This window comes from Scyliorhinus canicula, chromosome 1 (assembly GCF_902713615.1).
Source record: "Scyliorhinus canicula chromosome 1, sScyCan1.1, whole genome shotgun sequence".
In the NCBI taxonomy this organism is placed as follows: domain Eukaryota; kingdom Metazoa; phylum Chordata; class Chondrichthyes; order Carcharhiniformes; family Scyliorhinidae; genus Scyliorhinus; species Scyliorhinus canicula.
Window position 1 is genome coordinate 203,539,594 of NC_052146.1, and position 72,089 is coordinate 203,611,682.

The window sequence follows — 72,089 nt, forward strand, 5'->3', positions numbered from 1 at the left end:
GGGGCCCTGGTGCTGTGAATCCATAGTGCTAACCACAATGTCCATGGTCACCACGCCGGGTTCCCGACGGCTCAGATCACACATCAACCGTGCGGTCAGGAACTAGGCCCATCCGGGGCAGAGCATCGGGGAAGGCCTTCCGATGATGTGCCAACGCCATTCCAATGGCGTGCGGCGCACGACGCGATGGTGCCATTCCGGAGGGGGCAAAGACACAAAAACCAGCGGCAAACCGGCGGAGCACCCGATTTGGGCTTCGGAACGGACTCTCCGCCCGATCGCCGATTACGATCTCGCCGTTGCGCAACGGAGAATCCCGCCATGGTGTTTGCACATTCTCCCCATGGATGCATGGGTCTCACCCCCATAATCCCAAAGATGTGCAGGGTAGATAGATTGGCCATGCTAAATTGCCCCTTATGGTAAAAAAAAGAATTGGGTAATCTAAATTTATTTAAAAAACAGTCTGCCACACATATTCGATGGCTGAAGCATCATCACTCAGCATTTCCTTACTCCGTCCCTCACCCCCTTCACCCTCACACCACACACCCCCTCTCTGATCACCCAACTCAGCAGCCATGTAAGCTCCTGGGAGAGGCAAAAACCGGTGAAAAACCCCTGGGCCAATAAGTGCATAATAGAGGCATCAAAGTGAATTGTAAGGAAATGAAGGTTTCACAATCGTATCGCCATTGCATGTTGAGATGGCAGTTTATTGTATCATCAAAAACTTTACATTTTAATCCCCGCTATTATTAAATTCACTGCTTGATGATGATTGTAAATTCCAAACATGTAAATGCAATAAAGCCATCTCTGTGCCTCAGAAGCAATGTTTTCTTGCCTGATGCATACAGACAAGGCAATCCCCTGTCCAATCCTTGATATATTCTATGGTAACTACTCTCAACTACAGTAGCAGCAATTTGGTTGAACATCGCGAAGCTCATGGCAATGGGTTCCAATCCTGCTTGCTATTGTGTAACCCCGACTAGGTGTGTGCATGTGTGGACAATAGATGGGGACAGGATCAGCTTCCACTGTATAACATCTTGAAAAATGAAAATCGCTTATTGTCACGAGTAGGCTTCAATGAAGTTACTGTGAAAAGCCCCTAGTCGCCACATTCTGGCGCCTGTCCGGGGAGGCTGGTACGGGAATCGAACCGTGCTGCTGGCCTGCTTGGTCTGCTTTAAAAGCCAGCGATTTAGCCGAGTGAGCTAAACCAGCCCCTTCAAGGTGGAATAAGCCAAGACAGTGGGGTGAGAAAGTGGCCACCATTTGTGGAACTGTACTCCAATGACAGAGATAGTGAGAGTCATTTTGACATTGCATGATGGTATAAAATGGCCATTATCGAATTAGCCTTTGGTTATACCTCTCTCCCAAATTTTAATTTCCGATCAAGTCAATGAGAGAAATGTAATGAGTGGTTCATCCTTTATTACCCATTCTAAACCATGTCCCAGAGGCAAAATTATCCCCGGTGTCTTCAGAAAAGAACACATGGAAAGAAGAAATGGAAACCCCCTCCGAAAATAGAGGTTTTTGTTTCATATTTTGCAAAGTTAAAACCTGCAATAAGGTTCCATTTTGAGCAAGAACATACATAATCCCACAGCAAAGACAGGTAATCCCTTTATGACCACTTGGAACTGTCAATAAACCTGTGAGATTACTGCCCCCTCCTCTACTGTGATCATGATCTAGTTAGGGAAGTAGTCAAGCAGCACTAATCCTATAATGATAACCCTCGGGTTTATGTCAACAAACATCTATTGAAATTGCATGCACTGATTTTTTTTTCATCTGAGATACAAAGCAGTCTTTCTTTTCCAAAATTTAAATGGGAGAGGATTTAATTTACTTGACAGTTTGACAGCACAGCAGTGCTTATCTACCTTTTACGCACATTATCATTTACTGTCAACAATCCCAGACCACTCCAAAAGGGTACATAAACTGTCTGATAAGGGCAGCATGGTGGTGCAGTGGTTAGCACTGCTGCCTCACGCCACCAAGGACCCTGGTTCGATCCCGGCCCCGGGTCACTGTCCTTGTGGAGCTTGTACATTTTGCTCATGTCTGCGTGGGTCTTACCCCCAAAGATGTTCAGGGTAGGTGGATTGACCATGTTAAATTGCACCTTAATTGGAAACATTTAAAAAAATTAACTCTCTGATAGAGTGCCTGACCTCTCCAAAGAATTCAGTCAGTTTTCTCTAATGTCTAAAGCTCACCTGTCATATTTCAGAGGCCTGGCTGCTGGAAGTTGCTCCTGAGTCAATGCAGCTACACTTTTAAGCACTTTTGCATTGGTGCAAATTCAGATCCAAGAGATGCGGGGGGCATCTAGATTGACTGGCAGACCCTGTGCCTTTCCTGACATTTGTAGGGCCATTTCTAAACACCAGGTAAAGCTCCTTTGCTAAGTTCTCTGACCCGTCCTGAACCTCGGTGAAGGTAGGGATGCTAAAAATTCCAGTTCCCCCCAGCCTTTGAGAAGAAAAATAAGCTACAGGTCTGTAAAACTGTACACCAAGAAGCATCTTTAGTAGAGCAAAACAACTTTATTTACAAGGCTTTATCATGAGCTGCATGCTCGCAGCTAGCTCATAGTCCACTGAACAATGAAGTAAGCATCTCCCCCTGGAGAGATTCCCTGCTCTTGATTGGTTGTTCAGACCATATGACCCTTACTCAGTAAGGTAGCTCTTAAAGGGACAATCACCACTTTCCTCCCCCCTTAACTCTTTTATACAATCCTCATTAACTAATTTACTTGGCCTAAATTCAAAGTTTACAGTATGTATTCTGACAATTATAAACTGTGTTTTTGAGGGGGTTTTCTGTTTCATGTAGAGGGGTATAATTCTGTACTCTGAGATGCTTCCACATGATCCAACTGCAGGAACAGTTACCTCTTCTGGCACAGACATTCTTAATTACTTGTTTCCATGAAGACACCAGTTATGTCTACAACAGGTCAATCAGGTACTTTGGTGCTTACGGGTTTGAAAACATTCCATCATCGCAAAACCGTCTTGTGGACTGTCCCTCTACTCCTCAAGTGGTCCACTGGTTTACTGAATGACTTGGAGTCCAGCGCACTTGGGGTTGTAAGTATGTGAATAAAATTGTATGTCTGACTTCCACAAACAGTCAGGGGAATTGCTTTGCGCCTTGTTTCCTCCACTATTTTGTTTGCTTGGAAACAAAACCCAACACATTCAATATTTTGCATCCATTCCTTCGTGCAGGAGTTGAATTTGCCCGAAGAGAGGTATTTTGGTGAGTATATCTTTCCTTTTCTCAGACTTCAATTGGAACAGGACACTGACAGGTGTAGGGTCAGAGGCAGTACCAGGATCATCTCATCCTCATCATCAGGTGGAAAGATGCACTTCCGGAGGCTTCTTTAGTAGAAAAAATAAATTTATTTTCAAGGCTGCATCATGAGCTGCATGCTCGCAGCTAGCCCATAGTACACTGAACAACTGAGGAAACTTCTCCCCCTGCAGAGATTCCCCGCTCCATATCTTGATTGGTTGTTCAGCCCACCTGATCCCTAATTGGGAAGGTTGCTTTTAAAGGAACCATCACCACAGGTACCTAGTCCTGACCACTGTCTAGTGACTCCTTTTAAATAGCGCAAGTATGGTTGCATTAACTGAGGGCGGGAGTGGATTCATTTGTGATGCCCTCAAATGGATATTAATATCCATAAAGAGACGCGCACATGAAGAATCATCACCATGACTGAAACACTGGGAGGGTAAATGGTACCTGTGGATCACTGACTTCAAGACAGTAGGAGAAAAAAATTATCCAGCCTCAAATGAAAACATGTTTTACTGAACTTTGCATTTTTTTCCCCTGATTTTACTGAAAACATTTTAAAACTTGCCTAAGGGCCCTTTTATCCAGTGAATACTTCAGTCATAAAGCCCATGATAATTCTTGGTTTGATTCCTGCTCTGTGATAAGTCAGCTTGGGTGGGATAATTAGCTTTGTAGCTCAGTGTGGAAAAAAGAAAGAACTTGCATTTCTGTAGCATCTTTGATGTGCTCAGAATGTCTCTGAACACAACAAAAGATGAGATAGCTTATTTTAAGGAATGTGGACCAAATAAGGCAAAGTCACCTAGGGCAATAGCATGAAATAGGCTAAAGTTTTTTTTAAATCAACACATTGTTTTGTATTTTCTCTCGAAGAAAGTTGTGAGGAACATAAACAAGCTCCAATTTGATGCTCTGTTGCTCAGTGGGTAACACTGTCACCTTCTTGACAGAGGGTTGTGAGTTCAAGTCCCACTCCAGGATCTTGAGCACAGCTTGAGATTGGGTGAGATGTCAAGCTGAGCCCCTGACTGTCCTCCAGGCCGATGCAAAAGATCCCATGGCTTTATTTTAAAGAAGAGTCATTGCTCGTATCTTGTCCAGTATATCCCTCAGTCAACATCACAAAACCAGAGAGCTGGATTTTCCGGCCCTGCTGTTGTGGGCAGGACAGAAAACTTGATGGACAAGCAAAAAGTCCATTGACTTTGGGTGGGAATTTCCCGGGACTGGAAAATCCCGCCGAGATTGTCTTGTCATTATCACATTGCTGCCTGTGAGAACTTTGTGCACCCGAACTGGTCACTACATTTTTAACATTACAACAGGTTCTAGACTTCAAAAGTACTTCATATCCTGTGGACCTGTGAATGACACTGTCTGAAAGAAAGTAAGCCTTTCTTGCTTGTTGTCTTTTGTGCTTTCTTATGTTCAAGTTTAATTTATACACTGTTTTTCATTCTTGTTTTATTTGTTCGTAGGATGGGGAAGACGCCAGCAATGCCATATTGCACCAGTCCCAGTTATTCCTCCAGACAAGTATATTGCCCAAAATGTGGAGGCTTGCCAGTTCTTCTAAGGAACTCTTTGAATGTAACAACTGCTCTTTTCAAAGCAAATTTTAAATGGCGCAACCATAAAGTTAGCTTATTCATTGTTACTGCATGAAAACCTTCAGGTAACCTTTAAGGCTAAATTCATTATCCAGCACTCATTTCACTGAGAAGGTGGTACGGTAAAAGAAACTCAGGAAGAGAGAAGAGAGGCATAACTGCCATACTTAATAATTTTTAGATGAAGATGTAGGCCAGGAATCCCCCTCTCCCTACCCCACCTGGCAAACCCTCTCCCCTCGGGTTTTCCCGCGGCGGATGTGGCAAGCTATTGGCACAGGATTTGCGTTGCTGCCAAAGTCTACGAGGCTTTCCCATGGCTCACCCGCCCCAATACCGGGAAACTCGCCACGTGGGGGGGGCGACTTTGGTGGGTTTGGAAGATCTCCCCGGCGGGAGGGGCTGAACAATTTTACCTGTAGTACCAGATGACTGGCATATGGCTAATATAATTCCTATATTTAGGAGGGGAGGGATGAATGTGTGGAGGGAGCTATAGTCAGCTTAAGACCAGTGGGAAGAAAAATAATTTAATCCTTCCTAAAGGAGAGAATAGAAGAACATCTAGAAATGAGAAATGATTAATAGTCAGCGTGGATTTCAAAAGGGGAAATATTGCTTGACTAATCTTATAATAATAACAATCTTTATTGTCACAAGTAGGCTTACATCAACACTGCAATGAAGTTACTGTGAAAATCCCCTATTTGCCACATTCCGCCGGCTGCTCGGGTACACAGAGGGAGAATTCAGAATGTCCAAATTATCTAACAGCACATCTTTCGGGACTTGTGGTAGGAAACCGGAGCACCCGGAGGAAACGCACGCAGACACGGTGAGAACGTGCAGACTCCGCACAGACAGTGACCTAAGCTGGGAATCGAACCTGGGACACTGGTGCTGTGAAGCAACAGTGCTAACCACTGTGTTACCGTGCCGCCATATTGAATTATCTGAGCAGATAAGAGGGAGTGCAGACAATGATAATGCAGTAGATGTAATTCACTGGTTTTTCAAAAGGCCTTTGATTAGGTATCCCATAATAGACTAGTGAAGAATGTCCGAAAATGTCCAGTCAGGGGACACAGGGCAGAATGTTTCTAGAATCCATACAGTGTAGACGGAGGCCATTTGGCCCATCAAGTCTGCACTGACCTTCCGAACATGCAGTCCGCCTAGGCCCACTCGCTTGCCCAATCCCCGCAATCCCACCTAAACTTTACATCTTGGGACACTAGGGGTCAATTTAGCATGGCCAATCCACCTAACCTGCACACATTTGGACTATGGGAGGAATGCAAAGCACCCGGAGGAAAGCCATGCAGAGAGTGGGAGAACGTGCAACTTCACACAGGGGCAGGATTCTGCCGACCCCCCCGATGGTCCAACGCCGGCGTGAAAAAATGGGACGAACCACTCCGGCATCGGGCCAACTGGGTAGCAGGGTAGCATGGTGGTTAGCATAAATGCTTCACAGTTCCAGGGTCCCAGGTTCGATTCCCGGCTGGGTCACTGTCTGTGTGGAGTCTGCACGTCCTCCCCGTGTGTGCGTGGGTTTCCTCCGGGTGCTCCGGTTTCCTCCCACAGTCCAAAGATGTGCGGGTTAGGTGGATTGGCCATGCTAAATTGCCCGTAGTGTCCTAATAAAAGTAAGGTTAAGGGGAGGTTGTTGGGTTACGGGTATAGGGTGGATACGTGGGTTTGAGTAGGGTGATCATGGCTCGGCACAACATTGAGGGTTGAAAGGCCTGTTCTGTGCTGTACTGTTCTATGTTCTTAACTGGAATTTGCAGAATCCTCCGCACTTCCGGGGCTAGGCCGGCGCCGGAGAGATTGGCGCGGCGCCAACTGGGGCCGAAGGGCCTGCGCAAGTTTGCGCATGCGCAGAACCACTGGCGTGGTTCCGTGCATGTGCAGACCGGCTGGCGTATTCTTGCGCACGCGCAGGGGGGTGTCTTCTTCGCGCCGGCCATGGCGGAGCCCTACAAAAGCCAGCGCAGAAGGAAAGACTGCCCTCGAGGCACAGGCCCGCTCGCAGATCGGTGGCACCGATCACGTGCCAAGCCACCGTGGGCCCCCCCCCCCCCCCCCCCCCAGGGCCGGATCCCCCCGCGCCCTCCCCCTCGAGGATCGTACCAGCCGGCCTACCAGCCAGGTCCCGCCGTGTGGGACCATGTCCATTTCACGCCAGCGGGACTGGCCAGAAACCGAAGGCCGCTCGGCCCATTGGGGCCCGGAAAATTGCCCGGGGGGGTGGAGGGGGGGGCTGCCAATGACCCCCGACCGACATGGTGTGATCCCCGCTCCCACCTGAAAACCGGCACCGGAGAATATGGCAGCCGGCGGCAGGGCGGGATTCACGCTGCTCCCCCCGGGGATTCTCTGACCCGGCGGGGTGTCGGACAATCCCGCAGAGAGAGTCACCCAAGGCTGTAATTGAACTTGAGTCCCTGGTGCTGTGAGGCAGCAGTGCTAACCACTGTGCCACCGTGCTGTCCAATGGTTTGCTAACTGTCTTCAAGCAGGAGTAATATATAGTTATTCAGAGTGGCAGAAGGTGGCAAGTGATGTTTCCAAAGGTTTGTGCTGGTACCACACTGCTGCTCACAATTTTGTATTAATGGTTTGGACTTTGGAATCACAGACACAGCTTCTAAATGTGTGGATGAGCATAAATTAGGGGAGGATATTCAATACTGAGGAGGACTGCAAAAAGTCACAGAAGGACATTAGTATGTGACAATAATAATCTTTATTAAAGTCGCAAGAAAGTTTCCATTAACACTGCAATGAAGTTACTGTGAAAATCCCAGAGTCGCCACATTCCTGTTCAGGTAGACTGAGGGAGAATTCAGAATGTCCAATTCACCTAACATGCACGTCTTTCAGTACTTGTGGGAGAAAACCGGAGCACCCGGAGAAAACCCACACAACACAGGGAGAACGTCCAGACTCCACACGGACAGTACTCCTAGCCAGGAATCAAACCTGGGTCGCTGCCGCTGTGAAGCAATACTTCTAAGCACTGAGTTACCGTGCCGCCCGACTTGCAAAATGGGAAAATAATTGGTAAACCAAGTTCAACACAGATAAATACGAGGCAGTACTCATTGGTAGAAAGATTAGGGAGGTCACTTATTACTTGAAAGGTGCGAGTCTAGGTGGGGAAGAGGATCAAGGCGACCGTGGAGTACAAATACATCAATCACTAAAAGTGGCGTCACAGGTTAACAAGACCAATAAAAGAAATCAAAACATCCACTGGGTGTTATTTATAAAGGGATTAAATTCAAAAGTAGGGAAGTTATGCTAAACCTGTATTGAGTCATGATTAGACCACACTTAGAATATTCCGTGCAGTTAAGGTCACCATATTAGAAAAAGGATATAGAGGCACTGGCGGGGGTGTGGAGAAGATTTATGAGGATGATGGCAAAATGGTGTAGGTTTACATAACAGGAAAGGATTGACAGGCTGGGTCTCTTTTCTCTTGGACAAATAAGACTGAGGGGCTGACCGCATAGAGGTCATTTACAGAAAGAATGTTTCCTCTTGTGGGGAAGAGGATAATTAGGGGTCATCCATGTAAGAGAGTCACCAAGAAATCCAATAGGGAACTGCAAAGAAACTTCTTCACCCAAAGAGTGATGAGAATGTGGAACTGGCAAATACATCACTTGGTTATACTGAATGGTATTGATGTGTTTAAGAGGAAGCCAGACACGCATAAGAGGGAGCAGGGAACAGAAGGTTACGAGGTTAAACAAAGTTAGGATGGAGGAATAGTGGTACAACTTATACTTATATAGCCCAACAAGCCCATGCCAGTGTCTATGCTCCACGAGGATCTCCTCCCCTCTTTCCTCATCTAAATCTACCATGGTAACCATCTACTCCCTTCTCCCTCACATGGTTGTCTGGCCTCCTCTTAAATGCATCTATTCCATTCATGTCAAACAGTCGGTATGGTAGCAAGGTCGAGTAGGGGAAAGGGACTGGCTGTGAGTTAAATCACTGGGGTAGAATTTTGGGTCACCTCAAATTTATGGAGGGTAACCTATGGGAGGCCAACCAGGGCTGTACTGGAATGGTCAAGTATAAAGCTAATGAATGCATGAACAGGGGGTTCAGCAGGCGATGAGCTGAGACAGAGATGAGTTCAGGTGATGCGGAGGTGGAAATATGGATAGTCTTAGTGAGGGCACAAATATGAGGGCAGATATTTCTTGAGGCCAGGTATCGTCTGAGGATAAAATGTGAAACCAAGGTTGCCAGGATGTTGACTGTTACCGAGAAGGGGGTGGAATCAGTAAATATGGAACAGAATATGAGCAGGGACCAAAAACGGTGGCTTCAGTCTTCCCAACAATAGATTGGAGGAAAGTTGTGCTCATTCAGCAGTGAATATTGGATAATGGTTTGATAATTTAGCAACAGTGGAATAGTTGAGAGAGGTGTTGCTGAGGTAGATCTGTAAAAATTGCCACTGTGCCTTCGGATGATGTTACCAAGGGACGGCATGCAATGAGCAATCCGGGGGGGGGGGGGAAGGGGGGGGGTTACGGGACGGATTGATCCTTGCTGGATCCCAGAAGGAATGGCACAGGAGCAGGAAGAGAAGGAATGGCACAGGAGCAAGAAGACATTTCAAGTGATTCTCAGTCTACAGTCGGATAAATAAGAATGGAACTACACGAGAGCCATCCCACCAGCTGAACGACAGTGGAGAGGTGATTGGAGGAGGATGGTAGGCTTAAAGGCTGCAGGCGAATTGAGAAGGAGGAGGAGGGAAAGTTTACTTCTGTTACAGTCTGTTAAAATGTCATTTGTGACTTTGACAAGAGCCATTCAGCACTATATCGTGGCAAAAACCTGATTTGGAGAGCCTCAGCCGTGGAGTTCCAGGAAAGGTGGGAAAGGATTTGGGAGGTGTCAACACGTTCAAGGATTTGGAGAGGAAAGGGAGGTTGGAGAAGGGAGTCAGTAGTTTGCCACGATAGTGGGGTCAAGGGTTGTTTTCTAGGGGGCGTGGTAATGATGGCAAATTTAAAGGACAAGGAGACAACACAAGAGGGAAAATCACAAACAATATTGGCCAAAATGGAGGCGCAGAAAGGAAGTTGGATGATCTGTGATTAAGTGGGAATAAGATTGAGGCAACAGGACATGGATCTCATGAACAAGAAGAGTTCAGAGAGAGAATGGCAGAGAGGTAGGAGAGAAAGCAGAATAAGGTGCCAGTTCAGGGTGAGGGTAGGAGGGAATAAGAAAGGAAGTTTGGGCTCGTGGAAGGAAGTAATATTGGAGAGACAACTGATCAAATCATTTATTTTTTAATGACAAAGAAGCCCTTGTTGAGCTCCTCACATTTATTGTTGGAATTGAAGATGGATGGGACAGGGGACAGCTGTTTAAGAAGACAGTTTTCAGTAGAGAAAAGTAGCAAGGGTTTATTTTTGCATCCTTTAATAGTGAGCAGTTTCAGCAGGTGAGACTAGGAGCTGATAGGGTTTTAGCTACTTGTCCAAGTCAAGATGGTGGCCGACTTTGAGGGTTATTCCTAGGCTGTGGTGTCTCATGATGCCTCCACTCTGGATGGAGCATGCAAGCATAACAATGCTCTGTCTGAATCTTAAGCATTTAAGTTACAGACGGGCAGTATTACCAGTGCAGCCTAACTGGAATACATTATGGAGCCACTGATCTTAAACAATGTTGATGTTGCTTCACATTAGAAATTAAGCATTTTTGTATACAGTCAAATTGTCGCTTCTAAGAGTGTCAAAATTTCAATATGCATTTTGTATTGGACATTGTAAAATTAAGTCGCTTGAGAAATTCCTTAGAACGAATGATGTTTTGTGGGCATTACTTTGCCAGAAATGCAGAAGTACTGTGCCATTGTATCTTGAAGGGTAATAGAGCAAATGCATATTTTTCTTGTCAATCAACTAACTATCTGATTATCCCTTGTTACAGGTAATCTTTCAAAAGGGTCAATGTAATCTTACCAAGATAAAGGGAGTGCTGAAGAGCTGCTTATTCTGGCTTTGCAATCAATGTGCCTTACTTTAGTTTGTTCTACACTTAGTTTTATGTAATCACATTCAGTAAAAGATTAAATCCCAACTGTTGCATTCCCAGATAATCAGAGACTTTTAAAAGTGGCAGGGATTCCACGGGTTAAGATAATATCCTGCTGCATTTTCCAGAGGGAGAAACAAACAAATGGATATATTGAAGGGTTGAGATGAGGTAAGGTAGGAGGAGACCCATGTGGAGCATATCAACCAGCATATTTGGGCTGAATGGTCTTTTTCCATACTGTATGCATCAGATATGTGATTCTTAGTACATGGAACCAGCCCCGAATGACTGGGGCAGTAGAGGGAGCTCTTCTGAGGTTGGCCTGAGGCACATCATTGAAGTAGAGTAAGGAGTGCTTTACTCTCAAAGAGGAAACTCCTGTCTGTGAAGTTGACATCAATCAACTCTCCATGGGAGGAAATTTCAGAAATGTCATTGAGATATTTATGCTTTTTTTTAACCATTTTTAATTGCTCCCTCTCCCCCTCATCCTTCTTCCCAGGCAATTTTGTTCCACACTCTCCCTCATCTCTTTCGTAAAGGTGCTGACTCAATGTTGATATTTTTTAAAATATAAATTTAGAGTACCCAATTCATTTTTTTCCAAATAAGGGGCAATTTAGCATGGCCAATCCACCTACCCTGTACATCTTTGGGTTGTGGGGGCGAAGCCCAGGCATACACGGGAGAATGTGCAAACTCCACACGGACAGTGACCCAGAACCGGGATTGAACCTGGGACCTTGGCGCCGTGAGGCAGCAATGCTAATCACTGCGCCACCGTGCTGCTCCTACTCAATGTTGATATATCTTCATGGTCACCAAGTGGCTCCCAGAAATTTGTCCATGGTGCCATTTGCCATTCTTGTTATCCTTGCATTCTCCATCCTTGTGACCTCCACAAGGCCAAGAGTGGGTTGGTTAGCTAAGTTGGCTGGACAGCTGGTTAGTGATGTGGTGCAACGCCAATAGCACGGGTTCAATTACCATACCGGCTGAGGTTATTTCCAATCTTGCCCCTCGCCTGAAGTGTCGTGACCCTCAGGTTAAATCACCACCAGTCAACTCTCCAAGAGGAGAGCAGCCTATGGTCCTCTCGGACTGTGGCAACAATTACACACTGCCATTGTGCTTCAGTGATGAAGGGAGTTAAAGGTGGTGGATGGAATGCTAATCAAGTGGCTGCTTTGTGTTGGATGCTGTTGAGCTTCTGGAGCTGCACCCATCCAGGCAAGTGGAAATTATTCCATCACACTCCTGCATTGTGCCTTGTAAAAGGTGGACAGGATTTGTGGAGTCAGGAAGTGAGTTACCCTTCATAGATTGTAGCTACGTATATGGCTGGTCCAGTTCAGTTTCTGGTTAATGGTAACCCCCAGGATGTTGATAGTGGGGCATTCAGTGATGGTAATGCCATTGAATGTCAAGGGGAGGTGAAGTGATTAGATTCTCTCTTGTTGGAGATTGTTTGACACTTATGTGACATGCATGTTACTTGCCCCGTATCAGCCCAAACGTGAATGTTATATGTATCTAGTTATGGTGGTCATTCTGCAACCACCAGCAAAAGATGAAAAATAGAGAGCAACATTTCTCAGACTGCAAGGTTGAAGTTGCTTAATGAAAAATAAAGCAGATGAAGATGGAAATTCAAGGATAACTGGGAAGAAATAATGAAAGATGGCAATATTTATTAGAGGAGTGGAAGGACGAGGCACTGGCAGTAAATGGTAGCCATAGAATTATAAAACACTTACAATACCAGAAGTAGTTGAATGATCTTACAAGATCATTTTAGCCCAACTGAAGCTTTGTATCCAATGTCCTTGTTTTTTTCCCTGCTGCTATCAGTACTGTCCATTCTTTAAATCCTAAAATAATCCCATAAGTGGTGTCAGCTTTGCCTCAAATTTAGGCTCATATTTCAGCACATATTCTGGAGTGACATTTCAATGTATTACTGAGGAAATGCTACATTTGCAGGAAGTGCCTTGTTTGAGATGAACAGCTAGTTGAGGTCCAGTTTGCCCTCTCAGATGGATATGGAAGATTTCTGGCTTTTATAGGAGCAGGGGAGTTGTCCTGGTATTCGGGTCAGCATTAATCGCATGAATGAAACTTTGAAAAACTTCATGTGGGTACGATGGATATTTTGTGCTTTAGTCCTCTCCCTTGTTTGCTGTGATAACATTCAACAACACAATGTTGAATTCCCGTCTGTACGGGGAGAATATGGCATAGTGGTGTTGTCATGGAACTCGGAATCCTGAGGTTCACGGTAATGTCTGGGCACCTGGGTTCGAATCCCACCACAGCAGATCACAATTTATTGAAAATCTGCAATTACAATTCTAATGATGACCATGAAAGTATTGTCGATAGTTCACTAATGTCTTTCAGGGAAGGAAATCTGACATCCTTACCCGGTCTGGCCTACCTGTGACTCCAGTCCCACAGCAATATGCTTGACCCTTAACCGCCCTCTGAAATGGTCTAGAAAGCCATTCTGATCAAGGTTAATTAGAGATGGGGAAAAAATGCTGGCCCAGCCAACAATGCCCACAGCCAATGAATATAAAAAGTACTCTCACAATGCCATTTGGTAAGCATATCAACCACTTAACTGGAAAAACAATTGTAATGATCTTGTGGTGCTTCCTCCCATCCCAATAAAACTGATTGATGACTATATTATATATATGTACTGTTTAAGAAACTTCAAGTTGAGAGTAAATATTTTAACAATGTGTAATATTTCAATTATAGCTTCATTAAATGTAAATTGAAGTACAATAATTATCTAGGTTGATAAAGTCTTGTTTTTATGATGTGCAGAGAATTATTTGAATGCTTTGAAGTGCTATGAAATAATATCAGCATGTGAGAGCTGGCATGAATTGGGAGTTGGTATCAGATATCCCAAATGGCTCCTTATTTCTATAGCACAAGACAACGTTCAACTATTGTCCCGTACCCCTGTACTCAAATCTCTCAATTATATTTAAAAAAACTTCCCCTGCTGTATTAATTAAAATTTCAGTTGCAGATAGCATTAATTGACAACATCCAATGGTTGTTCACTCTTATCCTTGACTTTCACAAGAGATGGGCACAGGCGTTTTAAGTTCCTCAGGAGAGACCTGAGCACACGACCTAGGCTGACGGTACAGTGCCAGCTTTAGGGTGAGATGTTAAACCGAGGCCTGTCCACCTAGTTTGATGGACATAAAAGATCCCATGACACTATTTGAAGAAGAGCAGGAGGTTCTTCCAGCAACCCGGCTGACAGCTAATCCTTAACCAATAGCAGTATAACAGCTTATACTGACGCAGAGGCGGTTGATGGTAAACGTAATATAGAGTCATATAGAGTATTTACAAGGGTCTACATTACGTAGCATCTCACTCCCTAGCTGGACCTGTCTCACCAGGCCCTATCTGTGCCTGCTTTTAACCTTTGCTCATAGCGAGCCCCAGGTGGGTGGCCTGGGGAGTTCGTACTCCATGAGTCCCACAGGGAGGTCAATGAAGGTTTCCCTATCGTCTCTGTGGGGGTTCTGCCACTAGTCATTTATTCCTTTGCTGTGTGCAGGGCGTTGCCTGAAATTCCCCCTATATCACAACAGTGACTGCATTTCCAAACTCCTTGGCTGTGAAGCACTCTGGGACATCCTGAAATTGTCTGAGACGCTGTGGGTGGGATGTTCCCGCCACGTTTGCACCGGCAAATATCAGGAAAATGCCAAAAATTCAATTTTATGCCATTGCCAAACCAGTTTGCGATCATCCACTCCATCCCTCAATGGCGGATCACATTTCCCACCATGGCACAGCGAGAATGTAATTTTAATATATTTGTATCTCATTATAAACACTGATCACTAGAACCATCCCCCCAGGCTGGTCTTGTGCGTGCAATTAGAACAACGGGTTTTACAATGGTACAGAAGCAACATGCGCCTGGAGACCTGTACTTTGTTCGATGCTTTGAGTTTGTTCACCTACCTCACATCATGCAGTGCTCACAGGAATCAGCACCAGGCTTCGTGGGCAACACCACATTGCTTTCGGTGGGGGTGTCTCACAGGCAGGTCTCTATTTACCGCATCAGTGGTGAGGCGGGGGTGGCCTTTCAAGGGCTGTAAGGTTAGGACTCTACTGGGGAAGGGGACAACTGGCCTCAGGCTGGAGAATAGGCTGCAGGGTTAAGCCTGTACTAGGGTGTATAAGTGGGGAAGGCTGCATTCAGACACATGACTTGGGGGAGAGTGCGAGACTTTAGCATCCTCAGTCTCAGGATGGGAAGGGAGAATGTTACAGGTTGACATAAGCCACTTGAGATTGGAATGGGAGGAATGCTGAGTTAAGAGGTCTGTCAGTTTACATTGTCGAAGCTTACAAAGACTGGCCTTGTCCCAGCTCATGGGGAGAGAGAGCACGTCAGGGCAGTCTCAGTCCTTCCCAGCATGCTATGCACAGGACGTGGCCGTAACATCACGTGCCTCAGCTTGTGGGGCTTCTTGCATTCGAATGAGCCGCAGCTGGCACACTCATTTGGGGGGGCATCTGTAGCATACAAATGGGGAAAAGGCATTGTGGGGATATCTGTGGGTGTCGGTGGGGGGGGGGGGGGGGGGGGGGGGGGGGCTATAGTGGCCTCAGGATGGGGAGGAGGTGAGGTCCAGACAGGATACAGGCACATCCACCTTAAGATGTCCAGGGCTACCAAGTAAATATCCACCACAAACACGCCAAGATCAGGGAATACAGGGAAAGGATTGAGAGGTCTGTGAGGGAGGGTAACCTGAACATTAGTCTCCGCCAGGAAGATGGAAGGGTTTCCATAATCACACTTGGAGGGTCCAAGTTGGTCTGGCAGTGAGACTTCAAAACCACCATCTTCCAACATGACGCGATGGTGCCGTGCAAGATTAAAATTAGGAGAATCTCTGCTGGGGAGGCCACTGATCAATCTCCTTGTTTTAACCCCTTGTTCACAGCATGCAAAAACAGCAGAGTAACAACAAACTGCAGAGCAATTTGGCCAGTGGTCAAACTCCAGATGCCTGTTGGACATTTGACACTGGGTGGTTCACAGAAGGGAAACCCCTCCCCTTCAAATAATCTCCATTCTCTAACTAAACATTTACCTTTGTGGTTATTGCAAAGAGAGTAGTATTACAGAGCAGTGAATGAAGATCCCAGCACTGTGCTGAAAGCAGCATATCCAAACACCTGGCCAACGTAATGTCATAGCAGTCTATCATGTGGCCGGTTGCGGGGGGGGGGGGGATCTTGATATACACCCGGGTTGGCCATCATTTCAGAGTCAAGTAATCTTGGACACGGGAGCAAAGCCCTTAAACCCACACTCATTGATGAGTCATTGACAGAAAGAGGACCGTTGGAGGCTAATGCTGACTCTTGTCTGTTTCTCATTGATAATGCAGAGAGGAGACCGTCAGAAAGATGGAGGCTGGATTTATCGCTGCCTGCAATATTGCTAATCAGCGAAGATTGCGATAAAGGCTCCTGTGTCGCCAAAGGGAGGAACAATACTCTCAAGGCCAAGGACCAGCAGGATCTCCTCCAGATGCAGTGGATGAGATGTCTCAGAGATTATTTGAGGGGGGCCTGAGGCTTCTCTTCTGTGAACTATCCAGTGCCAAATTTCCAACAGGTCTCCCAGAGATGTTGTGCATTGGAAGTTCAAGATTCAGGGTCTACAGAACTTGTATATCTTACCTTTAGATGAATGAGAACCAGTGTCGCCAATGTCTATGGATCTGGTTACTCACGTTTGTCACATTCCCCAGGAAATGGCACCATGGAGACTGTCAGGACAGGCATTGCCAATGGCTGTGAAAATAACAGCTCCTCTGAACTTCTACACCAGTGGCTCCTTCCAGAGCTCCACTGAGGACCTCTGTGGGATCTTTCAAGTGTCCATGCACAAATGCATCCATGTGGTCATGGACAACCTACAATTACGTCAAGTTAACAGTGATCAAGCAAGCCAGTACACCAAAGCATTGAGCCTTGCTGAGCTCCCTGATTGCCACAGGTGGAGGGATCCATCGACTGCACCCATGTGGCTATAAAATCTCCCTGGCAACATGCACTGCAAAAAATAAACCAGAAAGGTTACCACCCATTCAATGCACAGGTGGTCTATGACCACAGGAAACACAAGAATTGGCAAATACCCAAGAAGCATCCATGACTCATACATCGTCAGTAGATCATAGCTCCTGGACATCTTCGAGGGATCATGCAGGATCCAGGGCTGGTTCCTTGGTGACAAAGGGTACCTACAAAGGAAATGGCTGATGATGCTTGAGCGCTGGCATCAGATTCCTGCAGAGAGAAGGTACAATGATATTCATGCTGCTACCCGTGAATTGGTGAAGCACACCATTGGCAACCTAAAGGTGTGATTCCAATGCTTGGGCAGGTCTGGAGGAGCACTCCAGTCTGGGACTGAAGGAGCTGGAGGCAAAATATGGGTTGGGGCAGGGGGAAATGTTTAGGTATATGCAGGTCTGAGATTTCCCTAAGAAGGAGATACAGAGCTTTCCGGTGGCGCCGGCCTCCACACTGTTGGAAGAGGTGCTGACGACAGGGGGAATGGAGAAGGGGGGGGGGGGGGGGGGGGGTGGAGGGCGCAAACTACGTTCATATAATTTGGTCCTGTCCAAAGCAGGAAGGGTATTGGAGGGAGATTTTCAGGGTAATTTTCGAAGGTGGTACATGTGAGGCTTCAGCCGGGTCCTCTGGAGGCAATATCTGGGGTAGCGGATTGGCTGGGATTGGAAGCGGGTGCTTTAGCATTTGCCCGAAGGTGGATCTTGTTGGGTGGAGGTCAGTTTCTCCACCCTGTGCCCTGGAGTGACGGGGGGATCTGTTAGAGTTTTTAAAACTCGAAAAGGTGAAGTTTGATGGGCTTTGTTCATTATGCACTTTGTTTTTTTTATAAATTTACAGTACCTATTTCCCCAATTTATTTTTTCCAATTCAGGAGCAATTTAGCGTGGCCAATCCACCTACCCTGCCCATCTTTGGGTTGTGAGGGCGAAACCCACGCAGAAACGGGGAGAATGAACAAACTCCACACGGACAGTGACCCAGGGCCGGGATTGAACGTGGGACCTCGGCGCCGTGTGGCAGCAGGGCTAACCACTGCGCCACCATGCTGCCTTCATTATGCACTTTCAAGAATTGGATGACATCAAACATTGGGGGTGGCTGGGGTGAGGGGGGTTGGACTGTGTATGTTATTGGTGACCACGTATGGGCGCATGGTGGATTCCTGATTCCTTTTCTTTGATGTTTGTGTTTAAAATGTTGAGGGTTGTTTGGGGGTTGGTGGGAGAAGGGGGATTGGTGACCAGGGGTTTGACATTGTATTTGTTACTGTTGACTTAGTGGGTTTAAATTTGGATGAAAATGTGAAAAAGGAGGAGAATAAAAATACAAAAAAATAATAATAATTGTTACTACAATCTGATTCTTTTAATGTTTCTTTTAAATTGTCTGTTTTTTAAACTGGGAATGTAAAAAAAAACCTTTGTTTTGATCGGTCACCACGTTTATGGATCTGAATTTAGACCTTTTGTTCTGTGCCCTGAAGCATTTAATGCTTCAGTCTTTGCTGGGAAGAATGGAAAAGTTAAAGCTGGCATAACTAGGGGTCAAATTTTGTCAGAGTTCGTACCCACCTCCGAGGGTGGCAGAAACAGCACTATGGTCGAACCTGCACCACGTGGACGGCAGCAGTTTGAGAAGCTGGCTCACCACTACTTTGTCAAGGGCAAACTAGAGATGGACAACATATGGCAGCCTTGCTGGTGGCAACCAAGTCGCAGGAAAGAATAGAACAAATGCATTCACACTTCGCCCATTTTGCAGGATGTAAGAGCCCACAAGTTGATCAAGGTACAGTCTTTCCAGTTTATCCACATGAACCCCTATTTCGACCTCACTGACATCTCTTGGTCTTGGAGTGAACAAGCTAAAAATCTGAGGGAATTTCACAAATTTGACACGAATACAAGAGAAAGCCATCATCGTTTGACCCTAATTTGCAAACATTATCCTTCCATTCTGGAGTATCAGTACATTTCTCTGTTGATTGCGGTATAATTCAAAGTATTATAAGAAATGGGACTCTGATAGTTTTCATAGTAAGTAGAGAATTCTTATGGAATTGGGGGGCACAGCAAAAGCCCACCGTGGCAGTGGGTGTGTTTTCTTTCTCTGTTTGGGAAGATATTTTAACAGCCCCTAGAAATATTGAGATCTCCTGATCCAGACTGCCATGTTGACTTTCCTAAATTGATAGGCTGGTGCCTTATATCATCTTAACTATACAAGTATGGTAAGGACCAGAAAATAACCCTCAGCATGAGGTGAACCAAAAAGTGACCTTGAGCTAAAGTGATGGGCAAGGATTGGATGAACACCCTGACATCTTGAGTACCTCTCCTGTATTTATTGGTTAGAAGGGTCCAAGAAAGCGGTGGGCAGAGGGTAGGCAACCAGCCCTTAGAAATAAAATATATTAACGGGTGCTTGAGAAGGGTGCAGACCTTTCTTCAGATTGAAGATGGACCAGAGAAGATGGAGGAAGACCCGAGGGAAGAGTTTCCTGACACTTTGGCTCTGTTCATCTTCTGGGAACCTTTCTCAACTTTCACGGGCCATACGATTTTCCTGTCTATTTAGCTAATGCACCTTATCTAAACCATTGCTTCTTAATAAATTACCTTGAATCACTCGTGAGTGTTTCACTGCCTATGTTCAGTAATCTGTGACTTTTTAATTTTCAATCTTGCAGCATTGAAAAGTATTCTGTTGTATTTAGATGTATCTGCAAATGAAGCAAGCCCTAGATACAGTTCGAAGATGTGGGCTGGTAAATTTGGATCACAATCCCTCTTGGCTACATGGCTAATTATTGTCTTAATGGATGGCCTTTTTACCCTCAATGCCTTAACACCATGAACCATACTATTGTGCAAAGATTGGTGCATTCCAACCGAGACCCCAGCCATGCTGTGTCCCTATGAAACGGTCTCCAATTTCAGTGCCCATGTTATAATAATGATGACTGTGGTTTTGAGACATTACGATGATGTGGAACTGGATGAATGTGGTCACAGATGAGATGCTTTTGTAGTTGAAGTAGCTATGAATTTGATCACATAGTCCTTCAGCATGGTACACACAGCGTGTTGAAATTAGACATTTTTTCCCAATAAATGCTGACTGTAACACTTTGCGTTTTAATTTACTCTAGAATAACAATATTGGGCTGACTACTATCATCGTGAACTTGAATTTTGATTTTAAATGCAATGTGTCAGTGAAAGCGTTGTTGAAGAATTCTAGAGCTGAGTGCCACAGTGCAGCATTGTTGCCTAATGTGCTTACATTTCAGTGATCACCTTTGGACCAGATTAAGGATAACCTGTATCCTGCATAATCCTATAACCTCACATATTTGTAGGTTACTGAGGCCTGGAAGGGCTTTGCACTAAGTAGCTGTGTTGCAAATCAAATTTATTTCTATCATAAGTAAGGTAAAATATGATTTTAATTAGAGGTTTCCATTCATTTTTACATGCTCTCCAGTAAATCTCCCAAAATAAATTGCTGTTGTCAAATTTCTCCCAAGCAATTGAGTTGACATGGCGAGCTAAATGCATAATATCCGGAAAATGCAATTTACAACTAATAAAGCTGCTTCTGTGTTCTGGCTGGATTGAATCTCACCTCCTGTGAGTTGCACTATCAGCTTGATCTGTGACCGAGATCAGTGGAACAGTTCAAAGCAACAATCAAAATAATCTGCTCCATAATAATTTTGCTTAAAATTTACGGCGTTGATCTGAGATAAGCAGCCATTAGCTGTCAGCATTTAGGGTTGTGATTTGTTGTCAAATTTAAACTCTTACCTCTCGCATTTGGCACAAGGATCGAGCAACAGCAGCTGTCGCAGTTTTGAGAATTGGAAAGGCAAGAAAGTGTTCGTGCACAGAGGTGCCCAGTGTGGGGGGGCACCAACGTGAATGGATGCAAGTGTTACGATGGAGAAAGTTTCTTCTCCCACCTGGAGCTGCTGATGTTTACTGGGCAAAGATTCCAAAGAATGTCTTACCCAAGGGTCCGTTTATCACACATTACCTTTGGCATTTATTGCCCCTCCCTAATTGCCCTACATTTCTGAGGGCATTTAAGAGTCAACCACATTGCCGTGGGTGTGTAGTCACATGTAGGCCAGACTGGGTAACGATGGCAGATTTCCTTCCTTACAGGGCATTAGTGAACCAGCTGATTTTCCATGGTAATCAACAATGGTTTCATGGTCATCATTAGACTTTTAATTCCAGGTTTTTATTGAATTCAAATGTCATCATCTGCCATGGTATGATTCTAACCCGAGTCCCCAGATCTTGCCTTGGGTCTCTGTGGGCTACAGATCCACTGACAATACCACTAGTGTCTTGTGGGAGCGGATTATTGCTGAGCCTGATTCTCGTTCAACTATCTCTGTAACCTCTTCAAACCTGACAACTATCTGAGAAGTCTGCACTCCTCCGACTCTAACCTCTTGTGCATCGCTCACTTCCTTCACCCACATTGACAGCTATAATTTTTGATCCCAAGTTCTCGAATTCCCTCCAGCAACCTCAGCTTCCCTCTCCTTTTTCTGTCCATAAAACCGATTACTTTGGGCGAGCGTTTGGTCACTAATCTTATAATATCTCCTTCTTGGATGCGGTGTCAATGTTTGTCTAATTACCTTGGTGTGAAGCATCTTGTGATGCTTTACAATGTGAAAAGCACTACATGAATGCACATTGTTGTCATTGGATGGTGGAGGGTATTTCAACACTGATCCTACTCCTCCTACCTATTCATAATTCTCGAGATCTTGATGTCCCGGTACATGAACTATAAGAGGTACAGCAAGTAATTAGGAAGGCAAATGGAATGTTGGTGCCTATTGAAAAAAAAATGAAAATCGCTTATTGTCACGAGTAGGCTTCAATGAAGTTACTGTGAAAAGCCCCTAGTCGCCACATTCCGGCGCCTGTCCGGGGAGGCTGGTACGGGAAGTGGAATGGAATATAAAGGTAGGGATGTTTGGCTACAGTTGCACAGGGTGTACAGGGTGACCACATCTGGAGTACTGTGTATAGTTTAGGCCTCCTTATTTAGGGAAGGACATAATTGCATTGGAGGAAGTTTAGATAAGGTTCACTCGATGGATTCCTGAGGTGAGGAGATTGTCCTCTGAGGAAAAGTTGGATAGGTTGGACCAGTATCCAGTGGAGTTTAGAAGATTGAGAGGCGATCTTATTGGAACGTATACATTTCTGAGGGGACTTGATAAGATGGAAGATGAAAGGATGTTTCCCCTTGTGGAAGAGACTAGATATAGGGGGCACAGTTTAAAAATAAGGGGTCTCCCATTTAAGACAAAGATGAAGAGAATTTTTTTCTCTCAAATGTTATGACTCTTTGGAATTCACTTCCCCAGAGAATGGTGGGCTTTTTGAATATTTTTAAGGCTGAATTTGTTAGATTATTTATTGAGAGAGGAGTCAAAGGATATAGGGGTGATACATAGAAAATAGCAACAGGAGGAGGCCATTCCGCCCTTCAAGCTTGCTCTGCCATTCATTATGATGATGTGGAGATGCCGCTATTGGACTGGGGCAAGCACAGTAAGAACTTCATTCATTATGTAAGGCTTCATTCATTATTATCATGGTTGATCATCCAACTATTCCTGCCTTCACCTCATATCCTTTGATCCCCTTCACCCTAAGTACTATATCTAACTGCTTCTTGAAGCCATACAATGTTTTGGCCTCAACTACTTTTGGTGGGAACGAATTCTATAGGCTCACCACTCTCTAGGTGAAGAAATTTCTCCTCCACTCTCTCCTAAATGGTCTATCGTTTATCTTCAGACTGTGACCTCTAGTTCTGGATACTCCCAGTGTTGGGAACATCCTTCCTGCATCTACCCTGTCTGGTCCTGTTAGACTTTTATAGGTTTCTATGCAATTCCCCCCTCATTCTTCTGAACTCCAGTGAATATAATCCGAACAGACTCAATCTCTCCTCATATGTCCATTCTGCCATCCCAGGAATCAGTCTGGTAAACCTTCGCTGCACTCCCTCTGTAGCAGGAAATCCATCCTCAGATAAGGAGACCAAAACTGCACACAATATGCCAGATCACCAAAGCCCTGTTTAATTGCAGCAAGTCACCCCTGCTCCTGTACTCGAATCCTCTCGCTATGAAGGTCAACACTCCATTTTCCTACTTTACCTCCTGCTGAACCTGCATGCAGATGGGAAGGAAGGTGGGGTTCAGGCCACAGGCAGATCGACCATGATCTGATTGAATGATGGAGCAGGCTTGAGGGATGAATGGCCTTCGCCTGCTCCTGATTGGTGTGCATATATGATCTTGCCTTTCACCACAGGGCACTGGATGTGAATCAGGAGGGGAGGGGCTCTGGTCAGCCATTTTCCTTTATCTTCCCTTGAGCAGGGACCAAGAAGTGAGATGCGGCAGACCATCGACCTTACCTCAACTCACACTAAGGTTGGGAGCTTAGCTTCCTGGTTACTACCGCATATGAGACACTGCTGTTATGATTAAACCCCTTGTGGAAACTCTGGGAAGGAACATTACAGCTCGAATATATCCCACTCCAGTTACAGGCGAGCTCCATAGTGAAGGTTCACTCCCAGATTCAGACGTTGACGACCTGTGCAAAGGAGTACTGAACTTAAATGGCCAGACAGAATGGGTTGAACTATACTTCGCTAAAATTATCAATTTTGATACCGCCTTTCCGGAAGAAGGTTGAGTTTGAGTTCACGATAACTGCAATTTCTAAGCCAGCTTGAGTTTAGAGATTTAATGTAAACTGCGAAGCTATTGCTCTCTCAATGACCACATAAACCTGTACGACATTTATCGCAATCGGACCTTTTGGAGGGGCGCCTTGGAGGGATGACATAATCGAACTGCATGTCTGAAATATTATTAAATTGATTTTCATGAGATCACAGGTTAATCAACCCTGATGTGATGAACATGGTGAGGCAGTCTGGATTTAATAACCTCACAACTCTTCACAAAGGTACCATCTTGAACCGCAAGGACTAACGCAGGCAAAATAATCCCGATGTCAAACCCATCAAAAAAGTACAGGAAAGCGATACTGTCTTTGTTTTTTTTATTATCCCCCCCCCCCCCCGCTTTTGTTTTGTTTTTTTTCTTTGCAAGGCGGGAAGTACCTGACTCCCTTTGTGACCACAAGAGGTTGCAGCCAGCCACTGGAAACTGAACTAAAAACTACTCGGCAGGTCTAGCAAGCAGCTGTGGAGACAGAAACAGAGACAGAAACAAGAGTTTCCCGTTTCGAAAGATCATCGACCCGAAACAGTTAAACTCTTTGTTCCTCTCTCCACAGATGCTGCCAGACCTGCTGAGTTACTCCCAGCAATTTCCTCTCATTGCAGTTATGTCAGATCTCCAGCACTACTTTTGTTTTAGGACAGACAGTAAACTTATTTTTTTGTATTGGAGGGGTTGGGGGGGGTTGGTGAACGAAGAAAAAAACGCCGGCAGCGGGAGGAAGGTTTGCCTACATACTGGGAAACCTTCTCTGCTTTGAGGGGTGATGGGGAGTGGTGGGTGGACTGGTAAGACCTGATCAGATTTGCAACTCGGCCTTTCAAGTTGGGCAGTGGGGCTGGTGAATTACACCCTTCAATGTGCCCAGTTAAACCCCACTCTGTATATATGCTGAGCCATATCTACCCGGATACGAAAATGACAGACGATGTTGCTGGGTCCCTGGGGACCAGCGAATCGCAACATTCATGTTTCGACAACACTGGATTTGATCAAAGTATAAACATTGACTAAACCTGAGATTTCAACCTCTCTATCCAGTTCATAGCTGTCCCGTCCACTTTCCCAGGTTTGCTTAGTTAACTCAATTTGAGTTGATTATTGGAGGGGAAGTCCAGATCACATGTTTCTCCCCAGGACTTGTAACGAGTGTAGTTTTCTTTTTAAACCAGTCCGCTCTGTAACCCTTCTCTCTGACGGGGAATGCAGTGATATATTATTATTTGGGAAACTCCATCAGGTGTCACAGACACAGCATCAGTCACTCTATTTACAACCCCCCCCCCCCCCCCCCCCCCCACCCACCCTGACACACAGCCCCTTTTTTTAAATATTAAAAAAAAGTACAAAAATCCTCTTGTGATGTAATGACGTTAAGATGAAGATCGCCCTCTCAGATGAGTCAGTCACTTGAAGTGCTGTAAACATTCCTGATGCCAGCCACAATATAGGGGAGGACGGAGGGGAGTGAGTGAGGGAGGGAGGGAGAGAGGGAGGGAGAGTTTGTGCGCCGCTGCATGAGCAAGTTGTGAAGTCATCCCGCTTCGGAAGAACTGACTTCGCCGCGAGGGCTTTAAAATCGGGCGGCCGCAGTGCCATCTCGGCGCGTTTGTACTCGCACACCCAGGGATCGAACCTCTCTCCTTGTGCCTCCCGAGATCGATCACCCTGTGAAATGGTTGGCTTTCCCACCCCGTTCTGCACTTCTTCATCAAACCCCGCTGTCAGGAGCAGCCGGGTTTTTGGTCCAGCTACCTGATCTAATGCAATATTTTCAATCAGGTAAGGGGAACTCTTGACATTTAACTAATTTTCTTATATAAATTAATTAATTAAAATCAATTGAAATGAATCAGCATTATTCTTTCGACAGAAAATAATTGAAGTACTTTCAGCTACTTTGAACCTGTTTTTTTCCAATTCAGTCCCATCTTACTGTTCTTAGTTCCCTTATACACAGCCATGCCCCTAAAACTATTGTTTTATTCCCTATTGCCATACACTTGTTCTCTCTCTCTCTCTCCCTGGTTTAAGTTTCTCTCTCTCTCTCTCTCTCCCTGGTTTAAGTCTGTCTCTCTATCTATCTTTCTCTCTCCCTGGTTTAAGTTTCTCTCTCACCCTCCCTGGTTTTAAGTTTCTCTCTTTCTCTCCTTGGTTTAAGTCCCCCCCCCCCCCCCCCCCCCACTCTCTTCACCTTTCCAGCCGGGATTCCCACCCTCTCTGCCACGGGCGCCCACACGATTTTCACACCTGGGTGATTTATTTTATTTTTAAAAAAATTATTTTCACAATATCATTTATTCTGTTGAGGTGTTAAACCGCAGCGGCCGGGGTGGGAGGAGAAGCAGAGGTGTGTTTTTTTAAAAATAAGAAAAGATTTGATTTCCCTGCGTTCGAGAGCTGTACAAAGGAGCTGTTGTACATGAAGCTTGGAAAATTCAACTCTCTGGCCTTTCGCCGTCTTGACCAGAGGTTGGCGCACTGTTCACGGAGCTCCCTGCCTTTCCCTCCACAACGTGACAGACCTGACTGACTGTTCACGGAGCTCCCTGCCTTTCCCTCCACAACGTGACAGATCTGCCTGTTTCCTTCAACAATTTCTCCCAATAACTTATCCTTTTCCCTGTCTTTGACATCCCCTCCTCACAGTTTTTGTTTCACTGAGAGATTGACTTTTCCTTGCTATTTTTGTTTGGGAGTGAGGGGCAAGAAAAAAAACCAGCTTTTCCTTCTGATGTGAAAACTGCGCCAAAGCTCCGGGAGCTCCCCTCCTTTGGCAATGCCCCTCCCTCCCTCCCTCCATCTCGGGCTAACCTGCTCGCGTGTAGACTGGCTGAAGCCCCGTTCCTGACTCTCCCAGCGGGAGTTCCCAAAAGCATCGCTGTGAGCGCCGAGATCCATATCTCCAGATGAAGAGTAAATAAATCTTGCACGTACTGCGGAGGAGAGGAGAGAGCCTCTTCTGTGTGTGTGTGTGTGTGTGGGTATGTGTGGGAAGCTTGAAGAAATGTTTTAAGCAAACTCGACCTGCCTTTGAAACGAAAAGGAAAAATATATTATTTGAGTTAAGCGTGGCGGGAGAAGTTAGATTTAAAATCTCTGGGACGGTTCGCACACAGACAGAGCCAATCCATTTACAAACGCCCGTCTGCCCTTCGAGAACCATCATCCCAGGAATAAAAACAGCGCTGCTCCGGGGCGAGTTGGGGTTCTGAAAGGGTTAAACGGCGGCATTGAAGAGATGTGTGTGTGTTGGGGGGGGGGGGGGGGGCTGCTGTTTTAAAACAAGTGCATTTGTAGAAGTTTTTTCCTCCGCACTTTGCGCGTCCTCCCACGCCCCCCAGGGAAAAAAAAGGGGAGATTCGCCGCTCCGGCCTGCAGTCGCTTCCCAGGGGCTTGTACATTTCCCGCAGAGAGCATCATGTATTGCAGTGATGTGGATGTAGGAATTATTAGCCCACTGGGTTAGCAGAACGCCGCTTTGTAGTGACATCAGGGAGAAACACAGTATGTGTGTGTAAAACCTCCTTAAATTGCTATGCAGCAAGAGCAGGGATCACATCAAAAAATTCCACCGAAAATAACAGGTCCAATCACTTGTACAGTCAATACATATAATATATATCTAAACGATCCTGTCAAGAAATTATGGACTTTTCTTAATCGAGAAATGTAAGGACTTCGTGAGTTATCGCAAATTGAAGTGTTAGGACACTTCCCTTTTCGTCAATCGCGCACATTTCAACATATTTATACATCAAAAGAAAGTTTGGTTCCTCTCCGCCTGCTAGTGATTGGTGTAAGAAAGGTGCATTATTCTTTGGAGGTCCCCCCAACTCCTGGTAGACAGAGTCAAGAGTGATAAAGGGAATTAACCGCGGCGAGCAATGTGGCTGATGGGGGAGTCCCGAGCGGACCCAGGCAGCCAGCACAGGTAGTTAGTTCCACTCTGATCGCAGGACACGTCGATACTTTGACTCTTACTGTAAAGGCTGGTGTGTGTGCGAGACAGAAGCGGGACGGGGCTGGCAGAGTGCAGCTGCCAGGGGGCAAAGAGAAGTGCAGAACTCCCTGCGTTTAAATATGGATCGCTGTTGTCTCTGAGCTGGGGCGCATTGTTCAAGTGGAAGGTAAAGCCGTGTGTGTGTGTTCCGGGGGGGGGGGGGGGGGGAGAGAGAGAGAGAGCGCGGGGGAGGGAGACAGAGGGAGGGAGAGACAGAGTGAGAGGCAGAATGAGACAGAAGGAGAGACAGAGAGTGAGAGACAGAGAGTGCGAGACAGAGGGAGAGGCAGAGAGTGAGACAGAGAGCGAGAGACAGAGGGAGAGACGGAGGGAGAGCTAGAGAGTGAGAGACAGAGGGAGAGACGGAGGGAGAGCTAGAGAGTGAGAGACAGAGGGAGAGACGGAGGGAGAGATAGAGAGTGAGAGACAGAGGGAGAGACGGAGGGAGAGATAGAGAGGGAGAGACAGAGGGAGAGACAGAGGGAGAGACAGAGGGAGAGATAGAGAGGGAGAGACAGAGGGAGAGACAGAGGGAGAGACAGAGGGAGAGACAGAGGGAGAGACAGAGGGAGAGACAGAGCGCGAAACAGAGGGAGAGGCAGAGTGAGAGACAGAGGGAGAGACAGAACGCGAGACAGAGGGAGAGGCAGAAATTGAGAGACTGGGCAGAGACAGAGGGAGATAGAGAGAGGAAGAGAGAGAGAGAGACAGAGAAAAAGAAAGGGAAGGTGCATTTTTATGGCAGTGTAGCCCAAGCACCAGCAATAGCGGAGTTGAGCACCTGTCCGTCTGCTCTCTGATCTGTCCCATTCTCCACAGACACAACAGCGCAGCCAACATAAACAACAGGACGGGCTCACACACATACACACGTGTGTGCCCGCTTCTCCTTTCTTTTATTCCCTCCCTCCAGCAAATCAATCTTCCTCTTATTCCATTCAAAATTAAAGCAAACTCCCTTCCCTCTCCTTCACAGATCTACATTCCCACCCAACTGGGGAGAAGTGAAACCCCTTCTCACGTCTGGACTGTGCTTTAATTTCCTTCTCACCTCCCCCCCCCCCCCCCCCCCCTCCTTTCTTGAACTCTGCCTTGGCATTGCCTCCTTGTCTGCCCACTCTTCCTCAACAAGCTTCTCGTTTCTCTCTGTGTGCCTGTTGCCATTTGTGACCCTTGCCCGGATTAACATTGCCCTCTCCCCACCTCTCGCAGTGACACGATGACCGCGGGCAGACGACCTCTGATGGTGCTCCTGCTCTGTCAGGTCCTCTTCGGAGGCTCGGCCGGACTCATCCCCGAGATGGGCCGGAGGAAGTTCACCCAGCAGCAGGAGGCCAACTCGAGGGGCCGGGCGAGCCCCCTGCAGACCGAGGGCATGCTCCAGGAGTTCGAGCTGCGGCTGCTCAACATGTTCGGCCTGCGGCGCCGCCCTCAGCCCGGCAAGGAGCCGCTGATCCCGCACTACATGCTGGAGCTGTACCGGCTGCATTCGGAGGAGGAAGGGCAGCCTGGCTCGCTCCTGCCCCGGTTCCCCGAGAGGCCAGCCAGCCACGCCAACACAGTCAGGAGCTTCCACCACGAAGGTAAGACTTCAGGCTGATGATGAGCTCAGGCAGGGAAACTATCGAGACCTCAGAACGTGCCAAATCTGTCACACATCCTCCCTGAACAGAGCCTGGCCCCAATAACACACACCTTACACTAATACCGTACATGTTCAATGGACAAACACATCATATTGTATTCTCCATGATCACTGACTGAATTAAAGAGAGCACACATTTCATTTCAGCAACATTTATTTATTTTTCCGAGTTGCATTTCCTGTTAGTTTGTCATTCGGTTCCAAAGAGTCAAACTCCAGCTGACACAATTCTCTCATTCTCTCCTCTCTCTCTTTCATTCACTCTCATTCTCTCCTCTCATCCTCGTTCCAATTCTCTCATTCTTTCTCTCATTTTTCATTCTCTCTCGCTCATTTTCTGGCTCTTTCATTCTCTCTCCTCTCATTCGCTCTCCAATTCTCTCTCTCATTCTTTCTCTCATTTTCTCTTTCATCTCCATCGCTTATTATCTCTCATTCCCTCGCTCCCTCATCCTCTTTCCTCTTTCCCATTTTCTCTCATTCTCTCCTCTCTCGCGGTGCCTCTCATATTCTCTCTCATTTCCTCTCTCTCTCTCTCTCTCATCACCTCCTCTCTCATTCCCTCTCCACCCACTGAAATTCTCCTGCAATCGCCGGCTGTCCCGCGTTGAGTTTTGTATTCCAGAGGCCACGGGGAAGAGGAGGGGGTGGGAGGGTTGGAAATAGGACAATTGCTCTGACAGGCAAAATCTATCGCGTTTGCTATCGCGCAGTGACAATCTGGTCAATGATTTACTATTCTTTATATTATCTGAGACGCGTGTACATTTCTGCATTCCAGCATAATCTGTGCAACTACAATGGCCATAAATATTTATTCCTCTCTCCGCCTCCTCAGAGCACCTGAAGCTTATCTTATCTGGGCTTTTTCCTCTTTTCTAGAACTCTTTGCTTTATATGGGGGTGTTACATCTCCTTTGCTGAGATCTCTCTCTCTCTCACACACACAAACAGAGATACCTGGGGATTTGATACTTTAATAATCTTCACTGACACACGCGCGAGCGAACCCGTTGTTGCTCACACTTGCATTATTGACATCGGGTCTCTGTCACGGGGTTTAGGCAATGCCTAGTTCCTGCATCGACTGCATAAAGATAGTCTGGGGAATCCTCAATTGGATTAAACTGCCTTGTTGCTTTCCTGAGGTAGGAGGGAGTCAGCACGGACCAGGAAGTGGTATTCACCTGTCCTAAAATGCTGCATTAAATAGAATTCACATGCACAGCTTTTGTTTACAAGAATATGGATTCAGCTCCTCGCCCCTCAACAAAACACCGTTGCCCAGTATGAGCAAACCCATCGTGCTCTGAGAGAAAGAGAATAAACGTGTTGGCATGATTCCAACCTTGTATCGTGAGGGTTAAGACGTCTCCCGGGTCCTAACGACCGCATGCTCTTCCTAATCTCAGAATCTGTTTGACACTCAAGTTTAATTGAAAACGGCTTGGCTGAATCGTGCACAAACGATACAACCACACTCTGGCCCTTTGTTTCGAATTCATTAACTTTTGGTTACAAGCAAACAAGTGCAACTGATTTTTAACCCCCCCCCCCCCCCAGTTGAAAATAAATGTGAACATTGACCACGTTATGAAGCAATAAGGATATATATTCAAGGAACAAGGAACAAAAGATGTCCTGCAAAATATGGTTTTGGATTGGGGCAAGGCAGATTTTACTAAAATAAGACAGGATCTGGCCAAAGTTGACTAGGAATAGCTTTTTGCAGGAAAGTGCAGCACAGTAGAACAGTGGTTAGCATTGTTGCTTCACAGCTCCAGGGTCCCAAGTTCGATTCCTGGCTCGGGTCACTGTCTGTGCGGAGGCTGCACGGTTCTCCCTGTGTCTGCGTGGGTTTCCTCCGGGTGCTCCGGTTTCCTCCTACAAGTCTGAAAGATGTGCTGTTATGTATTTTGGACATTCTGAATTCTCCCTCTGTGTACCTGAACAGGCGTGGAATGTGGCGACGAGGGTTTTTTACACAGTAATTTCATTGCAGTGTTAATGTAAGCCTACTTGTGAAAATAAAGATTTTTTAAAAAATCTACAGCAGAGCAGTGGAGGACATTCAATAAGGAAATGGGGAGTTACAGGTCCAACATGTTCCCTCTGGGAGAAATGGAGGAGCAATAAATTTAGGGAACCTTGAATGTCTAGGACAATCCAGAAGTGGATAAGGAGGAAGAGAAAAGCTTTGAGCAAATCCAAAGGGAAAAGTTCAACTGCGGCCCATGAGGAATATAGGAAGTGCAAGAGGGAACTCAAGAAAGCAATTAGGAGAGCAAAAAGGGGGCATGAAAAAGGACTTGTGATTAAGATCAGCGAGAACCTTAAGATAGTCTACAAATACATTAAGGGGAAGAGGTTAACCAGGGAAAGAGTAGGGCGCAGTGGGCAATATGTGTGTGAAATCGCAGAACATTGCTAGGGTGTTAAATGGAAACTTCTCATCGGTCTTCACTCAGGAGGAGGCCGCAGTTACATAATTCAGGAAATGGGACTGTGAGGACCTTGAGCAGTTTGACATAGGAAGTGAGGAGGTACTGGAGGCTTTGACGGGCTTAAAAATAGACAAATCCCCAGATCTGGATGAATTGCATCCGAGGCAGCTGTGGGATGTGAGGCAGAAATTGCAGTGGCTATGATGCAAGCTTTTAATGCTTCTCTGGCCACAGAGGAAGTGCCAGAGGACTGGAAAACATTTTATGTTGTCCCACTTTTCAAGAAGGGTGGCAGAGATAAACCAGGGAATTACTGGCTGGTGAGTCTCACGTCAGTGGTAGGGGAACTATTGGAGACAATTCTGAAGGAGAGACTTAATTTCCACTTGGAAAGGCATGGGTTGATTAGGGATAGTCTGCATTGCTTTGTCAGGGGGACAGGGGGAGGTCATGCCTCACAAATTTAGAATGTTTGTTAGATAGAATGTTTTGAGTGAGTGACTGAGTATGTGGATGAAGGAAGTGCAGTTGATGGAGTTTATATGGATTTTAGCAAAGCCTTTGACATGGTCAACACCTTTGACATGGGAGTCTGATTGAGAAGGTGGAAGCACATGGAATCAAGGAAACCTGTTGATATGGATCCAAAACTGGCTTAGTAATAAGACACAAAGGATGGTGATAGAAGGCTGTTTGAGTAACTGGAGGCCGGTGTCCAGTGGTGCACCACAGGGATCAGTGCTGAGTCTCTTATTGTTTGATATATACATAAATGCTACAGCTGAGAACATGGGGGTAATGGTAAGTTTGCAGATGGCACTAAGATTGGCAGGGTGGTTAACAGTGAAGAAGAGGGTCATAGGTTACAGAAGATATAAATAGGTTGGTCAGATGGGCACATCGGTAGCAGATGGTATTTAACCCTGTTAAGTGCAAGGTTATGCACTTTGGAAGAAGAAACAGGACGAGGGAGTATGTAATGAATGACAGGACACTAGGAAGCTCAGAGGAACAGACAGATCTTGAGGTACTTGTTCACAGATCCCTGAAGGCGGCACAGCAGATGAATAGGGTAAGAAAGGTATATGGAACGTTTGCCATTATCAGTCATTGCATAGAATATAAGAGCCAGAAAGTTATGTTGGAGTTGAACAGAATGTTGGTCAAACCACACCTGGAGTACTGTGTGCAATTCTGGTCACCTCAATATAGGAAGGAGACAATTACACTGGAGGGGTACAGAGGAGATTCACCAGGATGTTGCCTGGGATGAAGCATCTGAGCTATAAGAATACATTGGATATTTTTGGATTATTTTCTTTAAAGCAGAGAAGGTTGAGGGGATATGATTGAGGTGTATAAGATTATGAGGGGTTTGGACAGGGTAAATAGGAAGCAGCTGTTCCCTTTGGTTGAGGGGTCAATTACAAGGGGGCATAGTGTTAGGACATGGGATAGGAAATTCCAGGGGGATTTGAGAAAAGCAATTTACTCAAAAGGTGGAAAGCATCTAGAATGCACTGCCTCGGAAGGTAGTGGAGGCTGCAAACCTCACAACCTTTAAAAAGCACTTGGATGAGCACTCGAAACACAATTGTCAAGGATATGGGACAAGTGCTAGTATGTGGGATTAGCGCAAGATTAAGGGTAGTTATTGTCGGTGCAGACCCGATGGGGCCAAATGGCCTTTTCTGCCCTGTACGACTCTCTGACTCTTAAGGGCTAGTCCTGAAATAGTTGTAGGATTTGTTTTGGCTGTCTTAAGGCCGCTAAACACATTTCAACAAATGTACAGCTGGACACATTGGCAGTGAATAGAACAATACAGCATGGTTAGTATGTGAATTTGCAAATTGCTTCAGGGGCTAAATCTATAAAAGGCAATTACAGAATATGGTGCAATCTCCCATATGAGCCAGAATTTTTGCAAGTGCCACAAATATGTGGTGATCTAGGAACAGTGTGGCTTTGGTGCTGTTCTGTATTGTACTAGCCCTAAGGGATCCTTGAGTACAGTCAATCTGACAAAGCCAGAATGCATTTTCCACCCCCCCCACCCCCTCCCCACTTGCAATTCTTTGCACCTTGAGTCTGAATATGGCCTGCCAGTATTGGGACTGCAAAGCATTAAAATGCATCTCCCAAACATCACAGCAAAGCTGAGTGAGTGAACACTTTTCATCTTTGCAGTTTTGGGAGTGAAGTTCTGGCCAATGCAAATGTCGACAGGTTGGATCCCCTGCACAGACCCATCACTAACAATTTGGAAGCATTTCCTGTGCTGAATGACATTAATGCAAAAATAAGACCAGTAGCAATGGTCTCCCTGGTTATGTCTCTTCTGCGCAATAATTGAGGTCTAAAGCTAAAAATAAGCAAATCAACTTTAATATCTTTTGTTTACAACACAACCCGTCCCTAAAAGTGCTGACATGCAAATATAATTTCAAAGCCTATCACTTGATGAAGGTGGGAATTTGTTTTGAATACATTATAACCAGTTGGGCTATTAACTTTTACACGTTTCTTAAGGATGAGTTGATCAGACATGCCGCTGAGTTAATATTTTGTTAGTGAAGGCTTGGGCAAGAAAACCTTTTTTTTTAGAGCATCCTGTGATAGGATTACTATCTAATAATAATAATCTTTATTGTCACAAGTAGGCTTATATTAACACTGCAGTGAAGTTACTGTGAAAAGCCCCTAGTCGCCACATTCCGGCGCCTGTTTGGGTAACCGGTACGGGAATTGAGACCGCACTGCTGGTCTTGTTCTGCATTACAAACCAGCTGTCTAGCCCACTGAGCTAAAGCGGCCTAATGTATATTGATACTGTAACTAATAGATTATGTGATAATTAACTCATATATCGTGTACTTGTGTTTCATGTATGCCTACATTACCAGTCAGCCTTGCAATGTGACTAACAGCAGTTCTGATGTCTTTCTCATCTTAGAACCAATGGAGGAGCTGCCTGGAGCCAGAGGAGAGACAACCCGCCGATTTTTCTTCAGTTTGAACTCTATACCGCAGGAGGAGCTAGTCACCTCGGCCGAATTGAGGATCTACCGCGAGCAGGAGCGGGAAGCCTGTGCAAATAGCAGCGGTGGTTACCACCGCATCAACGTTTATGAGATTCTCAAAGCAGAAGGGTCCCCTGGCAGTGATCCAATCACGCGATTGCTGGACACAAAACTGGTGCACCACAATGTGAGCAAGTGGGAGAGCTTTGACGTCAGTCCTTCTGTCATGAGATGGACCGTGCAGGGGCAGCCCAACCATGGGTTTATGGTGGAAGTCATTCACTTGGACCAGGAGTGCAGACACTCAAAGCGACATGTCAGGATCAGTCGGTCCTTGCACCAAGATGAAGAAAGCTGGCCTCAGATGAGGCCTTTATTGGTAACGTTTAGCCACAATGGCAAAGGACATACTCTTGAGAAAAGAGTGAGGCGTCAGGCCAAACACAAGCAGAAGAAAAGGCACAGGCCGAGCTGCAAGCGGCACCCTTTATACGTGGATTTCAGTGACGTGGGGTGGAATGACTGGATAGTGGCACCTCCAGGATATCACGCATTTTACTGCCAAGGGGAGTGTCCCTTTCCATTGGCAGATCACTTGAACTCAACGAACCATGCCATTGTGCAGACATTGGTAAACTCTGTCAATGCAAACATTCCCAGGGCATGCTGCGTCCCAACGGACCTCAGTCCCATCTCCATGCTTTATCTTGATGAATACGACAAAGTTGTATTAAAGAACTACCAAGATATGGTTGTGGAAGGTTGTGGATGTCGTTAAAGCAGAAAAAGAATTATCATTAAAAAACTTGACACTTTACTATTTCCCAATGAAGACACTATTTATATTAAAAAAAAACAAAATAGAAACATCTATTTTGAAAATATATTTATGGTTACTTAAAAAAGAAATTGGGAAAATAAATATTTTAATCAGAGAATTGTTCCTTTTAAATGTTTAATTGTATTTCAGATGTACATGTTTATATGGGTTTAACCCCAACACATGAAGTATAATGGTCAAATTCCTATTTTGTATTTATTGCTATTGTAACCACTTTTTAGAAAATAGCTAATTTGTATTTATATGTAATCAAAGATAAATATAGGGTTTGTACATAAATCGTCAATCCACATCTGTCTGAAGTATACATGCTTGAAAGAAAACTCGCAATGAGATCTTTTTTCTCAGCTGGGGGCAGGCAAACTAAGAATCTAAAACGTTTCAGAACGTGTACCGACGTGAGCTCCACCATTTCAAAGCACTTTCTGACATGTGGCACATTAGAATTTTTGGCATAGCAATCTTGAAAAGCTTACCGATAATAAGATGAAGGGTTTTAGGGGCTGGAATGCATACAAAAGTAATTGTAGTCAGGTCTAAATAGCAAACAGTGTAAAATAACACTGGGCAGCTCCTTGTAGTTTACAGGTGGTTAAATAGATAGAGGCCAGAGGCAAAATGGACCCGTTATTCAACTTCTAGTGAGGTGAAGCGTGAATGCTGGGAAAAAAAAAATCTTAAACCCCATCTTTAAAAAAAGAAAATGTGCCAACAGAGAGCTTAAGAAGTAAACGGTAAATTGGTCCAGTGACGTTATTCAAGTCTCTGAGTCAATCGGGTGCGATTTCAAGATTTGAGCAGATAATGTAGTTTGAATATATTGCAAGGGTACTAAAGATCCTAAAGGTCTCACGTTCTTGCACTAGTTCATACTAATCCCATCGCAACATTTAACGAAAAGCAGGAGGGTTCTGCTAATGCCCTTGCCAACATTTCTTCCTCAAAAGGGCAGATTACCTGTTCATCCGTCTTATAGCTGTGCGTAATTTGCATTTGCCTACACACCAATAGTACCTATAAGCCAAAAGTAATCAACTGAACAGATAACGTTTTGAGAAGCACTGAGAAGTTATATAAGGTGCTATTTAAAGGCCAATTCTTTTTTGCATGAAAATGCTTTAATTGACAACCAAAATAGAATTAGATTTAGGTTTATTTACTAATTTAATTGACAACCAAAATGGAATTAGATTTAGGATTATTTACTAATTCATAAAACATACATAATTAATGATCACATTGCAATAATCAAAAGTTTCAATGGAATAAATCAACTTTTTTGCATTAAAAATGCAAAATACACTTAGGTTGTTATCTACACTGAAATTAATGAAAATTGGTGACTGCATAGTGGCATAGTGGTTAGCACTGCTGCCTCACAACGCCAGGGACCCGGTTTCACTTCTGGCCTTGGGTGACTGTGTGGAGTTTGTACATTCTCCCCATGTCTGCGTGGGTTTCCTCCGGGTGTTCTAGTTTCCTATCACAATTCAAAGTTCTGCGGCTTAGATGGATTGTCCATGATAAATTGCCCCTTAGTATCCAAAGATGTGCGGGTTCTGTGGACAGGATAGGAGAGTGGGCCTAAATAGGATGCTCTTTCAGAGGGTCAGTGCAGACTTGATGGGCCGAATGTCCTCCTTCTGCACTGTAGGGAATCTATGGACTCTATGGACTATCTACCAAAATGATGATTATGCAAATTAGAACCACTAAGATAGCATTTTTAAACTTTCCCAATCTTTTTTTCCCTCGGTTTTCACAAGCGCGGGGTGGCATTATTTGCAACGGCCAAAAAGAACCTTAAAAGAAAACAAAACTTTACAAAGATGCTAAATTCACTTACACAGTGTTCATTAATATTTACCAGACAAAATGCATTGAAAGCAATTCAACGCTCATTCCTATATTTCAATTCGGTCTCCACCCTCCTCCGCCAAGCTCAGCAGATATACTTTAGGATAATCATTCCTTACTTCTCACAGAATATACATGAAATAAAATAGATGTTTAATACAATGAGGCATTTAAATGGGTTTCAGATAGAATCTGTGTAAGTCAGCAAGAAGGTTAGCATCACCTTTTGACCCTGCCACAACAGTGACTGCTTATCCGCTGAATGAAAATAGACGCACTTATCAGTTATCTTGTTTACTATGAACTTTAGTGCTTCCACAATTTACCTTCAGCCCTAAACTTCATTAAACACAGATTAACAATTAAGTGTCATTTTAGATGCCTTCTCTTACAATGCTTTACTGAAGAACTTTTGGTTCTTCTGAATGCACCATTTACTGACGACTGTGGATTTCATCATTTAAATGTGGAGAGGGACATAATTTGACCTGATACCTGTTGAATAATTTTATCAAATCAGATTCATCGACAGTTTTGAAGAAGGTTCATTATAAAATGCTGCCCAACCTGATCAGCAATCTCCTCTGTTTACACGATTGTCCAACAGACTCATTTTAAATGCTATCTTCCACTGTTACATTAAGTAACACCTCAATTTGGATGCTTGTTTAAAAGACTGAATTGCCCATTTCCTCCAAAAGTTCAGTTACGACTCAGCTGCAGATTCCTTTCTTACCAAGAGATCAAACACTTCCAGGTTTGGTTCCTGGATCGTGCGGAGATAGCTGATCTCGCTTGGGGCGGTCGAATGATTGCTAGAGTTTATTCTTAATATTCCTGGACTAGAAAGCGGAAAACAACCAACGGTTCCCATGCCTGATCGTTTTTCAGTGGTCCTTGCTGGAAAATGTGGAGGATGAGCTCGGGCAGAGTTGCAATGCTCCCAGATGTTGAATAGTCTGCAAATAGTTTCACTCTGTGCTCATGCATAAAGAATGGCAAGTTGGGATCCATTGACATTCTGACTTCCATCAAACTGAACCTCAGGAGTAGCCAACGTCTCTGCGAGAGGTGAAGGAAGGAAAATTGGCCAATTATCAATAATACTGATGTGTGTGCATGTGTACATGCAGTGACATCAAATCATCATTAATTAATCAAGTACCTATCCCCCTGGTAGCACAGCCAGTAAATAGTTCTTGAACTGGAGCACTGAGCCGGGACAACTCCCAAGTCTTATGCCTCTGCTATTCTATTTGGTTACCTCTATAGATCTCACAGAGAGATACTATTGTGGCACACAAGGTAAAAGGGGAGGGGTGAAGTCTGAAGATAAGTGTACAAGACAAATACATGGATGTATATATATCTTGCACTGTTTCAATTCACTTTGATGCTAACTTTGTTTTTTCCTTGCTCCATAATTCTAGATTGATGTATGTGATTCTAAATTCTGAATTACTCCTTGTTACTAACTCGGACAATGGTAACACCTGGCACCAGTGTAGCATAAAACAAATCCCACTGACTAAATGGGGCCCTCAGATGTTCCATCACCAACTCTTAGGCAGACCAACTAGCCAACCTCTATATTTTACTGCATGACATTGACATAAGACCATAAGTCATAGGAACAGAAGTAGGCCATTCGTCCCATGGGACCAGCTCCGCCATTCAATGAGATCATGACTGATCTGATGTAATTATTGGGTTGAATTCTAGGTTTTGAGTAATTCTAGGACTTGATGCCTTCAACAGTAGCAGCAGTGGTGCTGTGTAGTAGGCTACAAATGTTACCCTGAGTTCAAGGTTAGATATGAAGATATGATTAGAATTATAGTCAAGGTACGTGTCTGTCGAAGTCTACTGAGGATTGTTCTGTACCTATAATTCAACAGCAGATGTGACTTATTATGCCTAATTGCACAATCTGTTGTAAATACGATGTAAAACATTTACTGAATTATGCAGTGCCTTCTTGGCTTTTGCGTCTTAAGGGAAGAACTTCCAGAAATCATTTTTTCAGAGTTCTTTCTTTTCTGTTATTTGAAGCTTCTGAGTTTCTGGTACAGTAATATAAGAATTTTAATTTAATGGAGGACGCACAAATTGCAGATTAGGTCACCAAATTCTGTTCTAAAAGCTTTCTAAGGATTGTTTTTAAAAATGTTCACATAACCGTTCTCTTCCGTAACATATGTTCTTTCACATTATTCACACTGTCGTAGAGTTAGCCTGGCATATCCTTTGGTAACATTTCATATTCTTATATTGCCACTGACATGCTGTTTTGCCAGAATTTTAAGTTACTAGATATTTTGCGTTTCTACTTTTGCAAAAAAAAACATGCCAGTAACTGGAGCCCCAACCAGGAACTTCTTGTTTACTTTGCTGAGTTTATTTTTAATTTATACACAGCAAGCTATGTGTAAACTCTTTCAGTGCTAGCTGACTCTCCACTTGACCTATAGATGGCAGGTTTTGTTGCGTTGATTTCTCAAACGTGAAAGGAAACAGTTTTGTGGCTAAAGGTTTTGTGGTTGTGCAAAGGGCACAAGGGAGCAGAAGGATTTCATGTTGAATTCCTGGGTTGTGCGGACTTATCTGATTTTAGCTGGGTCGATAGGACGAACGCTACAAGTGTTCTCAGAGCCCATGTGCCAGGGGGAAATAAAATCTACTGTTTTTTTTTCAGCGTTGATTATTCGATGAGGATTGGTCCTGGCATTAATCCAGGGTGGAATATATCCATGTTTGCAACATGAATAAAGATGACTTTTGTAAGGGCACACAATTCTGAGAAGAGGAAGGCTATTCAGCCCATTTTAGTTCAGAGAGATGCTAGCAATTCAGTTGCTTCTTAAATGACAACTGGGGGGGTTTCCTCTACAGCTCTACTTGCGTGTTTATTCCACCCATTAGTCACACTTTGTGTGAACAAGGTATTCTTGATACCAGTCCTAATGCTTCCTTCCCCTGCTTGAACATAAGTTTCCAGGATCTGCCCTTCATTAACCAGTATGGACATAATGGCTGAATGGTTTACTTCTCTGCAGTAAATTTCTCTGATTTCTGCAAGTTTAATTTGAAGTAATATTCTGGATAAATTTTCACTAACTGTTTAACAATCTAAATCTGCTTTGGATCGGCCATCATCTGTTCCTTTTCTGGGGTAAAAAAAAAAGCCTAATTATCTCCAGTTCATTTTTCATAAGACATGCTGCTCTTCATATTTGATTGTCTCCTTAATTACTGGTGATCAGAATTGAAGATGATATTCAAGCTGTGACTAACAGACGTCATTAGAAAGTTCGACAATTATACTCCAATGACTCTTTTTCTACTGGTTTGTCCATGCCGTTCAACATCCCATTCACTCGGGTGCTCTGCAACTGTTGGACATGTTCAGTGTTGAACCTGTTGAGACACATCACTCTCACTTCTTCCAGCGCGCCCACTATGGCTCAACCGGCCGTACCCTCACCTCAAAGTCTATCCTCAGGATTTAAGTCCCGACTACAGGTCGTGAACATAAAGCTCAAGACTGACACTCCCATGCAGTACTGAGGGAGCACCGCACTGCCTGAGACGCTGTCTTTGGATAAGACATTAAAGTGAGATCCCATCTCCGATCTCAGGCAAACATTAAATATTCCATGGCACTGGTTTGAAGAGGAATAGGGGGAGTTATTCGCCAAAGTTTATTTCGTAATCAACATCACAAGAAAAAAATCTTATCTGATCATTATCACATTGCTGTTGGTCATGGGATCTTGCTGGGCATAGCTTGGCTACACTGTTTCCAACATTGCAATAACAACTAAAGTTTGTAAAGCACTTCAGGACATCCTGTGACCATGGAAGGTGTTGTACAAATACAGATCTTTTCTTCTGTGACAGTGTAAGCACCGTCAAAGAGTGAGCGTGCTATCATTCTGCCCCCCACCCTGAAATAAAGTTGCAGCCATACGTAGAACGTGTACCACCAGAGTTCCAGGTCTCCAGAAGAGGGAAGAAAATTAAAGGGGGAAAAAAGTGATTTCAAATGGAGCAGTGTTACTGTAAAAAAGTTCTCAAATAGGCACTCAAGTTTATGATGTGTGTCAGCACTAACTCCATATCACTGACTGCTATCCTGTAATGCCAGCAAGAAGAGGCCCGTTTGTGCTCTGATCTATCACACGGTTTATTTCAAGGTTCTCATTTTGTTCATTTCTGTGATTTTTTTTTTAAAGGCTCATCTGGTCTAAATTTAAACTGAAACAACTTGACCACACTAGCAGAAGTAAATTGCTGTGGAATTATCCTCTTGTTGAAACGTTGCCTTCATTCACTTCAGAAGCACCAAGCCGTTATGTGCCCCGTCCAATGTAAAGTTCAGTGAAAGTCTTTGACAAATATTTTAAAGGAAAGCTTGCTGCGGAACAAATGCTAAATTTCAAAGGGTAATTTCACTTCCCGATAAAGTGAGGCTGTTGCGAGCGTAATGGTTTGTTTTCATTACTGAACTGTAAAAACCTTACATTAATCCCAGTGTGGAAATTATACACTCATCCATCCCAAAGATCTCCTGCACCAGGCATTACTCACACATAACTTTCCTATCTGCTGAATATAATCAGAACATTTCTATTCCAACTGTGTGCACTTACAGAATGCACACTGTATTCTCACTCTACTGGAATTTTTTATTCCACTTGAGCACAGAAGCTGGGGCTAGTGCCTGTGCCATTTGGCTTTCTGCAAGAAATAAAATAACCTCCTTTATCTTGGTAACGTTATAACGCACATCCACCTTGATGCATGCCAAGCATGATTGGAAAATCAGCTCTGCTGGAGTTGTATAGGATATTCTCGGGCAGCTAGGTCGATGGCAATGTCCACACTCAAATGCATTAACTTACTCCCACGCAAGCACACGCACTGCCCTCGATACTTCTGCAAAGCTCCATCAAAAATCAATTGGAATGACCATAGCGTTACAGAAATCTCTTCCTCAAATACGTCCACAAGCTCATTACTACATCGGAACTTGATGCAGTGAAGTAGACTCACCACAACCCTTCTGTTACAGAAAATGCTGCCGTGCAAATAGATTTTCTTTTTGTAATTTAAGGCTGAAAAACATTTTGAGTTCCAGGGCTGCCAAACACTTTAATTCGCATATGGCCTTTTCAAAAAATTCAATAACCACTTGTACATTTTCTGTGGTGTTGGTTTTTTTTTAGTAACCAAAACAATTATTGCATCATATTATTAAAGACATTGCAAAGATTTTCCCATATGTGCAGTAAGAATTTGGTTTACACTTACACAAAGTCTGTCTTTGCATTTAATCACTTCGGTAGTACATTGCAACTGTTTATGGGATCCTATAAAATAATGCAATTCAGGCTTAGAATAATTGTTCAAGTGCATAATATTAAATGGCAGGTCAGTTGCAAAAATTCAAACCTTAATCTCTTCCTATGCATTGGCAGTGTTCTGCTTCAGATGGTCTCAGCTGGTCTGCTAAAACGACCTGTGCCCCTAATCACTACACATAATATTTGACAATCTTTTACACCAACAATCTCTGTCTGGTATTAAAGGTATTTGCTCAAATGTTAGCCACTGAGAGTATGAGTAACTAGGATTGTTTAAGCTTAAGCAATTGATTACAATTAAACAAGTGCTTGCAAGTCAGAGTATCAACCACTGAGGATCTGCTGCCCATGAACGGTACCTGCCACCACAAGTGTCTTCATTTATATAAGAAGTCATTGCTCATTAAACGAAAATCATGGAGGCACCATCTTAAACATCCACTCACTTCACCATTGGTGTATCATGGTGTAACATCCACAGGATACACGGCAACAATTCGCCAAGGCTTCGTTGACAGGACAGGACCGAGCACGTGACAAAGTAAACAGTTGGACGGGAGCACCATCCAAGGATCACTCCAAGACACACCATCAGGACTTAGAGGAACATTGCATTGCTGGGTCAAAATCACGAAGCTTTCTATCCAACAGCACGTCCAGAAGAAGGCAACCTTCGCAATGGCAACTATGGTTGGGCAGTAAATGTTGGTCTTGCTAACAATGCCAATAGCCCAAGAACGAATTTCAGGCCTTTTAGCATGTAGGGCACGAGCAATTGCAAAAAAAATATTGGGGGCGAGTTTCAGCCCGCAATCACCGGCAGAGAGAACAGCGACGCAAGAGCACAATCCAGATAGAATCTGGAAACGTGATTCTGTCCGGAGAGATCGGGTTCCCTGATTTTCGCCGTCCCTCGCCTCAAAGGGCAGGAGCATAATTTAAATTTATTATAATACATTTTTACATTATTAACAGGCCCCCCCTCACATGAAACCCTCTCGCTAAGTATTCATACGTCGCCGACCTGATGTCACAACAGCTTTTAAATATGTGATGCCTCAGGAGGGAAAAGGTAAGTATAGCCTCTGGGGGCAGGGTGGGGGGAGAGGGACATGCCTGGGCAGTGCCTTGGCACTTGGCTACCTGGCACAGCCACCTGGTTGGCAGTGCCAAACTTGTAGTGTGAACCTGTGCCGGGGGCAATGCCAGGGGCAGGCCCTGTTGGGAACACCATGTGGGGGTGTGTTCCATTAATGTGTGGTGGTGGGGAGGGGTTGGAGGAGCGAGGTCTATGAGGTAGGAACTTGCAGGCACTTGGGGGGGTTAAGGGGAGTGGGCACGGTTGGAGGGGGGTGCTGGCGATGCCTCCGCAGTGGCGGAAGCCCCGATTATTGTTCTGGGGTGAAGGGAGCCCCCAATACCTACGTGGTGGGTGCTGGGGGGTGTTCAGTCTCAGTTCTGATCGGGGTGCCCTTTAAAGATGGCACCCTGATCTCTATGGATTCCACCCAGCATGTCTGCTAATAAGAGCAGAAAGTGCTGGAAATGCTCAGCAGGTCCTGCAGCATCTGTAGATGAGAAACAGGGTTAACATTTCAGATCTTTGAACTTTCACCAGAGCATGTCCAAGTGTCTCCTCAGTCTGGATAGGAGTCGCTATCGTATCTGCTTAAACAATCTGCCCACTTTGTTTTTTTTAGAACTGGTACTGATGAGCAGGGCAACAAGCTACTTTTAGCTTTTAAATTTACTCCAGGTTCGTTTGCCTTGCAGCTATTTGTCTTTCAGTTACTGAGTACTCTTAAGGACTTATTAACGTAACAGCCTTAACATAGTTTAGCGTCATGTCATATTACAGTTCCGATGCTTGCAACTGACAGGTAACCAACCGATAGGGAATTTGGAATTTCCTATTACAGCTAGAGAGCAACGATGAGATGAGCAATCATCATTCCATTTGTAACCAGAAGATTAGGCTTTCGGCAATGTCTCAAGACATTTGTAGTCAACTTCTTCCACTTTTGCAAACTAAGTTTTGCTGAGTTGCTAAACCTCGATTGTGACCAATTACCTAAATATTATTGGAGTGTTAGCTGAATTTACAGATATTTGCTCGATTGTTAGGCAGCGTTACATCAAATATAGCACAGGTCAAAGTGCAATTATTCTTTTTGAAGCTTTGAAGCCCTCTTTCTTTTCCTGCCCTTCAGTAACCTTTTTCACTCTACCCACACTATAGTGCTTTGTTGAGAGGGCAAAGCAGTTGGGCCTGCAAACATCTTTCGAGATGCTATCAGTGATGTTCTTTCGTCGATGTGTCAGTCCTCCCTGGCCATTTATCCATCTGTTCTCAAACAACCCACTTCGTATTGTTAACTGTCCCCCATAACCGCCCCCCCCCCTCCGCGCCTGTCCACACCAACTCCCCTCCCCACCCCTACCACTCCTCACAGGAAAAGGCAGCCAAAACTGTGATTGAATTCTGAATTTCCCAACTGAGACTCTTATGGGCAGACATTCTCGCTATTGTATGTTCCCCAAGGCTATGACATTTTGGAAGTTGGGTTTTGTATTTAAATGCTTTTATCCATTTCCTTTCTTACGTATTATACTCGTGACATTTACACCTGTTTTTGTGCCTGTCATATTATCACAAGGAATTATCAGAAAGAGAATACTTTCATGCTTAGTGATTTTTAAGCTTCTTTATCCAATTTTCTTTGTGTTGCAATTCTGATCTCCTGATGTCTTAGACTATGATTCGACCTCTCTGAACCTGCATAAAATGCAACTAAGAGCAAAGGTATAAATAAATGGATGGTAAGAGGGAAATATGCATTAAACGGGACAGTGATACAACATGTTGCTTAGGAAAGAGGCTGCAGACAGTTACTGCTGATAAGTATAAAACTGTCTACCCAATATTTAGTAAGATAAATTAGGTATCGGCAAGCCGACACCATGAATATTAATATGAGGTGGATCAGAGTGCACAGTTGTGCAATCCCTGTAGAAAGCAACAATGGACAATTTGTGGTGTCTTGAGATTTAACAACCAACGAAAATTTGGAAATGAACTGAGTTTTGCTGGTTCAATCATTCTTGGCAAAGCCATTTTAAAACTCATCCTCGGTAGCAGAGTTAAATTGTTAAGTGAGCATTTTGCTCCCGGTCTAACATTAGAGTTAGTGATCTCAACAAAAGAAGCAGAATTTCAATTACCAAGCCCAACAATGACAGAAGTGAACAGTTCTTTAAACTTTTATTGGACTGGCTGATCTTGGGTTGTATTTTAGATCTCACCCCCCACCCCTCTTTGCCAGGAGTGTTTTGAGCAGGGTCGGGGAGCATGTAAAATATGAAGGCGCGCAGTCCACCACCTTACCACCCACGCCCCTGGACTGTCCCTCATAATAGAATACGTGGGTGGCACCAAAATCCGCAGCACACCCACCATTTTAAAATTAGTAATTAAATAATTCAGGGTCAATTGTACCAAACTAATTGACTGGAATGTTACACTCCCCACATTCAGAGTTGGCACAGACAGGCAGGTAGGAGTGGACAACCCATTTTTGGAGGCCATGTGGAAAAAAGATGGGAAAGAATTGCGGTGGGGGGGTAAAAAGTTCGGGGAATGCCTAATGTTCATTGGAGACATTCCCGACCTCTCCCAAAATGCCACTCCACTTTTTATTCTTCACCACCCGGACTCCAAACCCTTCCCCTCCTTCCTTGGGATTCCTTCCCACCTTAAAAGTTTGGGATTTAACAGGCCCTGCAGACCCTGCTCTTCTTCTTCCCCCTCAGAACAGTCCTGGCAGAGTCAATATTGAGCACTGGTACTGCTAGGAATGCTGAGTGCCAGCCACTCAGATTAATTGGCAACCATTGTGGGTGGGACGTCTTGTCCACTGAGAACAGAAGTCCCAAAGTCAACTTGTTTAGACCATCAGCAATGTGTTGTGATATATTTGCTTTCTAGAGACAATGCGTTTCTTGGAAAATATAAATGAGCTCAAAGGGAAATACCCTTTTTCTAACAAAACCTGTTGAATGATGTAAAGTCTCACATCTTAAAGAGAAAATAAACAATCGTTTTCAGATACATTTTCAAATTAATTCATGGGATGTGACTGGGCCTGCATTTGTTACCCATCCCTAATTGCCCTATAACTGAGTGGCTTGCTAGGACATTTCAGAGAGTATTTATGAGTCAACCATATTGCTGTGGGTCTGGAGTCATATGTAGGCCAGACCAGGTAAGAATGGCAGATTTCCTTCCCTGAAGGACATTAGTGAACCAGATGGGTTTTTATGACATTAGATTTTAATTCCAGATTTTAAATGAATTCAAATTCCACCATGTGCCATGGTCCCCAGTGCATTACTCTGGGTCTCTGGATTTCTTACTTATTTCACCATCTCCCGCTGAAATCCAAAATATGATTTCTCTTTTGAAAATGATTTTCTGGGGAAAATGGGATGTAGAAAAACGCAGAGGAAGACATTGGGATTGAAATATGTACTGGGAAATAGTGACATTCAAAAAGGACTGAGAGCAGGTACACCATAGCACTGGCAAAGAAATGGGCGGGATGCTCCGCCCCGCCACGCCGGCGGGATTCTCCATTATGCTGGCCAGTCAATGGGCTTTCCCATTTTTGGGGCAGCCCCACGCCGAGGCGAAACCGCCGGGTGCCGGCAAAACGGAGCTTCCCGCCAGCGGAGAATCCCGCCCCATGTCCCTCTTTTTATATCAAGTGTTTGGCTAGTTCTGAACAATACAACAATGGCACTGAGGAAGAAAGTCAGGATGATCACTATTCATCTCAGTGTGTCTTATGAATAAATTGGGATATTTTCTCTCAATTTATTCTAATATCTCCACCACAAAAATCTGCATGCCAGAGCTAAAATGACGAACTGTGCAAGCTGCAGCATATAATTGTTTGCTTGAGAAGCAATGGAGGAACATATTTACTGAAACATTGTTTCTCACTGACTTAGTTTTTGCTGCTACTAATGTGCTTGTATCGGTGGCTTAGTGATAGCACTCGCACCTCTGGCATCAGCCAGTCGTGGGTTCATGAGCCTAACCAAGGGGCCTGAGCACAAAATCTCAGGTTGACGCGTCCAGTGTAACATTGAGGGAGTGCTGCACTTCTGGAGATGCTGATTTTTAGAGGAGACATTACGCTATCTGACCTGTCAGGTTGATATGAAAGATCCCACAGCGCTGTTTTGAAGTGGAAGAGAGTCATGCCTTCCTGGTATCCTGGTCAGTATTTATCACTCAACCAACAGCATTAAACTTAGGGCAGCACAGCGGCACAGTGGTTAGCACTGCTGCCTCACAACATCAGGGGCTCAGGTTCGATTCCAGCCTTGGGTGTCTGTGTGGACTTTGCACTTTTTCCCCCGTGTCTGCGTGGGTTTCCTCAGGGTGCTCCGGTTTCTTCCCACAGTCCAAAGATGTGCATGTTAGGTGGGTTGGCCATGCTAAATTGCCCCTTAGTATCCAAAGGTTGGTTAGGGTGAGTTTACGGGGATGGGGCAGGGGAGTGAGCTGAGGTAAGGTTCTCTTTCAGAGTGTCGGTGCAGACTCGATGGGCCAAAGCCTTCCTTCTGCACTGTAGGGATTCTATGATCAAACAGATTTCACCTGATTAGTCATCTCTGTTGGATGTGAATTGGTTGCTGTGTTTCCTATGATATAGCATTGACTGATCTTCAGTAAGTGCTTCTCCTATAAAGCACATGGCAGGTCCTGAGGTTGGCAAATATGAAACATAAACACAACCTTTCTCTGTCAAGAAGCAGACATTTTGTCAGCAGGTTGTAAATGAAGGTGGAAAACAGGCATGCTACATGTTTTTGAAGAAAAGAAGACCTGGATTGCATTAACAGATGATTGGAGTGTAAATCAAAGAGGCTGTATCATTGCCATATAAAACGATTCCCTCTGGGACGATTGAGTACAGTTGTGGTTGCTTAAAGACAGGAAGGATATTCTTGCCTTGATAAATAACATGGGTAATTAGGCAAGGTGATGCCATAGGTCAGGAATTCATGTGTGCATTTACATCCCACCATTTGTGAATTGCTTATGTTCAACTTTGGTTTTGGCCCTTCCTAAACCCAATCTGACTTCCATACTTTCAAAATAAAACCATAGAACCGGCGAGATGTTATGGCACAGAAAGAGGGCATTCAGTCCATCATGTCAGTACTGGCCAAAAAAGAAAAAACAAGAAACTAGCTGCTCATTTTAATCCTACTTTCCAGTCCTTTGTCTGTAGTCTTGTAGGTTACAGCACTTCAGATGCAGATCCAGGAGCCTTTTAAATGAGCTGAGTGTTTCAATCTCAACCACCAATTTAGGCATTGAATTCCAGACACTCACCATCCTCGGGGTGAAAACGTAATTTGTCACGTCCCCTCTAATCCTTTTATCAATCATCGTAAATCTATGTCCCCTGGTAATTGACCCCTCAGCTAGGGGAAACAAGTCTTTCTTGTCTGCCTTGCTTAAGCCCCTCAGAATAAGGTCACCCATCAGCCTCCTCTGTTCTAAGGCAAATATCCCCAGCCTACCCAATCTCTCCTCATAGCTGCAATTTTCCAGCTCTAGCAACATTCTTGTGAGTGGCCTGAAGCCTTTTTAGAGAGCACAGAAACAAAGAGGTTACGATGAACCTGTATTAAACACTGGTTTGGCCTCACTGGATTACCGTTTCCAATTCTGGGCACCGCACTTTAGGAAGGCTGTGAATGCATTGGAGAGGAAGCAGAAAAGATTCATGAGAATGGTCCCCAGGAGACTTTGGTTAGGTTCTATTCACAAAGCTGGAAATGTTCTGTTCAAAGAAGATGAATTTGAGACTACATTTGGTTGAGATGTTCAAAAATCATGAGGGATCTGGTAAGAGAGGGTTGTGAGAAACTGCTCCCATTGGTGGAAGGATCGAGATCCAGAGAGTAACGAGTTAAAGTGATTGGCAAAAGAAGTAGAGGCGACACAAGGAAAGATTTGTTTTTGCACAGTGAGTGGTTAGGATCTGGAATTCACTGCCTGAGCAAGAGGTGAAGGCAGATTCAATCATGGCTTTCAAAAGGGAATTGGATAATTACCTGAAAAGAAAAGATTTGCAGGGCTACAGGGAAAAGGCAGGGGAATGGAACTAGCTGAGGTGCTTTTGCAGATTGCTGACACTGGTGCAGTCAGCCAAATGGCCTCTTTCCACACTGTGACCATATTACAACTGTATGTTCTTGCACTATAAGTATGCCTGATGACATAAAGGTTAAGCTAAGCCTTGTCTCAATGGAGAGTAAAGATGAAATGAATACCTGCCCATTATAGGACCTACAAAACTTTCATTCATATTCTATATTAGGTAGGCAATCCATTCTCCTGGAGTACTACCCATTCAGTAAAGACAAATATAATTTTCGTGACTCTGAATGCCAGTACATTGAAAAAATTATGAACATTAGGAACAGTGGCATAGAACATCATCTGTTGCTCTTAAGTAGGTTATCTGACCCTGTTTATGCACCAACTTAAGAGTCAAGCAGAATGTTGCAATGCTAAGGTTAACATGTAAATGTGCCCAATGGAAAGGTCAAGGTGGGTATAGTGTTCAATAGTTTAATTGATCTGTGTTTGATTATGTGCCTCTGGTAACTTATCTATGTTCACTATGCTTGCTTGGTAATGCTTGGGCATTGACTCAGAGCTAAAGTAAATGGCACTGCCAGAAATACCTAGATGCTGATCTGTACGCATGAAAGCAGACATTTTGGGATCAAAGTGATACTTTAAAACTTGTGTTGAAAAATCTGTTGCACACTTAGAAACTAGTGTCACCAGCAAACACACAATAGCGAAGCTGATCCCTTTGGAAACGTGAAGACTTTGAAGTTACGTCATTGAAATGTTCAAGTTTGTGAAAGGGGAGATGGAGCTCCTCTGGGTAAATTGTTCACCACTGTGATGGGTTCCAACAGCAAGGGATATGATAGGCAGACAGGCAGGCAAGCACCATACAAAATCACTTGAAAAAGGACTGGATGGGGGGGGTAGGGAAGGGGGCTGGGTCAATTTATATGCTGAGTATAAAACTGAAATGCCAGCGTGGGTGTGAGCGGGAGCCATTTTGAAATGTCACCAGCATCCGATGCAAAGAGTGGACATGTTTTAAACTTCTGTGCATAATTTTATAACAATAATCTTTATTATCAGAAGTAGGCTTACATTTACACTGCAATGAAGTTACTGTGAAAAGCCCCTCGTCGCCACAATCCGGTGCTTGTTTGGGGACACAGAGGGAGAATTCAGAATGCCCAAATGACCTAATAGCATGTCCTGTGGGACTTATGAGAGGAAACCGGAGCACCCGGAGGAAACCCACGCAGACACGGGGAGAACGTGCAGACTCCGCACAAACAGTGACCCAAGCCAGGAATCAAACCTGGGACGCTGGCGCTGTGAAGCCATAGTGCTAACCACTATGCTACTGTGCTGCCCATCTTCGCAACACTGCTACTATCACCATTGTGGCTGAAAAGTGTGTGGATTGGATCTACTTATATGCTGAGTATTTGCAAAAACATTCTTGGAGTGTCTTATTAGCTTTTTCAACTTATACATTGCGATTTTATGGTAAACATTTGTAAGTTTTAGAAGAAAGAAGGACTGCTGTTACATAAATTATGGTCAGCTTGTGGAACAAATAATCAGGGAAGGACATTGCTACACTGATGTATCTGGTAAAATTGGCTTAAAGAACTGAACAGATCTGATTTTGGGGAGGGATTGAGCTGAGAGACACAAAGGGAAGCTGCGATTCAGATCAATAGAGTGGACATACCCAGTTCTGCCCAATGTTCTTTCCCCTTTCCTCAAAAATTTTAACTGAGGTAAAAAAGTAACTGAACTAGAAATGGAATGAATTTACTCGTAACATCTGGACAGCTGCACTGGAGAGCACTCGTATATTGACTGGCTAGACTTGGCAGGTGCAAGGACTAAAACTGCATCATATTATTACTGTCCGAAAGTGATCTCAGTCTGGTGTGTAGAAAAATAACGATTTTAATAAGGTGTTAAGTCAACAGTTGCAAGAATTACCACAACAAATTGTAGCTAAGGCATTACAACATTGAGTATATTCCATAGCTGTTGCTGGAATTAAATGCACAATACTAGGTGTCTCAGAGTGTTGGCAAAGCACACATATACTGTCAAGGAGGTTCACTGACATCATAAGGCATGAGAACATAGCCCAAGCAGTTTACAATGCTTCATCTTAGTGCCCTGTGTAATGACTCTGAGCTCATTAGTTGCCATTTGTTTTTTGTACAGATTATGCACAGTGCTGTGATTTAAAAAGAAAACACATTCGCTAATTCATCATTCGCTCGCTTGATGAAAGCATTTCTTCTCGCTGTGTGATGTAAGCCAACACAGTATTAATTTGCTGAAGCATTTTGATTTTTGCAATTGTAAAAGTACCAATCTTGTGAACAATACGAAGGCATCACAAATTAGGAAAGAGATGGCGGTTGTACTGCAGATGTGGGTCTCACTCCATCAGAGGAATTGACCTGCTTCAGTGCTTCTTGCTGTATTCTTCAAAGCGAGGAGTAAGGGTGAGATTTTCGGGGCCCCTCCGCTGCGGTGTGTTTTCCGGTGGTAGGATCGCCTGGTCCCGCTGATGTCTGAGGCGTTTTGCATGGCTCGCCTATCCTGCCGTGGAACCCATCGTAGGATGGTGGGGTGGTCATCTTCGGTAGGACTGGAAGATCCCGCCGGAGGAAAGGGCTGGAAAATCCCACATTTCAGTGTTTAGGGGGCAGCACGGTAGCATGGTGGTTAGCATAAATGCTTGATAGCTCCAGGGTCCCAGGTTCAGTTCCCGGCTGGGTCACTGTCTGTGCGGAGTCTGCACGTCCTCCCCGTGTGTGCGTGGGTTTCCTCCGGGTGCTCCGGTTTCCTCCCACAGTCCAAAGATGTGCGGGTTAGGTGGATTGGCCATGATAAATTGCCCGTAGTGTCCTAAAAGTAAGGTTAAGGGGGGGGGGGGGGGGGGGGGGGGTTGTTGGGTTACGGATATAGGGTGGATACTTGGGTTTGAGTAGGGTGATCATTGCTCGGCACAACATCGAGGGCAAAAGGGCCTGTTCTGTGCTGTACTGTTCTATGAATTCACAGTGACACCAAGTCATAGGATGAGGGTGACATATCAATCAGAGACTTGCTGTAAGCAACAAAGTACATCTTTCAAAGTTTTCCACTGCAGAGAAAATTAAGAAACAGAGCTTCATGTTCAACAATAAGACTGTTGCTGTGAAACATTAGAGAACCATGGAATCAGGAAATAACTACAGCAAAGCAGTAAAGCTATGTGACTTGTTGTGTCTAAGCCAACTCTCTACACGAGTAACTCAGCTATTCCCACATCCTTGCCCTTTCTCTTTTTTTAAATAAATTTAAAGTACCCAATTCTTTTTTCCAATTAAGGGGCAATTTAGCGTGGCCAAGTCACCTACCATGCACATCTTTGGGTTGTGGGGATGTGACCCAAGCAGATACGGGGAGAATGTGAAAACTCCACACGGACAGTGACCCAGGACTGGGATCGAATCTGGGTTCTCAGTGTTGTTGCTCGTTATGCTCTCCTTAATTTGCTCTGTTTTAATTACATTTGCTCAAGAGTGGCCAGGTATCTTTTCGATACCGCCACAAGGTTCAAAACCGAACACTGATCAAAGACTTGATACACCAGTTAGTAAGTTTGAAATCAATGCACATTTATTTACAAACACAGTCAATTATACTCATGCACAAACTCTACTCACTAAACTACAACTACTACTAAAAGCCTATACTTAGCTTCGGGCGCCCACTCAGTCAGAGGAACAATGGCTGTTGTCCGGTTCTGATACTGCTGGCTTCGAACTGGTATAGAATAGTAGCTAGGAGCACCTATCTCGTAGCGTGTGTTCACTTTAGACTTACTTGGTTGGTGCTTGGCAGGTCTCTTGTCGCTGAGAGCCAAGGCCAAGCTGAAGGTAAAGAAGAAGAGAGCGATCTGTCTTTGGGGACTCCTTTTTTATACCCCAAAGGGGCTTTGCGCCCTTTTGGGCGGGCCTTGAACTTGGCCCCAATTAATTGGACCATGTCCTAATCATTTGTATTGATTCTCCAATAAAGGGGTCGTTGCTTGATCACTGGGCGGGTCCTAGGTGACCGTTGGCCTGCCTTTAGTTTAGTCTCCAATGGCACCGGGGAGTCTGCCCTGGTACCGATTGCTTAAATGTTTCTCTTTTGTCCCCGGAGATAGTTTATTACTATGCTAATGGCTTGTAGTATCGGTTTTGTCAGGGAGCTGCAAACTCCAATCCACAGGCAAACCTTGCACCTGCTTGTTTTCTTAGCACTGTCCAATTTTCTCTTTACTCTTTGCAAGTATCCATTTTGAAATCGGGATGTGGCCACCCCAGGTGGCTACAGCGTTGTGAGGCAGCAGTACTAACCACTGCTGCCCTCCTCCCTTGTCCTTTACTCGTAGTCCTGCCAACCTTTCTCCAGAGATAATTATCCATTAGCCTTTTGATAGCCATTATGGAATCTGCCACCACTACACCCTCACCCAATCCAAACCCTATATAATCGATGAATGGAAGAGCTTTTCCTCATGTCACCCCTTTTGCTTCTTTTTCAATCACCTCAAATTGGTTTCCCCCTGATTTTTGACCCTTCTGCCAACTGGGACAGATTTTCCTATCAAATCCATCCAGAAACCTTGTGATTTTGAACATCTCTTAAATCCCCTCCCAGCCCACTCCAGAATTGAGCACAATCCTCCATTTGAGGCCAAACCAGTGTTTTCTAAATGTATGCCAAAGCCTTCTTGTTTTTGCTTTTATGCAAAAATGTCAACAGAAGTAATTTTTAATCAGTTTGTGCTTGCTTTTTCCACAAGCAAAAAATTATGGCAGTCAAATTCCTCAAGACCAGGCAAGGTGCTTTCATTCAACGATATTTTTTTATGCCACTCTGAGAATCGAACTTCACTGGCAAAGACAGTATTTATTGTTCATCCCTAATTGCCCTTGAGAAGGTAATGGTGGGCTACCTTTTTTGTCTTAAAAATGTTACTTATTTTATTTTACTATATTGAACTTGCATGGGCTTTTAGTAGTCTTGCAATTTAACTGAAAGTGATATTGCTGAAAAAAGATACTGCTCTCGAAACGTTTCAACTTTCACTGATCAGGGCAAATCTCTGTTGGAATGGGTACTTCTAAATTGATTAATACTCTGTGTATGCACCTCTGGCTATAGATCTTGGTGTCAGGGTATTAGGAAGGTTGGTCAGATATTGCAGTCTGTGTAGTCTTTATAGCTCTCCATTGGTTGGCCTCTTCTTCTTATGTCAAGAAAGGGACAGAAGAAAACCTGTTAGTGACACTACAGCTGACACTTGGTGTTCCCTTGGAGAGAATTAAAAAATCGTTAGATCATTTTTCCAAATGCCAAAGCAACATCTGTGAGGAAAAGAATCATAGAATCCCATAGAATCATAGAATTCCAACAGTACAGAAGGCCATGTAGCCCATCGAGTCTCCACCCAAGCTCACTCCCCCACCCTATCCCAATAACTCCTTAACCTATTCTTTTTTGGATACTAAGGGGCAATTTAGCATGGCCAATTCACCTAATTAGCACATCTTTGGATTGTGGGAGGAAACCGGAGCACCCAGAGGAAAGCCATACAAACACAGGAGAATGTGTAGACTCCACACAGTCACCCAAGGCTAGAATTGAACCTGGGTTCCTGGTACTATGAGGCAGCAGTGCTAACCACTGTGCCAGCATGCACAAATAACTAAAAGAAAAATAATTAGTGAAGAAAATGTCTGAAACCTATTGAATGAATCTTTTTACTCAACATTTGTACTCATTTCTGTGTAAATAACAACAGCACCTAACCCTGGACAACTACCATATATGGGCATGGTGAGGAAGATGTCTACTTTCTGTATAAACACTGTAAACTGCCTCCTAAACTGCTGTGAAGCTATGTTTATTTCTGATGCGAGCATTGACTGCGAGATATGTACGTACCTCATGAAATGCCAAGTGGGTGCAAAATGGCCTGGAACCTGCACATCTCATCGCTGTCCATTTTGGTATCCCATTACACCCCATCTACGTGCACACATTTAGAAGTGGCTGACTGATAGAAAGGGGCAATTGTATGGTGCTTTTTCACTATTCGTCCTGTGTGAGCCCGGATACCATTTGTTCTCTGGGTCTGGGTGTTGTTGGCAAGGATGACATTTATTGCCAGTCCCCCTGGTGCCCATTCGGAGTCAAGGTTTGATACATTCCACGAAGTTGAGTCAGCCACATTGGTGTAGAGCTGGAGTCACATAAGGGCAGATTGGGTAAGGACAAAAGGTTCCCTTCCCTAAAGGCTCTTGGTCAATCTGTTTGATTTTATGACAACCATTGCCATTTTTATTTATGCCAGCTTTTTAAAAAAAACTTTCTATTCAAATTCTCAAATTGCTGTGGTGGGATTGAAACTCATGTGCATTGAATTACTAGTCCAGAACATAACCACTACACTGCTGTACACATCAAAGTCAACCTCACCCTCCATCTGCATATGCCTAATTTCCTGCAGAGTTCATTGGGTAGTGGTCATTGACTCAGACAGCAAAGTAGGAGGTTCTTTGGCCCATTGCCCCAGTGTCGGGATGCCCAATTAGTTTAATTTCTCTGCTCTTTCCCCAGAACTCTATATCCTGTCAAGTATATCCAATTTCCTACTCAAAACTGCTATTGAACCTGCTCCCACCATCCTCTCAAATGGTAATGACAACTCACTGCGCAAAAATTTTTTTTTCAAGTAGTCATCGGTTAGTACAGAACTTTAGTAATGCTGAAAAAAGACATATATTGTTGAAGTTTTTTGTCTTGCACTCATCAGGACAATTCACAAGAATACCAAATATAAAAGGAACATCATTCATACTTCATGAAAAGAGAATACCAATCCACGGTCTCTTCTCATGAAGTACAAATTGTTGTTCACTTTAATTTTGATATTCTCGTGAATTACCCTAATGAGTGCAAGATGAAACATTTTGACATCATGGGCAAGATTCTCCGATCCCCACCGTCCTCCAAATTCTCATGCCCCCCCAAAAGTTGCCCTGGCGTGAGTCGCGCCGCCCGCCTCGGAGAATGGCGGGGACCGGCGCGTCTCAATGGGCCCCGGGGCTCCATGAATTCTCAGGCTCGCGCTGGGCCGAAGTCCCGCCCGTTCTTAGCCAGTCTCGCCGGCGTAAATTAGAGTAGGTCCCTTACCGGTGGGATCTGGCGATGCTGGCGGCCTCCAGGGTTCTTGGGGGGGGGGGGCGCGGAGGGATCTGGCACTGGGAGGTGCCCCCACGGTGGCCTGGCCCGTGATCAGGGCCCACCAATCTGCGGGTGGGCCTGTGCTGTGGGGGCACTCTATCCTTCCGCACCGGAGGCTGTGGTCCTCCACCATCCCCGGTGCGGAAGTGAACCCCTGTATGCATACGCGGGGATGACGCCAGCACATGATGGCGTTCCCGCGCATGCGCTGACTCACGCCGGCTGACGGAGGCCCTTTGGCGTCAGTTGGCGTGGCGCACCTTTGGGGCGGCCCAACGCCGGAGTGGTTCACACCACTCCATCCCGCCGGGATCCCCCGCCCCGCCAGGTAGGGAAGAATCCCGCCCCATGTTTCTTTTTTCATCAATACTCAAATTCTTTTCAGTTCCTTCTTGGTTCTCTTGCTCGCCAATTTGGCAATTTTTCCTTTCCTTAGCTATCATTAGGAACTGGTTCCCTTTTTTGTGTTGCGCAAAGTTGTACCAGAACCAAGGAATCAAATCTGAGATTCTCCTGATTGCATCCTTTAGCTCCACACTCAGGGTTACAATTTTCCAACTGAGCTATCAGGAGAGCTGCAAAGATGGTTTGCAAATTATTTTCCCACAAGTGATGACAACTACATTGAAGGATGACTTAACGTTTGCGGCAGGCAATGACTTTCAAAGCCAACTATTCCTTAGCCAACAAGAATATACACTGGGTCCATGCTCTTGTTATTTCCTACATGTCTGTAATAAGTAATTGTTTTGATCACTTATGCTTCAGTCTAGCATGTCTGCACAACAAAGCTTTCATTGTTGAATTGTTCCCTCAGTCAGTTAAATTTTCGCAGGCATTTTCTTTATTTTCATGTTCACAGAATTCAATCTTTCAATATTTTGAATTCCTGAAGTATGACCAACATCACATCCTGACAGAATTAACTGTGATAACTATTGCTAGGGGAAAAGATCGATCCAGTAATTCAGTGCAATGTTTCACAGCACACACATGCACTTTTGCACTGATGGTTTTGTTGAGCACCCATTCGTACAGGTCTAAAAACCTCTGTGAAAGTGCAACCTGTACACTGAATGTTACGGTATAATGTAAAATAACAAATACCACTGAGCAATTACGAGGCTGTAATCTTATCTAATGTCAAGGGTTCAGATGACAGAGCCAAGCTTCTCAAACTTTGCTCTGGTGGTGTATGACATCATCTGAACCCTACAATTAGATTACTGCCTTGTAATCACTCCCAGGTGTCCATTATTTGATGAATACTCCAAAACATATTTTCGTCATTAATATTTCTTCGCTCTGTGAGTCTTTATTGGAATATCATTGGCCACCCGATAGGGTCTTAATCAAGTGACTATATTACCTTAGCTCATCTGCTGCTGATACCCTTGTCTTTGCCTTTGTTCACTCTGGAATGTTCCAGTGTATTTTTTCAGCCTCTCAGCTTCCACCTTCCAACAAATCTCCACAGCCTGTCTTCCAACTCATGTTGTGTCCCATTCACCCATTGCCTCTCCGTTCACTGGCCCATATTGGTTCATGGTTAGGCAACTGACTTTAAAATATTTGCAGTTATTTGTTTACCAATCCCTCCATGGCATAGGCCTCTCTATTCCTGTAACCCCCTCCGGCCCTATTACCCTCCAAGACCTCTTGTGCATCCCCATTGCTAATCGCTCCACCACTGGTAGCCCTGCTTTAAGCTGCCAAGCCCAAAGCTCTGGAATTCCCTATCTAACCCTCTGCACCTCTCTACCATGCTTTCCTTCTTTGAAACACTTCTTCAAACCTACCACTTTGGTCATCTGCATTAACATCTGCTTACGCGGCTTGGTGTCAGAATCAGTTTGATAACGCTCCTGTGAAAAGCTTTGGGCCATTTGACTATATTAAAAGTGCTATATAAATGCAAGTGGCGTTGTTCTTATTGTTTATGTGAGGGACTAGATGGTGACAATTGGTGTGCTGGTTTAGCAAATGGGAGTTTCATACTAGGTTAATCCCATTCTCATCTGACTATGACAAATGCGTAGTTTAGGATGGGGTACTAGGATGGGTTTAGGAAAAAAATGAAAAATGAAAATCGCTTATTGTCATGAGCAGGCTTCAAATGAAGTTACTGTGAAAAGTCCCTAGTCGCCACATTCCGGCGCCTGTTCGGGGAGGCTGGGAGCCAAGGCAGCATGGTGGCGCAGTGTGTTAGCCCTGATGCTTCACGGCGCCGAGGCCTCAGGTTCGATCCTGGCTCTGGGTCCCTGTCCGTGTGGAGTTTGCACATTCTCCCTGTGCTTGCGTGGGTTTCGCCCCCACAACCCAAAAATGTGCAGGGTGGGTGGATTGGCCACGCTATATTGCCCCTTAATTGGAAAAGTTGAATTGGGTACTCTAAATTTATTTTTAAAAATGACTGGGAGCCAAGGCTAATTGTCATTCCAGCTTCCCACAAATCCAGAGAATCTGTAATACCTGAGACTGAGAACGACAACTCATCCAATTTTACTGCCAATCCAACAGCTTTAGTAAACAGGAGTAAAAAAGCTTAAAACTTTTCAATGAATTACAAAGTAAATGTAGAAAACATACAGTTAGCTACCCACCAGGTAGTTAGTCTAGATTGCCTGGGATTTGATTGGCCTCGATCTGACTTAGACTGGCCCTTCTCCAGTGAGACTGCTCTCATCGACAGTCTCACTCCCTGATGACATGCTGCCCATAAGCATTCATAGCCTCCCTTTTATCCTTCGGCTGCAGAGCAGTTGTCCTCGCTTCAACCTTCATTCCCTTGGATTTTGGGGAGATGATCAGTCTTGGATGGGTCTATGTTGATTTGAGTTTTTGTCCAAAATATCATATGTAGTGGTTTTTCCTCCTAGTTGGTTTATGCTTGATCACAGGATGGCTGATACACTTGGTAAACTTTCCTTTTGTACCTCTCAAAAGTTCAAACGTCACAGATGGAAATGAGAATGCCCAGGCTATGAATATCAAAAATGTTTTTGGACAAAATACAACAGTATGGCAATATTCTGGACCATGATATGTGTTTTCCTGATGCTGATGGTCAAAGCATTTACAGGCATGAGAGAGTCTGTCCCTTTGCTGTGCCATTGAGAACTAGGCATACCTTCATCTTGCATATCGGGTGAGCAAGGCCGAACAGCATTCTGTCAGTTCTGCTACATACATAGACACCTTTTGCAGATGACCTCAAGGCTAATGACAGCAACAAAGAGAAGAAAAATGCCAACGACTGTCGGTGTCAGAACACTGTCACGGGGTCAAAATCCTGGAACTCCCTTCCTAACAGCATTGTGGGTGTGCCTACTCTACACGGACTGCAGCAGTTCAACAGGCGGCAATTGGGGATGAGATTTCAAATATGTCAATCATTGATCAATAATGATTAATGATTTACACTTGACAATTCTGCCTCTGCAAGGCAGCACTGCCAAAGTGACAGATTTGGCCTTTCACACACGTCATTGAATTCTGGTTGTCTTTTCTCATGATTCAGTTGCAAAATGTAACAAAACGTTTTTAATTTTGTCTACATTTATCTTACACTTGGCAGCTTCACTTAAACTCTTTAAAAAAAAAAATAACAGATCGCCTCGTTTTGCCAAGTTCCAGCATTCGGGGCATGGATGATGTCAGCCACAGGTGTATTGGCACAGTCCATGCACTGAGCACAGAAATGGCTGTGTAATTACTTCTGGAGCTCATTAGGAGACTTTCAAAAAGTTGGGGGGAGGGTGGGGGGAGAGTGAATGTTGTGGCTCATTAAATTGTAATGAGGTTATTGGGCGGGGGGTGGTTAGGTGTGCAGTGAGTGACTGGGCCAGAACTTTAAATTTTTTGGAAAGGTTTTTCCATTTGAAGAAATGTCAATTCTCATAAAAGGGTAAATTCTACCACAGAGTAAACAATTATCAATCAAATGTTTCCTACAGTGTTTATAGGTTTTAACATTTTTTTGAACGTGTTTTCCTCTTCCAAATTATGTCCACTCCCCACTTCCGCTTTCCCTTCCATCTCCTCCCCACCTCACTACCCCTCCATCCTCCTCCCAACCACTCTGCCTCTCCATCCTCCTTCCCTACCCTTCTGCTTCTGATTGCATGGAGTTACTATTCCTTCAGATCCATGGAGAACGCCCAGTCTTGGTGGGAATAGGAATGCCCAGGGTATGAATATCAAAAGTTTTTGGAGAAAATACAACAGTATGGCAATATTCTGAACCATGACATTTGTCTTCCTGATGCTGATGGTCAGACAAAACCATTTACAGGTGCGGGAGAGTCTGTCCCTTTGCTGCTCCGTTGAGGATTTGGCATACCTCCATCTTGGATAACGAGTGAGCAATTATGGTGGCTCTTTGTGCCCACGGCAATGAAAGGTGCAGCAAGCTATTTGACTAGGGGTATCGTTCAGCTCATGGTGGTTGTCGCCACACCCGCACCTCAAAATAAAATTTAGCTTCTGTGGCATTTCAATCTAAAATGCGGGAATATAGAATCATGGAATGACTACATCACAGAAAGGGGTCATTCATCCTCTTGTGGTGTGGCTGGCTCTCTTCAAGAAGCAATCCCACTCTCCTGCCCTTTCCCTGTAACCTTGAAAATCTTATTCTCCTCAGGGCAAAATTTTCTGGGCCTTCTCACCGGCCCACCGACAGTGACCTCCCCCCCCCCCCCCCCCCGTCCTGTGGGATTCCCTATGGCGGAGGTTGTGAACAACAGCTCATTGACAGCATAGGGACTGGAAGACCCCACCATGTGGGCAATCTATTCCGCTGCAAGATATGCACAGGGGGTTGAGGTGGGGGGTGATGAGGGGGGAGCACTCCAAGCTGTGCATTCCAGACCATAACCACTCGCTGCATTGAAAGTAACATTTCCTCATGTCTCTCATGATTCTTTCATCAATCACCTGAAATCAGTGTGGTCTGATTTTTGACCCTTCAACAACCCTTCTTACATCAATATGTGTCATCAGTTAAGGAGGAAGAGAATCAAATTTGTATAGCACCTTCCGGGCATCCCAAAGTACTTTACAACCAATGAAGTGCATTTGAAGTATTGTCACACTTGTAACATAGGAAATGCTGGCAGCCAACATGTGCACAGCAAGCTTCCACAAACTGCAACGTGATAATGACCAAACAACATGTTTTTTGTGATATTTATGGAGGGGTAATATTGGCTAGCACATCAGGCATAAACCTCCTCTAATCTTTGAAATAGTGCAATGGGATCTTTTACATCCACTTGCTGATGGAGAAAGGGTCTCAGAGTGACAGGTTTTCACATCCACATTATGCTTGTAGATAAGTGAGTCCACACAATACAAATGACACACAACTTCTCTATAAGTGGATAGATTTCCACTAGCACATGAACTTCCTTGTCGGGATGGCTCAGTCCCACAATGAGCCTACTTGAATTTTAGAGTTACTTGCATGTCACCATGGAGTTAGCATTTTCTTCCATTCATTAACTTCAGTGGGGAAGCAGATTTCAATCTAAAATGTAGGAATATCAGCCGGGATTCTCTCAGCCCGGGGCCAGGCCGGAGAAACCCCGTGACTACCGCGAATCGGTGGCATAATTGTATTTTAACACCTGTGTTGGGAAGGGCAGCACTGTCGAGGACCATCCTGTCCTCACCAGATGTTTACAGGTCATCAGGTCAGCACTTGCCAACAGGCCTTGATGAGAGAATCCCAGCTGATATTTTCTTGTTCTTTGCCCAAGGCTGCTGGTCTTATGCCAATTAGAGTCTTTCCTCATATCACAAGAGTTAAGAAAAATTGACAAACTCAATACAGACTAGGAGCTGAACCTGGAACCATTCAGGTGTACATGGCTCAGATCTGCACCTGGGACCTTATTCACTAATTGAGCCATCAGGGCAGCTACACTGAGCATTCATGACACCAACTACATGTTTTAGTTGGTTGTCTTATGTGGAAAGGTTGGACAGGCTGGACTTGTTTCCACTGGGGTTCAGAAGAGCGAGGCTATCAAGATTAAATTATATAAGATCCTGAATGGTCTCAACGAGATGGACGTGGAAAGGATGATTCCTCGTGTGAGTGAGTCCAGAACTAGGGGGCACTATTTTAAAATTAGGGGGTCGCCCTTTTAGGACACAGATGAGGAGAATCATTTTCTCTCAGGAGATTGTGCCGCTTTGGAACTCTCTGCCTGAGAAGGTGGTAGGGCCGGGTGTCATTGGATAATTTTAAGGCAGGGGTAGAAGGAGTCCTGTTCGGCAACACAATCAAAGATTATCAGGGGCGGGGCGGGGAGGGGGGGGGGGGGGGGGGGGGGCGAATATGGGATTCAAAACACAAACTGAGCAGCCATGATCTTATTGAATGGCGGAGCAGGCTAGAGGGCCCAATGGCCTGCTTCTGCTCCGGTTTCATACGTCTGTACATTCATTCCTTCAATCCCAGCTTTTTGCCAGCATCATTTTCTTGTGCAACCATGTATAATTCTGAGATATTTCAAATAGCTGCGATAACATATACTGTAATTTGGAGAATCTCCAGGCTTCTGCTCGTCACAATCAAAACTGACCCAGATCTTTCAACAAGAAATGTGAAAGGCGGCAAAATGCATGTTTGCAACTATTGCATAAGGACAATTACTCGCTTCGAAGCTAAAATACAGAAATGTGTTTTAAATGATCATTGCTCCTTTGAGCACACTCCTCACAAATCTAGGATACCTATTATATGACTAATATAGAATATCCATTAATTTCAAAACTGAGACTGCTGGACCTTATTTCCAGCAGTAGATGGCAGCACCGAGACCTCAGAATGTTACATATTTGGTTTGAATTTGTAATTAAGTCAAGGTCTCATTAAAATGAAACATGATAAGACACATATAGCTGCCTTATGAATACTTTGCAGCCACAATTAATGGTTTCAGAATATCAAACTGCTGGATAACAAAAATCACCCCATTCACAAGTACAAGCATAACACTGAGGTTATTCATGATATATGAATTGGGTTTGTGCTGGTACAACATTTTCAAATATTAGTTCAAGTTGTTAATGTAATGCTGACTCTGTCGTTAAAGTAGTACGGCAACATTGATGGAAGAGGTAAGTGCATGAAAATACTGTGAAAAGTAGATTAGTACTTTACAATCTTTGGCCGGAATTTTCCGATCACCGGGATTCTCTGTTTCCCCTGGCAGTGTTCGCCCGTCCACGGGTTTCCTGGCGACATTGGGTGCCTTGGATGGAACATCGCATTGACGAACGGCGGGAAGAGAGAATCCTGCTGCCAGCGAACAGCGCGCCACTGAGAAGTAGGCGGCTGGGAAACCAGAGAATCCAGTCCTCAGTCTATGATGTTTGCAAATATTTTTGCTATATCTTCGAACATTATTAGAGGAAGTTTAGTGTATGTATGTTAGTGTATGACAGTACCTCAAGGTTTAATATAAACCACTCCTTCCAATCAGGTTTTTGCTTCCTCCATGATACTGAAATAACCCTTACCAAAGTCCTGAATTGTTTGACTCGGTACATTATTATGGCTCAACTACTTTAACTTTTTTTTAACTTTCGACCCAGCGGACATCACCCTCTTTCTCAAACAAATAATGCTGGAAAAACCCCTCAGATCCGGCATCTTATCTGGCTGCATTGCAGCCTGGTATGGCAACTGCACGGCCCAAGACCGCAATAAACTCCACAGAGTCGCGCACACAGCCCATGCCATCACACGAACCTGCCTCCCATACATTGACTCCATCTACATCTCCCGCTGCCTGGAGAAAGCGGGCAGCATTATCAAAGACCCCTCCCACTTGGCTTACTCCCTATTCCAACTTCTTCCATCGGGCAGGAGATACAAAAGTCTGAGAGCACGCAGGAACAGATTCAAAAACAGCTTCTTCCCCGCCTGTTACCAGATTCCTAAACGACAATCTTATGGACTGGCCCGACTAATACTACACTCCTGTATGCTTCGCCCAATGCCGGTATCTATATTTACATTGTATACCTTGTGTTGCCCTATTATGAATTTTCTTCTCATGCACTTAATGATCTGTTTGAGCTGCTCGCAGAAAAATACTTTTCACTGTACCTTGGTACACATGACACTAAACAAATCCATTCCAATCTGTGAGGGAGGAAATAATGTTAGCACTTCGACCGTGTGACTCTACTTTAGAGCTTACTCACCCTTTTTCTCTTCCATCGTATAGCTTGGTGAGGCTGGCCTCACTGCTAACAAATCCTACCATAGCTGAAGCATATCCAACAATCGCTTCTCTTCCTAATTCTGCGCTGTTACCTTCAGAATCTACCCTGGAGATTTTCTTAGCCCTCTCTTCTTTCACAACTACCTGCTGTCTGCTCGCGTCACCGATACAAGAACGACTTCCACATGTACAGTGATGATACCTAGCTTTGCCAGTCCACCATTTCCCTCAGCTCCTCCAGTTTCTGAGCTGTCACATTGATTCTGTGGCAGCTAGTCTATGTGGGCTGCAATTCCCTTCAACTAAGCATCGGGAGAACAAAAAATCAACATCTTTGACCTCCATCACAAACTTTGTACCCTTTTCCAGTAGTACTGTATTCACAAGAAGACTGCCTCTACTCCACAGTTGGGAGCTGTTCCTGTGAAGCACCCCCCCCCCCCCCCCACCCCCCACCACACCACCTTGGGATGTTTTATTATGTTACAGGCACTGTATAACTACCCGTTGCTGTTGCCGGTGCAAATGGACTGTTCTTAAGTGGATTTAAATGGTAGCTCCTTTGCCTCTCAATCAGAGCGAATCATTCCAGAAATATGACAATGCGTTCTCGGTTGACACTCTGGTAGAATACCGAGGGAGTGCTGCTCCGTCAGAGGAACCATCTCTCAGTTGAGAAGTTAAACCAAGGCCCTGCTGCTGCACATAGGCCAACAACATAATCAGTAATTGAGGCTGGGAATTTGGGGGTCCCAAGTTGGTTGACTTCTGACAGCAGGTGGGGATGCACTAAGTGGCCAAGGAAAGTGCTGAAGATCAATACTCCTTGTAGGTCTAGAGGTGCCTTTGGCCTTCTTCATTTGCAATCACGGCTCTGATGCTCTCTCACTTTCTTCCTTCTGCTGGTTTTCCTGGTGTCTTTGCTCCCTGTCCCCAAGCCTGATAATGGCATAGGACATTCCAGTCTTTGCTGACTGCCAGGGAGCTTCTCCACAATTCCATGCACCTGGCTTGCTGCCACTTGCTTATTTTCATGCCAGGCTACCAATCTGGCTATCTGTCAGGTGGGAGATTGCAGCAACTTATTTAAATGAGGACTTTCACATTCTTGGAGTCATTGGGTTTTACCTCTCTCTCCCTGCGCCCTCTGCTCTTCCTTGCAAGTATTGGGGTCAGTGTCCCTCAGGTCAGGTGCAGCGTTGGTGTCTCTCCACCATGGGCTCTAACTGTTGACTTTTCTTCTCCCGCTCTGCTCTGCCTGACTGAGAACTATTGTCCTGAGTGTGTAAGTGCTGTGCTCAATCTGATCCAGTGACTGCCTCTGCCATATTTTGCTCTACTTTTATGTGCTAGTTTGCCTCTCGCCTCGGGTCAGAAGGTTGTTGGGTTGGATTCCTCATTTCAGGGCTGGAGCACAATTGTTCTAGGTGCTGTCTTTTGGCTGAGATGTTAAGGCCCTGTCTGCCTTTTCAGGTGATTAAAAAGTTCATGGCATTCTGAATAGAGTAGGGAGTTGCCCCAGTATCGAGCCTGCATTCCTCCCTTAACCAACACTACCACCAACAGATTAAATGATTATTGATCTCATTTACTAGTTTGTGGGACACTGGTGTATGCAAATTGGTTGCTTTATTTTCCTACATAATGACAGTGATTGCACCTTAAAATATAATTAGCTGTCTTTGAAAAGCTTTGACCACTCCTGAAAGCATGACATGATGAAAACCGATATATTCTTCCCCTTCCCTCTTATTGCACTTTGCTACCATTCTAATAAAGATTTTTGTTCTGAACTTTTGTGAGGTCCTCCCAATCTCCTGCTGCTGCGTGACAGAAGATGGGGGAAAACCCGGGAGATGTTGCTGTTTTTAGCATTTGTACCATATTTCCAGGAATGACGCCAATTTTGCATCATCGAACCAACACAGGTAGAAACCTTTGAAGAATCAGTTAATTTTGTGCATGATCTCTCACAATCCAGTCTATCCAGTTCGCCTTTTTCCGTACAGGCAGAGTGACGCAAGGATAACGGTGTTATTGATGAATCATAGCAATCAATCTTTATCAGCTAGTCTAAAACAGCCCCAGACAGGACATGAGGAAATTCCCAATGGTTGAGGATGTTCAAACCTTGCAATCTCCTTGCATTAACCCAGGAGCTAGGGGAGCCCACCAACGCCTCTCGAATCAGAATCGACTTGTCAACCAATCAGCAATCTTTTCTCCCGTAGTACAAATTGTTGTGATTGTTTGAAATTTGGCATTCTTGTGTATGTCCTGATGCGTGTAAGATAAAACGCTTCAGCAACCTGTCTCTCCTTTTAGCAGTGTTCAAAATCCTATCCATGCTCAACATTCAACTATATGTCTTTTTCAGCACCAGAAGATGATTACAGGTTTCTGCTCTGGTTCCAACACCTTCCCATGGTGTATGGTGTTCCTATACTAACCTGCTCTCCTCAGGGTGGGGAGGGGGCACATGGTTGGGCCAGACCTCCCCGGGTGGGGGGAGGGGGTGGGTGGGATCATGGATCAGTACCTTAGTGAACCAAATGGATTTTAAAGAAAACTTGGAATGTTCATGTAGGCACCATCACTGAGACTAACTTCATATTCCGGGTTTATTTCATGAATTTCGTGATATCTCACATATTTCATGAAATGTGATGAACCTGCACAGAGATTTGCATGTTAGGTGGGGTTACGGAGTTGCGGGAATAAGGCGGAGGAGTGGGCCAAGGTGGGGTGCTTTTTCAGAGGGTCGGTGCAGACTCGATGGGCCGAATGGTCTCCTTCTGCACCGTAGGGATTCTATGGAATTTATGAATTGAATTCATATTTCTCTGTTGTCGTGGTGGGGTATGAACTCGTGGCTCTGGATCATTAGGCTAGGCTGCTCAATGACTAGTGCAGTAATATAACCACTGCTAATAATAATAATAATCTTAATTGTCACAAGTAGGCTTACATTAACACTGCAATGAAGTTACTGTGAAAATCCCCTAGTCGCATTCCGGCGTCTGTTTGGGTACACTGAGGGAGAATTCAGAATGTCCAAAATAACTAACAAGCACTAGATAAAAGCAAATTACCGCGGATGCTGGAAAATCTCAATAGGTCTGGTAACATCTGTAGGGAGAGAAAAGAGCTAACATTTCGAGTCCAGATGACCAGAGTCCAGCTTTGACAAAGGGTCATTTAGCTCTTTTCTCTCCTGACAGATGCTGCCAGACCTGCTGAGATTTTCCAGCATTTACTCTTTTGGTACCAAACAAGCACGTCTTTCGGGACCTGTGGGAGGCACTCGGAGGAAACCCATGCAGACACGGGGAGAACATGCAGACTCCGCGCAGACAGTGACCCAAGCCGGGAATCGAACCTGGAACCTTGGCGCTGTGAACCAGCAGTGCTAATCACTCAATGTCCTGATATCCATTGCACTCTGGGATAGTGAATTCCACAAATTCACGGCCCTTTGAGAGAAGTAATTTCTCCTCATCTCTGTTTTGAATCTGCTACCCCTAATCCTAAAACTATGACCTCTCATTTTAGATTTCCCCACAAGAGGAAGCATCTGCTCTACCATAAGACCATAAGACCATAAGACATAGGAGTGGAAGTAAGGCCATTCGGCCCATCGAGTCCACTCCGCCATTCAATCATGGCTGATGGGCATTTCAACTCCACCTCCCAGCATTCTCCCCATAGCCCTTAATTCCTCGCGACATCAAGAATTTATCTATCTCTGCCTTGAAGCCATTTAGCGTCCCGGCCTCCACTGCACTCTGCGGCAATGAATTCCACAGGCCCACCACTCTCTGGCTGAAGAAATGTCTCCGCATTTCTGTTTTGAATTTACCCCCTCTAATTCTAAGGCTGTGCCCACGGGTCCTCGACTCCTCGCCTAACGGAAACAGTTTCTTTGCGTCCATCCTTTCTAAGCCATGTATTATCTTGTAAGTTTCTATTAGATCTCCCCTTAACCTTCTGAACTCCAATGAATACAATCCCAGGAACGCCAGCCGTTCCTCATATGCTAGACCCGCCATTCCAGGGATCATCCGTGTGAATCTCCGCTGGACACGCTCCAGTGCCAGTATGTCCTTCCTGAGATGTGGGGCCCAAAACTGGACACAGTACTCCAAATGGGGCCTAACCAGAGCCTTATAAAGGCTCAGTAGCACATCGCTGCTTTTATATTCCAACCCTCTTGAGATAAATGACAACATAGCATTCGCTTTCTTAATCACGGATTCAACCTGCATGTTTACCTTTAGGGAATCCTCGACTAGCACTCCCAGATCCCTTTGTACTTTGGCATTATGAATTTTCTCACCGTTTAGAAAGTAGTCTATGCTTGGATTCTTTTTTCCAAAGTGCAAGACCTCACATTTTCTCACGTTGAAATGCATCAGCCATTTCCTGCACCACTCTCCCAAACTGTCTAGATCCTTCTGCAGCCTCCCCACTTCCTCAGCACTACCTGCCTGACCACCTAACTTCGTATCATCAGCAAACTTCGCTAGAATGCCCCCAGTCCCTTCATCCAGATCATTAATATATATGGTGAACAGCTGCGGCCCCAACACTGAACCCTGTGGGACACCGCTGGTCACCGGCTGCCATTCCGAAAAAGAACCTTTTATCCCAACTCTCTGCCTTCTGTCAGACAGCCAATCCTCAACCCATGCCAGTAGCTCACCTCGAACACCATGGGCCCTCACCTTACTCAGCAGCCTCCTGTGTGGCACCTTATCAAAGGCCTTTTGGAAATCCAGATAGACCACATCCACTGGGTTTCCCTGGTCTAACCTACTTGTCACCTCCTCAAAGAATTCTAACAGGTTCGTCAGGCACGACCTCCCCTTACTAAATCCATGTTGACTTGTTCTAATCCGACCCTGCTCTTCCAAGAAATTAGAAATCTCATCCTTAACGATCGATTCTAGAATTTTACCAACAACCGAGGTTAGGCTAATTGGCCTATAATTTTCCATCTTTTGTCTTGATCCTTTCTTGAACAAGGGGGTTACAACAGCGATCTTCCAATCGTCCGGGACTTTCCCTGACTCCAGTGATTTTTGAAAGATCTCAACCAACGCTTCCGCTATTTCTTCAGCCACCTCCCTCAGAACTCTAGGATGTAGCCCATCGGGGCCAGGAGATTTGTCAATTTTAAGACCTTTTAGCTTTTTTAGCACCATCTCTTTTGTAATGGCAACCATACTCAACTCAGCCCCCTGACCCTTTATAATCTACTTTGTCAATGCCCTTTATCATCTTATATACCTCAATTAGATCTCCTCTCATTCTTCTAAATTTGTGAGAGCATAGGACTAAACTGCTCAATCTCTTTTTTTTAAAATTTCGAGTACCATTTAATTTTTTCCTATTAAGGGGCAATTTAGCATGGCCAATTCACCTAGCCCTGCACATCTTTGGGTTGTGGGGGCGAAACCCACCCAAACACGGGGAGAATGTGCAAACTACACACGGACAGTGACCCAGGGCTGGGATCAAACCTGGGACCTCGGCGCCATGAGGTAGCAGTGCTAGCCCACTGCGCCACCGTGCTGCCCCTGCTCAATCTCTCTTCACAATACAAATCCCTCAGCTCTGGAATCAATCGAGTGAATCTCCTCTGAACTGCCTCTAATGCAACTACATCCCTGCTCAAATAAGGGGGCCAAAACTGTATACAATACTCCAGGTGCGGTCTCACCAGTGCCTTGTTCAGTTGCAGCAACACTTCCCTACTTTTAACTCTATTCCTTTAACGCTAAAGGCCAAAATTCCATTTTCCTTCCTTATTATCTGTTATAGCTGCACACTAAATTTCTGTGATTCACGCACTCTGAAGTTTCTCTCCATTGAGATGATAAGTTGCCTTTCCATGTCCCCGACCAAATTGAATAACCTTATACTTATTTGAGACTCCTTGATCATTAAGTGCACCAAAACTGTTTACAAACATTATGATTTACAGCTTGCTATTTAAGAGCCAAGATAATGGAATGTAGAATATGTTCCTTCATGACGAAAGTAGAGGTATATGCCCTCGATCATAAGACTATGGGTTAAAGGGATGTGTATCCATCGCTAGAGTAGTAAGTAGGAAAATAAACATGGGTCTGAACTTCCGCCGGGTGGCGATCAGAGTTGGATTGCCACACCGCTCCTACTTTCATACCTGAAATTTTTTCCGATCCTATTCCGTCCGATCTTCCAACTCAGGGTGG

The 72,089-nt window shown here is 44.6% G+C and overlaps 1 protein-coding gene across 2 annotated transcripts; it reads left to right on the forward strand.

The window, feature by feature from the left end:
* The first annotated feature begins 25,485 nt into the window (after positions 1–25,485).
* On the forward strand, positions 25,486–36,235 carry LOC119971141 (bone morphogenetic protein 2-like). Of its 2 annotated transcripts, none has more exons than XM_038806316.1 (3): positions 25,486–25,770; positions 29,204–29,574; positions 35,037–36,235. In XM_038806316.1, the coding sequence occupies exons 2-3, from the start codon at positions 29,211–29,213 to the stop codon at positions 35,879–35,881; spliced, it is 1,209 nt and encodes a 402-aa protein (XP_038662244.1). In that variant the 5' UTR covers positions 25,486–25,770; positions 29,204–29,210; the 3' UTR covers positions 35,882–36,235. The 2 variants fall into 2 exon arrangements, with proteins under 2 accessions (XP_038662244.1, XP_038662253.1); XM_038806325.1 differs by lacking the exon at positions 25,486–25,770 and adding an exon at positions 27,953–28,118.
* Positions 36,236–72,089: the final 35,854 nt, after the last annotated feature.

Coding starts and splice junctions, on each gene's coding strand:
- LOC119971141 (XM_038806316.1), top strand. CDS start 29,211: ATGACCGCGGGCAGACGACCTCTGATGGTGCTCCTGCTCTGTCAGGTC. Junction 29,575..35,036: donor CAGGAGCTTCCACCACGAAG/GTAAGACTTCAG, acceptor TTCTCATCTTAG/AACCAATGGAGGAGCTGCCT.